Here is a 72,089-nt window from a genome sequence, read left to right as displayed (position 1 = left end):
CACGGCGAGTTGAGTTGATGCCAAAGAGCTCGATTTTGGTCTCATCTGACCACAACACTTTCACCCAGTTCTCCTCTGAATCATTCAGATGTTCATTGGCAAACTTCAGACGGCCCTGTATATGTGCTTTCTTGAGCAGGGGGACCTTGCGGGCGCTGCAGGATTTCAGTCCTTCACGGCGTAGTGTGTTACCAATTGTTTTCTTGGTGACTATGGTCCCAGCTGCCTTGAGATCATTGACAAGATCCTCTTGTGTAGTTCTGGGCTGATTCCTCACCGTTCTCATGATCATTGCAACTCCACGAGGTGAGATCTTGCATGGAGCCCCAGGCCGAGGGAGATTGACAGTTCTTTTGTGTTTCTTCCATTTGCGAATAATCGCACCAACTGTTGTCACCTTCTCACCAAGCTGCTTGGCGATGGTCTTGTAGCCCATTCCAGCCTTGTGTAGGTCTACAATCTTGTCCCTGACATCATTGGATAGCTCTTTGGTCTTGGCCATGGTGGAGAGTTTGGAATCTGATTGATTGATTGCTTCTGTGGACAGGTGTCTTTTAAACAGGTAACAAACTGAGATTAGGAGCACTCCCTTTAAGAGTGTGCTCCTAATCTCAGCTTGTTACTTGTATAAAAGACACCTGGGAGCCAGAAATCTTTCTGATTGAGAGGGGGTCAAATACTTATTTCCCTCATTAAAATGCAAATTAATTTATAACATTTTTGACATGCGTTTTTTCTGGATTTTTTTGTTGTTATTCTGTCTCTCACTGTTCAAATAAACCTACCATTAAAATTATAGACTGATCATTTCTTTGTCAGTGGGCAAATGTACAAAATCAGCAGGGGATCAAATACTTTTTTCCCTCACTGTATATGCAAGAACTGTGTGGCTTCCTGCTCTTCCTTCTCTGAAAGCTGAATTGTACTTTGCTTGCATGGCTGGTCTTTGCCACCAGACTTTCATTTCACTCAAAAGTATGAGGCAATAAGAGGGAGGCAGAAGTCAAGAGGTGACAAGTCCACTGCAGAGCCCAGAGAGTCATTTTGGATCGAGTGGCACTCAGCACCTCAAGACAGTCCTCAGGTTAAAGACAAAATAAGAAAAAATATGAAAAAATCATTAGCTCCAGTCTGAGTTGTCATTTCCACAAAAAAACGGTGGAGACTTGCTCCTAGCGGTCATCTCAGTGGAGGGCAAAGCAGGCTCAGTCCCACTGAGGGTAAACTAATTGTCCCTGGAGCTCCCTCCAACCATCATAGAGAAAAATGAAATCCAGAGGCTGTCCAGTCCACCAGCGATTTACACACTTGGGCCATTGATTTGATCCTTTAATAATAATTGGAATTTGTGAAGCACAGCAGGAAAGGCCAGACGGGAGAAACAAAAAGATCAAAACAAACCTGAAGCTCTGTGGTTTAGAAGCCATAAGTGGACCCAAACAAACCGCCCTCCATCACTACAAACAGAAAGAGTGGTTGGCCACAATCTGGCCGCTTTTTGTGCTCAGCAGGCCATCAGAATGGAGGCTGCCTCGACAGGTTTATTAATGTAGCCTGTCATCTGTGCATGACTGAAATACAACATTTGCACAGTGTTGCAGAAAATAAGTGGGCTCTCAAACATTTGTTGCACTCTTTCCAGGCTGCGGGAAGATGTTTTAGGGTAGGGGTGCTGAATGTTTTTGTCACTAGATTCGCTGGTCTGCTGAGCCACCGGTCTGAGTGCACCACCTCGGCAACACCGGAATGGAAACCCAACGCACCCTAATCACCTCCAGCGCACCTGCACCTCATCACATTTACATTTACATTTACGTCATTTAGCAGACACTCTTATCCAGAGCGACTTACAAATTGGTGCATTCACCTTATAGCCAGTGGGATAACCACTTTACAATGTTTTTTTTTTTTTTTTTTTTGGGGGGGTGGGGTAAGGGGTGGGGTAAGGGGGGGTAGAAGGATTACTTTATCCTATCCCAGGTATTCCTTAAAGAGGTGGGGACTGTTCAGGGTTGTGTTGTGTGTGATTGTTAGTGTCATGTCGTGTACTCGCTCATTGTTGTTCTCTTGCTCAGTGTTAAGTAAACCTTTACAGTTGAAGTCGGAAGTTTACATACATTTAGGTTGGAGTCATTAAAACTCATTTTTCAACCACTCCACAAATTTCTTATTAACAAACTATAGTTTTGGCAAGTCGGTTAGGACATCTACTTTGTGCATGACACAAGTCATTTTTCCAACAATTGTTTACAGACAGATTATTTCACTTATAACTCACTGTATCTGAATTCCAGTGGGTCAGAAGTTTACATACACTAAGTTGATGGTGCCTTTAAACAGCTTGGAAAATTCCAGAAAATGATGCCATGGCTTTAGAAGCTTCTGATAGGCTAATTGACATCATTTGAGTCAATTGGAGGTGTACCTGTGGATGTATTTCAAGGCCTACCTTCAAACGTAGTGCCTCTTTGCTTGACATCATGGGAAAATCAAAAGAAATCAGCCAAGACCAATTTCCAAATGCCTGAAAGTACCACGTTCATCTGTACAAACAATAGTACGCAAGTATAAACACTATGGGACCACGCTGCCGTCATACCGCTCAGGAAGGAGACACGTTCTGTCTCCTAGAGATTAATGTACTTTGGTGCGAAATGTGCAAATAAATCCCAGAACAACAGCAAAGGACCTTGTGAAGATGCTGGAGGAAACAGGTACAAAAGTAACTATATCCACAGTAAAACGAGTCCTATGTCGACATAACCTGAAAGGCCGCTCAGCAAGGAAGAAGCCACTGCTCCAAAAACGCCATAAAAAAGCCAGACTACGGTTTGCAACTGCACATGGGCACAAAGATCGTACTTTTCTGAGAAATGTCCTCTGGTCTGATGAAACAAAAATAGAACTATTTGGCCATAATGACCATTGTTATGTTTGGAGGAAAAAGGGGGTCTTGCAAGCCGAATAACACCATCCCAACCATGAAGCACAGGGGTGGCAGCATCATGGTGTGGGGGTGCTTTGCTGCATGAGGGACTGGGGCACTTCACAAAATAGATGATATCATGAGGAAGGAAAATTATGTGGATATATTGAACTGAAAAAGCGTGTGCAAGCAAGGAGGCCTACAAACCTGACTCAGTTACACCAGCTCTGTCAGGAGGAATGGGCCAAAATTCACCCAACTTATTGTGGGAAGCTTGTGGAAGGCTACCCGGCACGTTTGACCCAAGTTAAACAATTTAAAGACAATGCTACCAAGTACTAATTGAGTGTATGTAAACTTCTGACCCACTGCGAATGTGATGAAATAAATAAAAGCTGAAATAAATCATTCTCTCTGCTATTATTCTGACATTTCACATTCTTAAAATAAAGTGGTGATCCTAACTGGCCTAAGACAGGGAATTTGTACTAGGATTAAATGTCAGGAATTGTGAAAAACTGAGTTTAAATGTATTTGGCTAAGGTGTATGTAAACATCCGACTTCAACTGTACATTGTTCCTGCGTCTGCGTCCTACCTCTTTGTATCCTCAGTACTCGTCACAGAATCACACACCTCATGAAGATGGATGCAGCAGGTAATCCTCCTGGAGTTTCCCAGCGCCTCGACCAGCACCAGCAGCAGATTTCCATGCAGGACATGCTCCAAACACTGCATAAACTGACCATCGCTCCGGTTCCACCTCAGGGACCGGCGAGTGCACCTAGTCCACCTCCTCCTGTGCTATCACCAACGTCTGAGGGACCCCTCGTCCTGCCGGAGCGCTATGACGGGAAAACGACTAAATGTAGAGGCTTCCTGCTACAAGTTTCACTGTATCTGGCGCGTCAGCATGGGGCATCCCCATCGGACCAAGCCAGGATAGTGCTGGTGATTTCGCTACTGAAGGGAAAGGCGCTGGATTGGGCCACGGCAGTCTGGCAACGAGGTGAGGCCGCGGCGCTTCCCTACTCCACCTTCCTCGATTGGTTCAGGGCGGTGTTTGATCATCCCACAGAGGGAAGGGACGGGGTTGAGCGTCTCCTCCGGCTACACCAGGGAGAGGAGGCTGCGTTCGAGTACGCCCTGAGCTTTTGCACGGTGGCGGTGTCTTCTGGCTGGAATGAGCGTGCTCTGCGCACAGCCTTCAGGAGAGGCTTACGGGAGGACATTACGATGGAACTCGCATGTCGGAACGACAAGATGGACCTTGATACCCTCATCGCCACATCCATTCGTCTCGACGACATGTTGAGAGACCGACGGCATTCCCAACACCACCCGGAGCCTCGACGCTCACCCCATCTTTTTTTTTTTTTTTGTCATTTAGCAGACGCTCTTATCCAGAGCGACTTACAGTTAGTGAGTGCATACATTATTTTTATTTTCTCATACTGGACCCCCGTGGGAATCGAACCCACAACCCTGGTGTTGCAAACGCCATGCTCTACCAACTGAGCTACATCCCTGAGCTATGGAAGCCACCCTGCCTCAGAGTCCTCACCCATGGAGGTGGGCAGCACCCCCTACCACGGACCACAGATCTCCTGGCGTTCCCTATCTAGGCAGTATGACCCCCGTCACCGCTCCGTGAGTGTTCCGTCATCACCTGTCACCAAATCATTGTTTTTAGTTCCCCTAACGGTGAATGGTTCTTCCTTCTCTTCGCTTTCCACGGCAATGATAGATTCCGGATCAGCGGGGAACCTTATCGATAGGGAGCTGGTCTCTGAATGGAGGTTGCCCACCGTGCCACTGTCTTCTCCGTTAAACATTACCTCGCTGGACAATAAACCACTCGGATCAGGCACCATTACGCACGTCACTCTCCCCATCACCATCACCATTCCCACACTACCGGAGCAACACGAGGAGCTGTCCTTCCACATCGTCACATCACCCCTTCACCGGATCGTGTTGGGATTGCCCTGGCTCAGACTACACAACCTCACCATCAATTAGATCACCAAGAGGATCACAGCCTGGTCTCCCTCATGCTGGAGGACTTGCCTGCCGGTGGTTTGTTGTTCCACGTCAGTGGATAGTCCGGAGTCGGCCCTCCAGCCCAACATTCCACGTGAGTACGCAGATCTCTCCAATGTCTTCTCTGCCTCCAAGGCTAAGTGTCTCCCTCCTCACAGGCCCCGGGACTGCGCCATTGACCTGCTGGAGGGACAACACCCCCTGAAGAGTCGCATTTACTCCCTTTCCATAGCGGAGACTGAGGCCCTGGAGAAGTATGTGGCGGAGACCCTGAAACAGGGGTTCATCAGACACTCTACCTCTCCTGCCTCCACCAGCTTCTTCTTCGTGGTCAAAAAAGACGGTGGACTGAGGCTGTGCATTGACTACTTGGGGCTGAACGCAGTCACCACCAAGTACCGGTACCCCCTCCCTCTGGTTCCGTCGGCCATTGAGCAGCTGCGAGGGGCCCGGTACTTACCAAGTTGGACCTGAGGAGTGCCTACAACCTGTTCCGAATCCGGGAAGGAGACAAGTGGAAGACGGCATTCAGCACTACCTCAGGCCACTATGAATACTGCGTCATGCCCTGCGACCTTGCCAACGCACCTGTGTTCCAGTCCTTCGTCAATGACGGACATGCTGAGTAGACAGGTGGTGGTGTACATCGACGATATCCTGATCTACTCGGCTACGTTCGAGGAGCACATCAGGGACGTCCGAGCGGTCCTACTCCGCCTCCGGGAACACAACCTGTTGGTGATGGGGGAGAAATGCGAATTCCACCAACAGGCCATCTCCTTCCTGGGATACAGGATCAGTCCTCAGGGGGTGTTCATGGAAAGAGCAAAGATGGACGCCGTCAGGTCATGGCCAGTCCCCACCACCATCAAGGGCCTACAGAGCTTCCTGGGCTTCGCACATGTCTACCGGCGATTCATCAGGTCCTTCAGCTCCATAGCCACCCCGATCACCTCTCTCCTTAAGGGTGACCTCAGAAGCTGGCCTGGAACCCTGAGGCTGACGCTGCCTTCAAGAGGCTGAAGGAGAGGTTCACCACAGCTTCCCACCTAAAACACCCAGATACATCTCGTCGTTTCATCCTGGAGATCGACGCATCTGAGGAGGGCATGGGTGGGGTCCTCTCCCAGCGGCAAGGTAAGACAGAGAAAATGTATCCCTGTGCCTTTTTCTCTAAAAAGCTTACCCCCGCAGAGAGGAACTATGGAGTTGGAGACAGGGAGCTGTTGGCAGTGGTCCTCTCTCTGGAGGAATGCAGTCCATCCATTCCGGATTCTCACTGACCACCGGAATTTGGAGCACATACGAGCAGCGAAACGGATGAACTCTCGTCAAGCCAGGTGGGCCCAATTTCTTCCTCGCTTTCAGTTTATTCTGTCCTACCGCCCAGGATCCCAGAATGTGAAGGCCGACGCACTTAACAGGATGCACCATACTGGAGAAAGGAAGGATCTGGGGGGCCCTATCCTGCCTCCGTCTCTCATCGTGGCACCTGTTGTTTGGGATGTGGACGAAGACATCCGCCTGGCGGCTCAGGAGGACCCAGCGCTTGCCAACGCCCCTCCGGGGCGTGTGTATGTACCCAACAGGGTCCGTGACTGCCTGCTGATCTGGGCGCACACCACCCTTACGGCAGGGCAATCCGGTATTCTCTCTCACAGAAATACTGGTGGCCCACCTTGACTACTGATGTCTCCCGCTATATCAACTCCTGTTCCGTATGTGCCCATACGAAGACCCCTCGGAACGCCCCGGCAGGCAAACTAGTTGCTCTCCCAGTGCCTCAGCGACCTTGGTCACACCTGTCCATAGACTTTGTCACCGACCTCCCACGTTCTGACGGCTTCAGCTCAGTCCTTGTGGCCGTAGATCGGTTCTCCAAATCATGCCGTTTTTTGCCATTAACTGATCTTCCTTCTGCACTCCAGGTCGCTGAGGTATAATGGACCGTGGCCCCCAATTCACCTCCTGAGTGTGGAAGGCTTTCCTGGAGAAGATCGGGGCCAAGATCTGGGTATAGGCCTCAGTCGAATGGGCAGGTGGAGCGCATGAACCAGGAGCTGGGGAGGTCTCTTTGTTGCCACTGTCAGGACCAGCAGGGTGAGTGGGAAAGGTTTCTTCCCTGGGCAGAATATGCCCAGAACTCCCTTGTTCACTCCTCCATGGGGCTCACTCCCTTCCAGTGCGTCCTGAGGTACCAGCCGGCCCTGGCCCCTTGGACACCCAGCCAGACCGATGCGCCCGCTGTCGACGAGGTCTGGGACTCCGCCCATGTTCATCTCCAGAGGGTCATTCGTCGGCAGAAAGACCAAGCTGACCGCCACCGCAGTGAGGCCCCCGTATTCCAGCCTGGTGATCGTGTCTGGCTGTCCACAAAAAACCCTCCTCTCCGCCTGCCCTGCAAGAAACTGAGCCCCCGATTTGTGGGGCAGTTTAAGGTCCTCCGGCGGATAAATGAGGTATCGTACTGGCTGCTCCTTCCCCCTCACTACCATGTCTCACCCACTTTTCATGTGTCTCTCCTCAGGCCGGTGGTCCCCTGCCCCTGGACATTGACGGGAGTCCGGAGTATACGGTGAGGGACCTGCTGGACTCCAGGTTCTGTGGGGGACGGCTCCATTACCTGGTGGACTGGGAGGGGTATGGTCCTGAGGAGAGGAGCTGGTTTCCGGCTGGTGACGTTCTGGACCCCAACCTAATTCGGGACTTCCACCGTCGCCGCCCTGACCGGCCCGCTCCTCGTCCTCAGGGTCGTCCTCCCGAACGGGGACGTTCTGCGGCGGGAGCCGTGCGTCTGGGGGTGGGGTACTGTCACGTCTCCTCCCGTTGCTCTGATTCGCCGGTCTACTGAGCCACCGGTCTGAGCGCACCACCTCGGCAACACCGGAATGGAAACCCAACGCACCCTAATCACCTCCAGTGCACCTGCACCTCATCACCACCCCTATATAGCCCTGGACTGTTCAGTGTTGTGTTGTGTGTGATTGTTAGTGTCATGTTGTGTACTCTCTCTTTGTTGTTCTCTTGCTCAGTGTTAAGTAAACTTTTACATTGTTGATTGTCTGCGTCCTACCTCTTCGTATCCTCAGTACTCGTCACACTTCCCAAGGCTATGACTTTTTCTAAATAGACAAAATGCCATAAACTAGTGTTTAAATACAGGTAAATGGCAGTAATCCTCTAGATATAAAATGCTCTCTCACTTGAAAGCTATCAATTCGGTGAAAGGGTTAACTTGTTTTCTAACCCTGCTGTGAGCACTTATGTGTATGCTCAATATTCTCTGCTTGTTATTGGCCTTAGCTGAGGCTTCTGGGAAAGGGGCATTTAAAGTGCTTCGTTTTCATTCCTGTTATCAGGGAGGCAATGGGAGATGATATATCACAGGCACTTACCCAGTGTATCTGACAAATGAAATGGCATTGGGCTGTGGACAATGGCTTCTTAATGGAGCTGGCCTTCCTCTAACACCAAGTCCAGGCAGACACTATGCCACAAGACTAAATCTTTAGCGACCCTTTCATGCACACGCTGGCGTCCTTGATAACTCAGCAACTCTTTAGAGAGAAGGGAGGCCGGGGGAGGTGGAGATGAAATTCAACTCAACCTTGTATTTAGAAGTCACCACCTGAGTCAATGAAGTGGGATTATATGGCCTGGTGTCACATCCTTCCCTTTAGATTCACTCACCGGTAGTAAAGTATATCACTTCTCTGCCTGAGTGTGAGTGCTCTGGTGCCAGGCAGGTTCACCAGACTGACAGTCACTGAGACAGCAGCCATTTCAATTGGGGCAGATTGATTGGCCTAGCTAGATTGCGCTGTGATGGTGGTTTGTGGGAAGGAGGGGGCGGGGGGCTTTAAGGGGGGTGGCTTTCGTTCATCATTGACTGTGTGCCGAGCATATTGCTCTGATTGACTAGTTCAGCGTGATTGCAGGAGTGATTATTCCCACTGTGTCTTTCAAAAGATCCCAAGGCAGTTTTTTAAGAGGCTAAAGCAGAGCACTTAGCTGCCTTCCTGCCTGAGCAGTAGCCATTGATCTTAATGAGGGTTAATGGTTTAACTATGCTGGATGAGATGAAATGAGGGAGACTTTGACCTGTTATAGGGAACCCACATTTAAATACAATTAAGCCCTGTGTTCCTGCAAATGAGCCCTCAACTTGCTGTGGCATGATGCATTTAGAGACGGGGAACAAGCCTTGGAAAACAACAGCCACACTTTGTTCTTGGATGCCCCTGCATTTATTCAAGTGGTGCTGTTCTGTACTTTTATTCTAATCTATCATTAAGAATGTTTCAGTCACCAAATAAAAAAAAAACATACAAAAACAATTAGTCTTGTTCTAGTCTTTATAGGAACAACATCTGCTGCTGTCAAGGCATCAGTGTAATGCGGTAGGACGAAGTCAGGCGCAGGACACAGAGCTAATCGAAAAAAACGTACTTTACTCGTAGGTAATAGAAAGAACATCCCTCCACGCAGGGAGGAACAAACCCGCACAACACATAGTGTGAGACAGAGGGTTAAATAGGGAAGACATAACTACATGATGGGAAACAGGTGTGACCAATAAAGACAAAACAAGTCGAACATAGAAACATGGATCGGTAGTAGCTAGTACTCCGGTGACGACGAACGCCGAAGCCTGCCCGAGCAAGGAGGAGGGGCAGCCTCGGCTGAATTCGTGACAGCTGCTTTTTAAATTACACTGGAGCTCCATTCCAAAGATGGTCACCAGTACCTTGGTGACAGTGACAGAGATTAAACTACTACTCTAATGAGTGGTGCAATACGAAGAGCAACAAACTCTTGATTTCTTCTTTCCCATCCAAAGCGTTTTTGATTCATGGAGGTAATTTGTTTTAATATGCCCAATCATCAATAATACATTGTGTACAATGCTCAAAAAGGGCTATGTGGTTTTTAATTGCTGCTTGCTTTCAGATTAATTTCAATTCAAAGTGGGAATAATTTTAATTACCTAGCAAACAGGAACAAATGTAAGCTACTATTAGATGATGCAAAGGGCTGAAATGCATTATTTTGTCTGTGTGCGAGAGATCAATGAGAAGATTTTTCAAATAATCTGCCATGGCTTGCTTTCAACTCTCCCTCATCAACTACAAGCATACTTAGGGATCATAAAGCCATTTTGATCTTGGTGATAATCAGACATGTTCTTTTTCCGAAGTGGATGTGAACACCTGACTCCTGTGCTAAGAGAGCCTGTTCTATGTCAGTAAATGTGTCATCTCTTTTTAATTACTTGAGTGTTTTTTGTTCCCTTTACAAACATTGCTTGTGATCTTCTTTCAAAGAGAAGGTCAGTCTTAAGCGCCAACACTTGAGCTGCCTGGCTGAGATCAAGTCGAGCACTCACCCCAAAGGTAGGCAACTACTGCACCTTCATTAGCACTCTGAGGTGTGATGTTGTACACCATGTTGCTATCCCTGATTGTGAGTTCTATAATCTGACATGTAGTCTCTGTGATGCAAGTAGGCCTTGCAGTATTACACTGGACTAGCATGTCCACTGAAGACAGGGCTGTTCATACAGACAGAGCAGAGGAACTAACAAGTATCCCCACCGGCCCTCTCAGTACAGAAACAGTGGGTGTGTTGACACCGGACCGTAAATGAGAGGCAGCAGCTCTCCTCTCGAGGGGGTTGGACGGAGCGGAGGGAAGAAGGGGATCCAGGAGATTTCTCAGTGGTGCTGCTCCTCGCTGGGGAACACCTAATCAACTGTCATCCAGTGGGGCCTGTTTAGAGAGCGCCCCCTGCCGGGCCTCAGTGGTAGCCACCACAGGGGTGTCCAAACTGTGCCCGGCAGGCCTACCCAGCAGGCCCCTCTTCACAGCCCCTCATCCACATGATGGCTCGACTTGTTTACCATGATGTTGACTGAAGTGGCCTCTCACTGTGATGTATACGCTGATCCACAGCATCGCCTGTCAGTGGCACAGAGGTAAAACAAACAACAACAACTTCTCTTGTTGCATCCCTGCCCCTCTACAAAATCTAAGGTATAAATGAAACAAGCATCAACAATGAGATAAATCAAATCAAATAAATTTTATTGGTCACATGCGCCGAATACAACAGGTGCAGACATTACAGTGAAATGCTTACTTACAGCCCTTAACCAACAGTGCATTTATTTTTAACAAAAAAAGTAAAAATAAAACAACAACAAAAAAAGTGTTGAGAAAAAAAAGAGCAGAAGTAAAATAAAGTGACAGTAGGGAGGCTATATATACAGGGGGGTACCGTTGCAGAGTCAATGTGCGGGGGCACCGGCTAGTTGAGGTAGTTGAGGTAATACGTACATGTGGGTAGAGTTAAAGTGACTATGCATAAATAATTAACAGAGTAGCAGCAGCGTAAAAAGGATGGGGTGGGGGGGCAGTGCAAATAGTCCGGGTAGCCATGATTAGCTGTTCAGGAGTCTTATGGCTGTTGAGAAGTCTTTTGGACCTAGACTTGGCACTCCGGTACCGCTTGCCGTGCGGTAGCAGAGAGAACAGTCTATGACTAGGGTGGCTGGAGTCTTTGACAATTTTGAGGGCCTTCCTCTGACACCGCCTGATACAGGTATAGGCGATGCTGGACAGTGAATAAATGAACAGACAGATAAATAATAATGACAGACGATTCGAACACGACCACTGCGGCTTCCTGCTCTGAATTCTCGTATCCGCCAACGCCTCACCAGCTCCTCAAGTGTAGAGAGAGGCAGACGAGGGCTGTCATTGGCTGCCCAGACACAAATTGGGAAGATGAAGCCTGTCATTGGTTGCTCAGACACAAATTGGGCAGATGAGGCCTGTCATTGGCTGGCTCAGACACAGATTATACTGACTCTGCGATTAAGGGCCTCCTCCCTTGGGGGCCTCCTCTCCATTCATCAACCATCCAGACAGCCAGCAGATCCTCATCACAACGCTCTGACTAACAACCAGCCTCGGCAGACATACACTGACTAATTTATAGAGCCATTGCCAAGCAACTTCTCTTTATTAATTTGAATATCTATTCAGGATCACTGTGGATGGATGGCCCCCTGATGCTGCTTCAGAAAGAGAAAGAAAGGAAAACTCTGCTCTGATGGAGACAGACTGAAGTCCAGAACCAGAGACAAGATTCAGAAAACTCTGTCAAAAGCCAGACGGGGATATCCTGATGTGCTCCTTTCAGACATTCTGTGAATGATGGTAACTTAAGAGAGGGTCATGACATTTCTCCCTTTGTCTGCTGGAAAGATTCACAATATTGATATGTCTCAATTCATTCTTCATGAGAAGTATAATAGAAAACACAATGCTTAGAGGCTCAGCAGTGCTTAAATAATGTACAGCCAGCTAATGGGGCACAGTGATTCAACATTTCCTGTGGCCTTTAGCAGGGACTAATGGAAATGTGAAAACGAACTAATCTGTGGGGCGTAAATCAGCAAAAAATATACAAGAGGTATAACAGAGAGGGTCTGACTGTGGTAGTAAATGGTTGGGGGGATAATAGAATGATATGGTGAAGGTGTTTCTTTCTCCTAGCCAATCAGGATTTCAATATAAACCCAGTGGGTGTGCCTTTAATGTTGCATGTGGCAACAAACGTGTTGCACAGAGGAGCAGTAATAAACTCAACTCCTCACACAGGAGGAAGTAGATATCCTCATAAGTGAATTCTAAGCGTGTTATCTGCAAATCTACGGTGAAGACACCAATCCCCTAGGGACGAACACTGTTAAACTGAGTTAGAAGGAGATGGAGTCTCATTTATTCATCAATGAATGAATCATTCCATGTATAACATGCATTAAAACCAACACATACAGCAGCTCTTACAGATGTGTTATCTGCTGGCAAGGCTATGGAATTGTGTTACTTTCCCCACTTAATCTCATACGCTTTTGTGTAAACTGAAATTTGGCTCCAAGGTTTCATTGGTTTAATGGATTAATAGAGTCAGGAGAAAGGAGTGTAGACGACCAATGACCAATGGCTTGCAATAACTAACATGATTGCCTTCCACAATAAAACAGTGGAGGGAACTCTATTATGACCCAACCATACTGAAATGGCCATAATAATAATGCCTCCGCAAATGTTTGAGAGAAACTATATGAATATAGCAACAGCCAGCCATTTTGTACTGGATGTAGCCTAGTTTTGAGATTGTGATTTTAGGGCTTTTAGTCATCGTCCCTGTTGCTTATTGTTCCTATTTTAGATCTGGTCGTCTCTGCCATCTTTATTGTGCCAATATATTAATGAAAATGAGTTATGGAGTGTTCATCACGGTGTTCATCACTCCCCAAAGACAACAACTCCACCAGGTATATTCCCTGTACACCACAATACTCTTTAGTCTTATCTGTGCAGTGCAGTTAATCAGCCCAGCAATACCAAAATAGTTTCTGCTCATGGGATAGGGCATTGCTAAGGCTGTTCTGTGGACAGAATATGGAGCCCCAAAAGGCAGCGAAATCTTAAATTGCAATGGTACCGCAAGCTTTGTTTTTTTACCACAAGGCAAGCGTTTGATTCGAGACTGTTTGAGATCGAAAAACAGACTCACTTCAGAAAGAAGTTTCATATTGGCGTTGCATTTCAAAATACATTTTACTCTTTGAAATAGTTCAGAGAACCCAACAGTGCAATCCTTCAGACAAACAACAAATATGTAAGCCTTTCCCTAGTACTTCAAAGCAAGTAGAGCAACTCAAATATTAGAGGTATTTTACAGATCCAAGTGAAACCACAGTGTATTGTGCTTCACCTTTTGAAACAAGAGAGTTTCAAAGTTCAGCCTTGATCCTGTTTCAACAATATGAAATGTGGCTCAGAATGATGATGTCATTGTGCCCTGAAAGCTGTCATCGTCTGTAAAACCTTTCCTATTAGCAAGCTCAGATCCATAGGTCTATCACCATGCCTATCTGACTACAATACATAGTCAGACTGTCTGTAACTCTCCTGTGAAACCCTTGACTCAATCAGAGTGAACTAAGGGGCCCAGATGAGGCAGAGATATGATGCCATTGTCTAGCCATGGCACATCCCCAACACTGTCTCTGTCGGCTGTGGGACTCCAAGAGCTGAATGAACCCAATCTACTCACACAGTTTCTCTCTTAGTGGCCAGACATACTGTCACACACTAGCCAGCCATGGCCTTTCCCTCTAACAGAGGTCAAATAGCCAGCCACCTTTGCTATGCTAATCCTAAGCAGGCCTTTTTTTGTGGTAAATACAAATCATAGTGGATCACATAGCCCGTGTGAAGTGTGACATTTAAGAGTGGGGAGAGTTGTCAGAGCCATTCCAGGAAGCCTGGCTGGGAGACAGCTGGAATCAACACCGGCATGCACAATTTAATAACATTCCGTTAGTAACATGTTAAATACTCTGTTCCTCATCGCTCCTCATGGGGGCAGCATATCTCCATAGTTTACTGTCACCTAACCCATTTCTAAATCCTTTTGTTTTTCCCACCCCTTTTTCTTTCATTTCACTCATTTCTATCTGTTTTTTGGAGATCTTTTTGGTGAGAAACAGTGAGACAGGTTCCAGTGATTTATCAATTCGATCGAAAAGCTATTTAACAATCTGAGGGCCAGAGCAGTGCAGAGCAATCCAGCCGCTCTCCCTCTCACCACACCCACCTACAGTGTTCAGCACCCAAACCAGGCTGTGCCGATGGTAATAGACCTTGAATTACAATTAATCCTGCCTCGCTCGATTTGCCAATAGTGATTCCAGCACAGAGTAGGGAACTGAGAGTGAGCTGGAGAAGTGAGCAGGGACTTCAGGGGGGTGTATTTCAGTATGTTAGAGAGAGGGTGCATCTGAATTATTTAAGGCCACACTACCTGACATTCATGCAAAAATATACAGCCCCTTTATGCCTTGGTACAAGACCAGGCTGTTAGACTTGACATACTTATTTCACCTTTTTCTCCATTAGTTACAAAGCAAGCTCTTGCAGCTCGCCATAAAATTGTTTTATCGCTACAGTGTTCCATATAGCGTTATGGGAGACTTCCTTAATCTATTGATGGTACTTGGTCAGCCTTGGTTTGGTGGCTAGGGGTAGAGGCTGAGATGACTGTGTTGTTGTGTTAGCTCTTGCACATGCCTATCCTCTGTGTGAAGTGTTGTGCTGTGCTGTGCTTAGCAGAGCCGTGCTGAGCGAGATAATAGCAGGGCTCCTAGCAGCAGGCTGGGCTCCTGCCAGGAGTCTGCTCCGGAGCCCAAGGTGCACACTGGTATTTAGATTAAGAGGCAAAGAGGGATTTAATTAGTTGTTTATCTGAGGGCTATGAAAGTGTTGGCCTGCTTATTAAAAACACACACAAGCCTGTGGGGTAGACTGGTGGGGGTTGAGAGATCACAGGGTGTGGAAACACAGCTGGGGAACAGTCTCTCTCCCCGCCACCTCCCTTCTCTCCCCTCCTCACCCCTCCTCACCCCCTAGACCCCCTCCACCCAACCCCTTCCCCATCAGCACTCTGTCAGTAGTGACAGCCAGTGGCAGCCAGCAGGCAGATGTCATCTAGCCCAAGGACAAAACGAGCAGGGGATCTCTCAGAGGCACCGCCACCCTGGCTGGCTGTGGAAACTGCCTGCCTCCGTCATTCCAGCTCCATCTGAGTCCCTGTTGTCCTTGTCCATGTCCCTGTTGGCCTCTTGGATAAGAGGTAAACTGAATAGAGCCACCTAACGTTAGATGTTTTACAATACGTGATGCCAAAATAATAAAGCCAGTGTCATCAGGAATGCTCCTATCTGGCTGTCTGGTGGAACTCATTGTGATGATGTGTGCTGGTTTGAAGAGCAAAAAGGCACAGGCCTGAACCAAACTTAAAATCCGATTGATTCTTTCTTCGTATGCTTCTTCCGTAGCCTTTATTGAGAGAGAGAGAGAAGTAAGAATGACAGAGTTTAGGCAGGTGAATAGCACCAGAGAGGGCTTTAATTGCTCCTTTTCATACTGTGGAGAGAGTGTAGAGTTTTTCATTTTGCTCAGTCTTTATACGGACGAACAAGGAAAAGAAAAGAAAATGGAGACTTATAATCACCCAGTATGACTCATTGCCCCTTGGTGGTTCACATGCTGTGTTGGTACGAGGTTGATGGCACAGGTCAGACAGTCAAACCTACTAGTGAAACATGTACTGAGCCCCAGAGCAAAGCTTTGCTACCACTGGAGGAGAGCTGTGTCTCCCACACAGACTAATGTGTGTCACATCTGTGCTAGATGGACCTCCCACCTCTGGAATGGAGGCGGGGGAGGATCCGATGCCCCATATTTAAACTATTCCATCCTCCTTATTTGGCTGCAAGTCTAAATATTTTGATGTGGTGGAAATGGAGATGTGGAGTGGGGACAATATGGCTGTCAGCTAAATTTACTACCCAGACATGAGAATTGTCCCATCCCCCCACCCAGCCGCCTTGCCCTGTGCAGAGTCAGAAACACCACTGTGATAGGGCTGTTTTGGCAACAACATAACACAATGCTGTTCAGTAGACCCCATGTCTATAATGGTTCAACATATAGTATATGATGTGAACTGCCAGTCAGCCTAATGTCTGTGGCTAGGGAAGAAGGGGGTCCACAGTACTGCTGCCGTGGAAACAGAGTTTATGATAATGGCTGTCATACCCTGGAGATGGGCTGAGACAATGTGACAAGAGTCGGTTCTGGTATGGTGCTTTATCGATTGTTCCCCAACCTGGGCTCTGTTTAATGGCAGTCATGTACAGCCTGTAAAGTCCATGTATATGCAGCAGTCTGGTGTCCTGGTTCTCCCTCCCCTGTCTCAGGTGTGTGTTATTTATGAGGCCCGCTCTGCTGTGAATCTCCCTCCTTCTGGTACTCTCCAATTTATAACAAGTTCTTTCATAACTCATCAAACTGTGAAGGACAATCTACCTGCTGAAAGAGAGCACATTCAACAATTTATTCTCGCTTTTCCCACTGCTTTTCTCCTATTTTGTTCATCACATGATAGGTGCTCCTTTGACCACATTTCAGATTATGTAGAGGCTCACATTTATCACTCACACTTGGTTACCGCCGAGCTAACATAAAAACGTTATTTACATATACTGTAGAAAGTGAATGATGCATTTCATAGACAACATCAGTGACAGATTGCATGTAATTTCATGTATACTGCATAGTTACATTTCAAGTGTACATATACACTTGAGCTAACATAAAAAACGGTATTTACATATATACTGTAGGTAGTGAATGAAGCATACCATAGACAACATCAAATCAAATCAAATCAAACTGTATTTGTCACATGCGCCGAATACAACAGGCAATGCAGTTTTAAGAAAAATAAGTGTTAAGTAAAAAATTAAATATAAAAAGAATGAAAGAGCAGCAGTAAAATAACAGTTGCGAGGCTATATACAGGGGGTACCGGTACAGAGTCAATGTGCGGGGGCACAGCTTAGTCGAGGTAATTGTACATGTAGGTAGAGTTAAAGTGACTATGCATAGATAATAAACAGAGAGTAGCAGCAGTGTAACAGGGGAGGGGGGGACAATGCAAATAGTCCGGGTAGCCATTTGATTAGCTGTTCAGGAGTCTTATGGCTTGGGGGTAGAAACTGTTAAGAAGTATTTTGGACCTAGACTTGGCGCTCCGGTACCGCTTGCCGTGCAGTAGCAGAGAGAACAGTCAATGACTAGGGTGACTGGAGTCTTTGACAATTTTTAGGGCCTTCCTCTGACACCGCCTGGTATAGAGGTCCTGGATGGCCGGAAGCTTAGCCCCAGTGATGTACTGGGCCATACGCACTACTCTCTGTAATGCCTTGCGGTCGGAGGCCGAGCAGTTGCCATACCAGGCAGTAATTCAACCAGTCAGGATGCTCTCGATGGTGCAGCTGTATACATTTTTGAGGATCTGAGAACCCATGCCAAATCTTTTCAGTCTCCTGAGGGGGAATAGGCTTTGTCGTGGCCTCTTCACGACTGTCTTGGTGTGTTTGGACCATGATAGTTTGTTGGTGTTGTGAAGCTCTCAACCTGCTCCACTACAGCCCTGTCGATGAGAATGGGGGCGTGCTCGGTCCTCTTCTTTTTCCGGTAGTCCACAATCATCTCCTTTGTCTTGATCACGTTGAGGGAGAGGTTGTTATCCTGGCACCACACGGCCAGGTCTCTTACCTCCTCCCTATAGACTGTCTCATCGTTGTCGGTGATCTGGCCTACCACTGTTGTGTCGTTGGCAAACTTAATGAGGGTGTTGGAGTCGTGCCTGGCCATGCAGTCATGGTTGAACAGGGAGTACAGGAGGGGACTGGGCACGCACCCCTGAGGGGCCCCCGTGTTGAGGATCAGCGTGGCAGCTGTGTTGTTACCTACCCTTACCACCTGGGGGCGGCCCGTCAGGAAGTCCAGGATCCAGTTGCAGAGGGAGGTGTTTAGTCCCAGGGTCCTTAGCTTAGTGATGAGCTTTGAGGGCACTATGGTGTTGAACGCTGAGCTGTAGTCAGTGAATAGCATTCTCACGTAGGTGTTCCTTTTGTCCAAGTGGGAAAGCGCAGTGTGGAGTGCAATAGAGATTGCATCATCTTTGGATCTGTTGGGGTGGTATGCAAATTGGTGTTGATGTGAGCAATGACCAGCCTTTCAAAGCACTTCATGGCTACAGACGTGAGTGCTACGGTCGGTAGTCATTTAGGCAGGTTACCTTAGTGTTCTTGGGCACAGGGACTATGGTGGTCTGCTTGAAACATGTTGGTATTACACACTCAGTCAGGGACAGGTTGAAAATGTCAGTGAAATGTCAGTGAAGACACTTGCCAGTTGGTCCTGGTAATCCTTCTGAATGTTGACCTGTTTAAAGGTCTTACTCACATCGGCTATGGAGAGCATGATCACACAGTCATCCGGAACAGCTGATGCTCTCATGCATGCTTCAGTGTTGCTTGCCTCGAAGCGAGCATAGAAGTAATTTAGCTCGTCTGGTAGGCTCGTGTCACTGGGCAGCTCATGGCTGTGCTTCCGTTTGTAGTCTGTAATAAAAGCCCTGCCGAGCATCGGAGCCGGTGTAGTACGATTCAATCTTAGTCCTGTATTGACGCTTTGCCTGTTTGATGGTTCGTCGGAGGGCATAGCGGGATTTCTTAAAAGAGTCCAGGTTAGAGTCCCGCTCTTTGAAAGCGGCAGCTCTACCCTTTAGCTCAGTGCGGATGTTGCCTGTAATCCATGGCTTCTGTTTGGGGTATGTCCGTACGGTCACTGTGGGGATGACGTCATGCACTTATTGATGAAGCCAGTAACTGATGTGGGGTACTCCTCAATGCCATCGGAAGAATCCCGGAACATATTCCAGTCTGTGCTAGCAAAACAGTCCACTAGCTTAGCATCTGTGTCATCTGACCACTTCTTTATTGACTGAGTCACTGGTGCTTCCTGCTTTAGTTTTTGCTTGTAAGCAGGAATCAGGATGATAGAGTTATGGTCAGATTTGCCAAATAGAGGGCGAGGGAGAGCTTTGTACGCGTCTCTGTGTGGAGTAAAGGTGGTCTAGAGTTTTTTCCCCTCTGGTTGCACATTTCACATGCTGGTAGAAATTAGGTAAATTACATTAAAGTTTCCCTGCATTAAAGTCCCCGGCCACTAGGAGCGCCGCATCTGGATGAGAGTTTTCCTGTTTGCTTATGGCCTTATACAGCACATTGAGTGCGGTCTTAGTGCCAGCATCGGTTTGTGGTGGTAAATAGACAGCTTCGAAAAATATAGATGAAAACTCTCTTGGTAAATAGTGTGGTCTACAGCTTATCATGAGATACTCTACCTCAGGCGAGCAAAACCTAGAGACTTCCTTAATATTAGATTTCGTGCACCAGCTGATGTTTACAAATATACACAGACCGCCACCGCTTGTCTTAACGGAGGCAGCTGTTCTATCTTGCCGATGCAGCGTATATCCCGCCAGCTGTATTTTATCCATGTTGTCGTTCAACCACGACTTGGTGAAACATAAGATATTACAGTTTTTAATGTCCCATTGGTAGGATATCCGTGATCTTAGTTAGTCTACTTTGTTATCCAATGATTGTACGTTGGCTAGTAGGACTGATGATAGAGGTAGATTACGCACTCGCCGTCTCGATCCTTACAAGCCACCCGACCTACGTCCCTGATATCTCTGTCTCTTTCTCATGCGAATGATGGGGATTTGGGCCTTGTCGGGTGTCTGAAGAAAATCCTTTGCGTCCGACTCGTTAAAGAAAATATCTTTGTCCAGTACGAGGTGAGTAATCGCTGTCCTGATATCCAGAAGCTCTTTTCGGTCATAAGAGACGGTGGCAGAAACATTATGTACAAAATAAGATACAAATAACGCAAAAAAACACACACAATAGGAGCCCGTAAAACGGCAGCCATCTCCTCCAGAGATTTCATGTATACTGCATAGTTAGATGTCAAGTGTACATATACTTTATAACAAACAAGTATTTCAAAGTCATATTTAGAGCTGAAGGAATTATGATGCGCAGGTGTGTGCCAATGACTGAGGTCGGTCATTTGATAGTGCCCTCCCTCCTGAATGTGTATGGGCAGAGTTTCTGTACACCTGCACCCACAGCTGTGTGGAGCTCAAGGTTAGACATAATGCTTCCTGTGATCATCCACACAGAGACAGGATGTGAAAGTGAGATTGTAACTCAGGTGAACCTGGGATCTGGTTTCCTGTCTCTGTCTTTGGATTGTCCTCGTTGTCGGTTGCGACGCACCTGACTGACTGCCACCCGGAAGGTCGCATTGCTCTGGAGCATGCAGGGCAGCAGTCACCCCCCCTCCTCCCTCCCCTCCTCCCTCTCCTTCCCCCTCCCACAGAGCCACTGCGTCCCCTGAGTGACTTTTAGCCACGTCAAAGAGAGAGAGAGAGGGACAGAGAGCTCTGAGTCAAGTCTAGCAATTGAATGCTGCACATTTCACACCACACAGTACCTTTGAGCAGCTTGACAATAGCCCCAACATATTCAGCTTAATGGATGGAGCTACAAGAATGGATGAGAAAAATCCATGCTCAGCCTCCACAACCCCAATAACTAGTGGCAAAAGACGTCAAGGCACACCAGAAGAGAGCCGGACAAAAAAGAATTGTTCCGGCAGTAATTTGAGACTTCACAGATGTTCCATCGATCAGGAATATGCTTCCTCAGAACAACATTAGAATTGCTCTCTAACCACACGGTGGCTGAGTTTGCAAGAAAGGCATTTCACTGTACTTGTGCATGTGACATTAAAACTTGAAACTTGATTCAGTGTGGAAACGTCATGGCTTCTCTTTGAGTTCAATAAGAGCTAATTGCTGACTGGTGGCTGGTGGAGCTGCAGCCGCGGTAGCCTACATGTACAGATGATCTTACACTCAGCTCTGCGTCTCTCCGGCTGAGCAGAGCCAGCCTTTAGAGACACAGAGCTTCAGTGGTTTGGCCCATCACCCTGCTGTAAGCAGTGGGCCGAGACATCTGCTCTGACAGTGGGAGTCAGAGGGGAAAGGTCACACAGTCCCCGCCCTGCCGTCGACTGCACTGCCACCTGGGCTTCTAGGGCTGCTGGGTAATCCTTTGTGACACAGTCAGAACACAGGCCCGTGGGGGAGACAGACGTCAATGGCCTTCCTGCTCACCTTCCTCACAGTCCCAGATCTGGAGTTTGAGGCAGAGCGGATGAGACAGAACCAGACTGTGCACAAACATTGTGCTGTGTGGAAACAAAAGCAGAGGAATGATGAGGGGCGGCAGGGAAGAATGACTCAAGAGGAGTACAGGAAGGCTAAAGCAGGTATTGCTCAGACAGACAGGGGCTGGGAGGCTGAGTGAATGCTCTTTATAGAGGTGGAGAGCTGAGCTCCTCTCATCTCACAGTGAGAGAGAAGAGGCAGGCGGTGGTCGATTCTCTCCCACACTGCCTGTGAGAGATGGCCTATGGTAAACGTGTGGAAACAACCTGAGGTAGAGAAGAGTCCCCCTGGATCAGTGTGTGGACGGTATACGTGTATCTGTGTGTGTGAGAGAGTACTTACCCCTTTTGTACTATATAGGTGAGGTTCTTTATTTCTGTTCTGTGTGGACCAACCCTTTATACTGGTGTAAATAAAATATAATCAAATCAAATCAAATTGTATTGGTCACATACACATATCTAGCAGATGTTATTGCGGGTGTAGCGAAATGCTTGTGTTCCTAGCTCCAAAAGTGCAGTAGTACAATTCACAACAATACATAGAAATCTAAAAGTAAAAGAATGGAATTAAGCCATAGATGAGATTGTGGGTGTCTTCTTTGTTTGTGATGTGGCTTTTCTTGTCTGTGATTCAAATATTTGTCAACCTTCAATACCAGGTGTTGTTTCTATTCTGTACCTGTCATTTGTTCTTCTTGACTGCACATGCTCTTGGTAAATGATCCCCCCTCATTCCTCCTGCTGTGTGGGATGCCATTAGATGCGTACTGAGTGTTCTAACAGCACGTCTCTCCTTTGCACGTCACTCTATTTTTTCTTGTTCTGTCAGGTGGAAAAACAGCCATTTACATTGGCGCCAACACCAAATTCCATGTTCTGTAAATGCAGTGGTCACACACAATCTCACCTTATCATCCCTTCACCCATCTATCTATCCATCCGCTGTGAGTGGAAATGGATGGGAAAGACCACTCCGGTAGAGCAGTTATAGACTGGGATTGCATTTCAGATGAATTCATTTGACTGGCAGACACGGTTACCAAGGTGACTTCTGATGCCACCTTTGGTTACGGTGCTTCATGCTCGGTGCCTCATTTCACAAATGTATGTATGTTGGTGTTTTCTGATAACCAGGTAAAAGACAGGGAGTGTTTGAGCCAACCAACCCAACAATTTCCTGTGCTTTGCACCACTAAGTCAGTATAAGCCGAAATACACACTTCACTACTCTCCTTTGCAGTAGGAGTGTAGCTTGCACTTCCTCCATTATTACAGAAATCAGAATTTAGATTTCAAAGGGATGACAACTCTGTGATTTTCCTTTCACCGCTCTATTGTTTGTGAGAGCAGATGTCATGCGGGGACTGAGCAGTGACCAGAGAAGAATCACAGAGCTTAGTGTTTAAAATTCGAGGCGTTGTCACCATCTTGATTGCTATGCATAAGATCTGCCAGGATGCCACTAATGATGAGAGGAATCAGAGGACACAGTTTATATTAATGCCAACAGGCGTGATGTCTTTAACTTTTCACCCCCAGCACCTGACAGCCACCTTGAGAATGCCAACTGTTAGCTCTCACTGGACGGAAGTGAGGGTTTATGGATCTGGAATAATGAAGCAGTTTGATTTGATTTAAAAGTCTGACTGACTTATTTTGATATTACTGCATACATTGTGCATTTGAATTTGTAGGGATACTAGGGTGCAAATGAGACATTGTGAAGAATATGTTTGGCACCTTTTAATGAATTGATAGCACACTTTTAGTCCGAATTGTATCTCAATGTGATAAGAAAGATTTGCATACCAAAAAAATATGGTATGTTTTCATACCCTATTTTCTCTACTGTACCTCTTTCGAAATGTATTTATACATCATAGCTGGGGTCAATTCAAATTGAAGGCAGTCAATTCAGGAAGTAAACTGAAATTCCAATTAAGTAATTAAAAAAATTGCATACATTTTCAATGACTTCTCAATAAAAGCTATTTATTTCAAAAGTTATTCAATGTTGTTTATTTTAAATTTAAATCACTTCTTGAATTGACTGCCTTTAATTGGAATTGACCCCAGCCCTGTTATTCATACTAAATGTTTATTTATGGGCCTCCAGAGTGTCATTTCCATGGATCCAGAGGCGGAAGGTAGCTTAGTGGTTAAGAGCATTCTGCCAGTAACCGAAAGGTTGCTGGTTCTAATCCCTGAGCTGACTAGGTGAAAAAATCTGCCGATGTGCCCTTGAGCAAGGCACTTAACCCTAATTGCGCCTGTAAGCCGCTCTGGATAAGAGCATCTGCTAAATTACTCATAGTTAAGCCCATTTGTACAAAGCATGCTGCTCACTACAGAAAAATATTCATATTTTGTCATGAGAGAAATGACCGGCCGACAAAGACACTGCTGCTCTTTCAGAGGAGAGAGGAAGTGGGCTGTAAAACGTCTGGAAAAACCAACCTCAGAAATAAAAGGAGGGGAAGAAACGGAGTGGGGGGAAAAACAGTCAATTTCTCTGTGAAAACAGAGGATAATGGCTTGGTGGTCTTCATCTTACCACAGATTCCTGTTGGAAATAGAAACAGCTTTTTTCTCATTAGCTCAGGTGGCATTGCAGCAGTGATGACGAGTCACCTTTGTTTAAATCAATATGCGTGTGTGTGTATGTCGCACATGTGTGTGTGTGTGTGAGAGAGAGAGAGCGAGAGAGAGAGCGCGAGAGAGGGAGGTATGGCGGGTGGTTTCGTAAAGTAAGTGTTCAATAGGGACAGACCGCATAGACAGCACAGTCAGAGGACAGAGGATGGGAAAGGGGGGTGGTGGATGACATATACTGAGAACATTTTGAAACCATGTAGGATATTTATATCATTGCATCAATATTGGGTGAGAAAGGCTGAGTGCTGTCCCTGTGCTCAATGCACCCATCAATTACATCAGATCATTTCATTTCAGCTTTAATACAGCTAGGTACACCTATACATCCTTAGGTCAAACAACTTAGCCAACTGGAATTTTCCAGGACAATTCTCAAGCCTCGATATAAAGTAAATCATACCGAATCCCACAGGTTTCCATGGTAAGATACAGTAACTAGATATGTGGGATCCAGTTGTATATGATGTGTGTATGATTACTCTGTGCTACAATAAGCAGTGTCTGTCTTCCGTCTGTTAGCTCTGGGTGGGGTAACTATATGTTTTCATCCCTACCTCTTACTGTACCATCAAGGTAATTGGAAAAGCTTACTCTCTCCACACCATGACTCATAGAGGGCCAGTTTAGGAGGTCAGACTGAGTAAAGCCAGTGGGGATCAGGGCTGAGGCACTGTTCTCTACATGGTTGGCTCATGCCTCTGGAAACCTTATGTTCATAAACCTGATTATTTCACGTCTAACCAAGGCCTCCATGCTAATGCGCAGCCAACATAGAAATCATGTATAAAGAAAATGTTAACACTGCTTAATGTTAAATGAAACTCCGATAGCATTTTGCTTTGCCATATTGACCTTATCACATGTCACTGGTCTACCGCACTATAGCACCATTAACAAACAGGATGACACATGGCAACATCTTGCAATAAATATAGAAGAGAATACCTTATTTCTGCATTTGATACCAATTTGTTACCCAGGTAGTTACAGTACAGTACAACACATGTGCAGTCTATCTTCATAGATGTACAACTTTTTGTTAATTGGCTTTTATGTGCTGTGTAATATTCCTTAGACAAAATGCCTGGGTCATAGTGAAGAGTAGTGATCTAGTGTGGGGTAAAATGTAATACCCAGAACACAAGGCATGTACCAGGGATCTGTGGGCTTAACTCATTTCACACTATCAAACAGATATATTTTCTCTAGGAGAACTGTCAGACAGGACCCCAGAAGCATCAAGCTCAAGTGGTCATGGGCATCCTGCGCCTGTTTCGATGGTCTCTAATATATAGCCTTCACTTCTAGAAAAGCCTAATCTGTTAACATGATGACATCTAGGACCACTAGCATTGGCACAGAGCTGAATTGGGTGCCAGTGCCTGACAATGGAGCGAGAGGGTGAAAATTGAGCCCAAGCGTCAAGTCCACCCAGTCTTCAATAACCAACCCAATACATCAAACAATATTTCAGATGGAGCCTGTCAAAACCCAGCCTCTCCTGTAATTGACACGACAATAAGAGTAACATATTCAATTTCAGAGCACCAGTTTGAACTGGGTCTGCAGGCATAACACTGTTTCAATGGATGAGTCACTTAACAATGCTTAAAACATTGAATATTGCAAGTTTTTGTGAGTCTTGTGAGATGCTTTTTGTATTAACCCTTTACCCTCGTACCCATATACGGGTTGAAAATGGCAGATTTTGGCACTGATAAGCGCCTAAATTGGAATGCAATGGCTGTACAGTAACATGCTATAAATTACGTCAGAGCTCAGTCCTGCGCTTCACAGCGCTGTACGGGTTTTGACTGACAGGCGTTCTGAACTTGAGCACTGCATGCGACAAGAAGTTTCCCCCATCCCTCCCGCTAATTGGGACATTTATGCTAATGTTTTGTTATCTGAGTGAGGGAATTGCTGTAAATTAAAAGGACTCTATGTATTTTGAAAGATGATACGTTGGAGATTATAATAAATACCTTTACTTTGATGACATACAAGCAAGCCAAACACCCGTGAGTCCAAATGTGCACTTCACATTTCCATATCATAAAACCCATGTCATATACAGTGTCAATGTTTATAATCACTATGTTTGATGTCAAGTTACAAGATGACAGGGCGTCATACCCTGGGTTGTTCTGAACAGAATGAGCCTATGTTTGTTTATTGTAAAGAAAAATAGCAGCGGAACACATACATGAATGCAGTCCTTTCTATGTGCACCAAAATTACGTTATGTTTCTCTGAATTGCCTTGTAAAAGCCTAACCTTTCTGTAGAATTCATACAAGCATTTGACTGAATCCAGCTTTCAATATACACTCACTTTGGCTGACATCTGACGTATGACAGTTTTGTCTTCAAAGGACTGCAGAATATTTCTCGTAGACATTAACAATTCTGGTAAATAATGAGAGTGGGAAGGACATTTAGTTGCTGAATTTCAATTGCTTCTCTCTCTGGGGCTTCACAATTACATGTTGCAGCTTGGTAACCTTTTGGGGGTCTCTTATAATGCAACAGAAAGAGTGAGGAAAAAGTTAACATTTAAGGACAATTTGAATGAAACTCTGTTGAGCAAAGTTCATTATATCTAATTCATTAGCGTGCAAATTAACCCTGGCTAAGCTCAAAATGGAGCGGAGCAGTGGACAGGGGTGTTAAGTATGCGATCTAATTTTGTCAGCCAAAGGTTATGGATGAATAATTCATGCAGTACTTTATTTCCGGTTGTCAGTCATCCGTCCCCTGTATGGCACGGGTCACATGGTCATAATGAGATAGCGGGGTGAGGAGTGGGTTAATTTGGGGTTTAGGAGACACATCTGTACGGGTATACTGGTTCCTTCCCCTCCTCTCTCTCTGCTGCAGCATCAAGAGCAGATGGGACTCATTTAATTGAATAATTTATTAACCAAATCTCTGAGCATATGCTGGACATCGAGCATTCTGTCTCTGCAGCCAAACAGTAGTCACATTAGAATATCCGGCTGAATCTATTGTTTAGCCCATCCATCCTCTAGTGGGAGAAGGAGGGACAGGAGGGGAGGAGGGAGGGAGAGGAGGGACAGGAGGGGAGGAGGGAGGGAGAGGAGGGACAGGAGGGGAGGAGGGAGGGAGAGGAGGGACAGGAGGGGAGGAGGGGAGGAGGGAGGGAGAGGAGGGACAGGAGGGGAGGAGGGAGGGAGAGGAGGGACAGGAGGGGAGGAGGGAGGGAGAGGAGGGACAGGAGGGGAGGAGGGAGGGAGAGGAGGGACAGGAGGGGAGGGTGGCACCCCTGAGGGCAAGGTCACATTCCACATTCACCTGCCTGCCTCTGGCAACATTGCCATTCTCTGGCAACGTTCCTCTTCTCTTTCTTTGCTCTCAGCAGCCCTGTAGATTTGCTGCCTATCAGCACTTCCGGGAGAAAGTGGAGAAGATTAAACATGTTTTGTGGCCTTCCAGAGACTGAGGAGAGACACAGATACAAAAAAGAGCAGATGAATATAAGTCCTTTACATGACCATCATGACAAATGGCTCAGTAAAGACCTGAGATTAACTTGAAGAAAGGTCAGAATACACGAAGTGGGAGCACTGAGCACTGAGCAGCCGACTGCTGCAGTCTAGTAATGTGAAAATAAAAAAGGTTAGAGAAAATACCTGTAGCCTACAGAACAGATGGATGTAGTGTAAATCGTGTTCTAAAGGTTTTCTATTCACATTTGTTCTCATAATCCACCAGGGGATTAAGTTCTATATTTTCTACATGAGAAAGGATAAACACAAACTAATTTTTTTCTCGAATGACTGAATGTAAATTCCACCGGCATCCATTGATTTGAGTTTTAATGGTAAATATCCCTACTGAATGTCAAGCTATGGAATGTGCAGTTTGGTAAGAACCACTTCCTGAAATCCTCTCTCTCATCTCAACTCAAATAAAGACGAGATGCCTTTGATCTCTGCAAATCAAAGAGCCCTGTATAATTTCATTGGCTGCTGAGGAACCCACTCTTACCTGAGTGTGTTTGTTAGCGCCAATAATTTGCATTTGGAAGGGATTGCGCGGGGTGATTGCTTTATAGAGTCACGGCTAGAGCTCACAGCTCTGCCTGTGAACAAAACATCCCTCGCTGAACTTCACAGCAGGGAAAGACGGAAGGAAGGAAGGAGAAAGATAGATAGCGTAAGGAGTCAGTCAGAGATAGGAAAAACGTATGACGCCATTCACAGTTCTCCTCTCTAAGGACCCTTTCTTGATGCATCAGAAGACAGATCAATAAACGAGAAGATAAATAACGACAAAATAACATCTTGGCTGTGTACAGACAATGATAGCCCAGGCTGTGATGTCACAAGACACCGAGCGTGGATGTAAAACCCAAAAAAGATCAAATAGATGGAAATAGATGCGCGACCAAAGATATCTGAGAACGTTTCATCACTTTTTTGGGGGAGGAGGGAGAGACCGTGTAGCTGTAGCAAGTGCTGCAGATGTTTGTGTGAGCCTTAGCAGCAGTCAGAGTGCTAGCAGTGAGCAGCATACAAGTAGCTGTGTGAGTGGCTTGCTGTACTACCTGCATTCCAGCACTTAATTGCTTCGTGCCTTCATCTCCGCAGTGAGCAGAGAAGACCCAATTAAAAATCAACTATGGCCTGGGAGGTGTCTGACTATATTTAGACTCTGCTGTGTGTAGGAACACAAGAAAACATGGAAGGAAGTATGGAAAAATGTCCTACAGTAATAAACAAGTGATGTCATGCTGCTCTCAAGGTAGGGGATGAAATGTGGGGAGCAGTGATTACAAGAAACACACGCGTACTGTATGCTAGGCCATCGCCTCAAAGGGGACGTCATCTGCACGTACATCTTGGTCTGCTGGCATCTGCTTGAATGCGCAGTCTCTTGCTGATGATGCGTCACATGGGTTGTGAGGAAAGAAACATTTGGCACAACTAAAGACACTTTTACCCTTTCCTTTAAAATCAATTAACAATTAACTTGAAAACAGCTGCTGATTTATTTTCCCGGTGCCATGTTCTGCATCAAACATCATTTAAATGTAACATAAGGAAACACCAGTACTGAATTTCACTGACTCAAAATCACTGAATAATTCTCTAAGTACAACTTGATAGATCAATTCATAATTGTTAAATTCTCATGCCATGCCTCTCTTCTCCCTCCCTCCTCCCTCTCTTTCCTCCCTGTCCTCCCTCTCCTTCCTCCCTCTCCCTCCTCTCTTCTCCTTCCTCCCTCTCCTTCCTCTCTTCTCCCTCCCTCCTCCCTCTCCCTCCTCCCTCTCCTTCCTCCCTCTCTTTCCTCCCTCTCCCTCCTCTCTTCTCCCTCCTCCCTTCTCCTTCCTCTCTTCTCATTCCTCCCTCTACCTCCTCCCTTCTCCCTCCTCCCTACTCCTTCCTCTCTTCTCCTTCCTCTCTTCTCCTTCCTCTCTTCTCCTCCCTTCTCCCTCTCTCTGCTCCTTCCTCTAATGAGGGTGCAATCAGAAGACAGACTAGAACAGAATGTGCTTTGTTTAGGTCAGAGTGTATTTCACTCTGCGTTAGAAGAGGTCAAACACACCCCAAAGCCTATTTCAACAGGTCAAAAGTCAAATTGGAATCTGATTCCAAAACTTGAGGGGGTTAGGATATTTGTTTATCTAGTCATCCTTGTGGCTGGCGGCTCATACTTATTCCACTAGGAGTGGGGCAATGGAAAGAAAACAACCTTAATCTCACTTCAATTTGAAACCAGAGCTAGCATATTAGCCACAACAGTAACAACGCCAGACTAGCACTTACCATAACAGGCTAGGAATAAACTCCTTCTGGGCTAAGAAGTTGTTGTCAATATCAAGCTCTTTAAGAAGGCTAAATTAGTGAATACCTCATTACTTCCATCTGTCTACTACTCTCCTGACACCCAGGCAGACCAGCAGCCTCTTGTTAAAAAAAACAACTGTTACAATGTTATGCTTATGCAACATGCTGGCACAATGGATAAGGCTATATTCTTTCGAAATATATGTATTTGTATTTGTGTACTGGTATTTGAAAGAGCGACTGAACGCACCGATTCCGCATGTGTTTCTCTGTTGCTCATTAAGAAAAACGAGATTTCAGTCTTAGGGGTGTGGTTCAATGTGGGAGTTACTGATGTTTGTCCCCTATGAGACAGCATAGGAACAAAGCCAGTATCATGTCCTTAAAATAGTTGTTATTCTATTTTATTTAACCGTTATTTTGACAGGGAGTCAGTGCTGAGACCAAGGTCTCTGTTCCATATGAGCCCTGTTTAGCACAACAATACACATCAAAATACAATATACCCATTAAAATACACGTTATTATACACAACAATATATGAAAAGCAAAACACACTCATAAAAAAACGGACACATTCTTCAGTAAAAAGGTTCCCTAACAGCCATCTGAAATGCCATAGAGGCACCAATTCCTCCAATTTTAAAGTGCATTGGAGGTCATTCCACCCGTAACGTACAAAGAAACTAAACGCAGATCTACCCAACACAGTGGAAATCGAAGAGACCTCCAGAGTTAGCAATCTCTGAGACCGGGTCTGGTATCTCGTACGTCTATAAGTTAACAATGAAGTAAGGTACGGAGGAAGTGTATGCAGGATGGCTTTATAAACAAAAAGAGCGCAATGCATCGATCTACAAGATTTAATAGAGTGCCAGCCTACTTTCTGATACAGAATGCAGTGATGTGTACTGAACCTATCGCCCGTAATAATGTGTAGTGTGCTATGATTAACTGCGTCCAATGGCTTTAATACAGTGGATGCTGCATTCACATATTATTGATGGTTAAAATAAATACTTTGGCAACACAATGTTGTTTTTACTCTATAAAATACAAATCATACCCAGAGTATACAAGTTTTTATATTTCATCTATGGCCACCAACCAGGCAAATATTATTTTTAAATCAATTCAACAACCAGAGTCTGTTTAAGCAGAAAATAATTGAGCGAAATTTTTTTTTTTTGTGAATGTGAATGAACATAATGAAGATTTAGTAATTCTGACAATTCTGTCAGTGGGAGTCAAAGCTGTGTTCTCCAGATTCCACCACTGCAGCGGAGCCTGCCCACAGTATTTGGCTGCAGTCCACACAGATTAAGCCTTTTACGGTTCCTTTATGTTTTCATTTGTCATTTCTAGTGGCAACTCAAAAGATAGCGTCCTTGCACCCATAGTTGAGTCTGAAAGTTTAGAGACAGATTATGAATCATTTTCACAGGGCCTACTTCCCCAATATGCAACTCAAAGCCCATCTAAATGTATCATCCCTTTCATTGGATATGGAAACAACGTTGCATCCTGTCTCAGTCCTGGCATTATTGTATAATAACATAGAGGAAGACAGTGTTAGTGGGCATACTGTACCAGAGCATATCTACCGGTATTCTAAATCTTCAGAGTAGATTGTTTTTTCGGGATGGCAGTCACAACCTTTTTTTTTTAGGTCTTCATATAACTATCCTGGAGGGTTGACATGACACAAATATTGTGCAGGAACTTTGACAGACCTCTCAAAGGAGTTGCTCTGCTCTGAAAGTGTAAGGACATGAAATGAGTGCTACAATGAGTACTACAGTCTTCTCAACAGGACCAATCTTTCAAGAGCTAAGGTACTTTCACTTTATATCGTCGTACTTCAAACACCCTCAAGGTTGTGTTTAGTAAAGCAGGTGCGCTGTAGAGCTGGGATGGGACTAACAAGTACCCTATGTGCTGACAAATAAAACGAAGCCAGTTCAGAAGGGAACCTCGACTGTTGGCATCAGCTGATCGCATCAGCTGTTATTGCACCAATTGGATTCACACTCTTTACTTTACATTGTGGTCTATTTAAGTTGACCAGTTCTGTAAACGCTCCTCGATGTCACAAGCGCGCATGTGCAGGTGTCTCTTGCTGACATGGCCACCACTGCTGTAACTATCGGTTATTCGCTATGCTTGCTGTTTTCTGGGTTCTGGGTTTCTTCCTGCAGGGGGTTGGTATAACATACCGCTCACTTAGCTCTGCATAAGATCTTTATATGACACTTCACTCTGTCGGTGAGCTACCCTGAAGGAGCAGAGCCTAACACAAAAAGACTTCACATTCATCTCTTCTAATAAATGGTTAAACGTACACGTGGTGTTTCCTTCCTGAATTGATGTTATGCATTGTTCACAATGTGTTCGTTTAAGCTTTGTCGTCGTTACAGTACACCGTCTCACTAAATCTAGAGATTGTCATGGTATTCCCAAAGAGTGAAAGAGGAGGGGGAAACACAATCAGAATTCAATTCTGCCAACATTAATCCATGTACAATGAGGCAATTTTAATGCACATGTTTACACGGCCTTAGGAGTTTGTTGGTGGTAAACAGAAGCCAGTTCCTCCTGTAGACGTCCACACACCCGCTGTCATCCAGCAGGAACTATTTGATTACCAGCAGAGGAAGCAGTCCTCTGCCATTCCTGCACGACAAAGAGGACACGCAGGCCTTTTGTTAATACTAAGCCCTCATCCTGATGCACAGAGGAACACACACTATAAAACCATCACGTCTTCTTGATTTATGGAACTGCATCGGCACAGAGTTGTTATAACCTGTGGCGGGCTCAGGGAATACAAATCCAGTGATATAAAATCAGTCAACAAAGTACTTTAATTTTAATTGGATATTGAATATTCATTCAGTATTTATTTAGAAGAAAATGTATTGTAGCCTAATGTACATGTTGCCATACACACAGAAGACCAATTAAGATATGTGCGTGTTGACTTTTTAATCATTCTCTTTTTCACCTTTTGTCTAAGATGAACATCTGCTCCACTAATCTGATCCCTAGAATGTGTCTGTGCCGAAGCATCCAGTGATCTTTAGGAAACCATTATCACCTGAACACTAGTATCGGGGGAGATCAGTCCAGGCATAATATGATTAAGGGTCAACTGCAATTACAAGAAACTAACACCCATGCTAAGATCTCATCAGCATCTGGAGTTTGCACAGACAGGCGGTGGGCCTCTTTATTTCCTGCTGTATCACTGCTCTGTTCTCCCCTCCAGTGCTACCTGAATATCTCCCTGAACTATTAACAACATGCATGGTGTTCTGAGTGTGTGAGAGGCTGCTTTGTTTGGGATGTTGTTTTGTCTCTGTGCTGGTGACCCCCACTGTGACACTGAGCTGAGTATCTCTGTCCTCCCCCTCCCTTGGTCTGCAGCCCAGCCTTCCACCCAGCTGCTTTATTTTTAGCCAGGGATGTGAGGGGTCAAAGAGGGTCTGTGAGGGGTCAGAAAGGGTCTGTGAGGGGGCAGAGATACTCAGGGGCTCCAGTGGAGGGGTGTTGATTTGAGGTGTGTCCCCATGTGTTTGGTGGCTAATGAGGGAGAGAGAGAGGGGAATGTGGGGCTGGAGCACACAGCCCCATCAATGCTGGGTCCCTGCCGCCCTCTTTCATCAGTACTAACCAGTAACCAGCAGTAGCACAGTGACACAAACATCCCACAATGTACATTCCACAGGATATACCAGCACATTAGAATACATCAGTATGTTTAAAGCTACCTTGACCATACTGCATAATATCTGATATAACACTAAATTCAAATGAGGATAGCTGAAAATAAAAACAAACAAAACAAACAGAAAAGCAAAACAGTTGGTTGAGCTTTGAAAGAGGGAATAGGGCTTGAGAGAGAGAGACAGAGACGAGATTTCAGGTCGTGCCACTGCACTTACCATTATGTTTCCATATTTCACTTGTTCATGTTTGGGGAAGTAACAGCTTCTACACAATGCAGTATTGTGGCTAAAATGACCCCACACATCTAGCACTGACATACATAACCATCACAATCCAGACCCAGGCGAGGTCATTAAGCTACTCTGGCTAGCATAGTCCTATATTTCACTGTGTGGGGAGTTATACCTGGAGGCTACTTCTCTATGATCAAACTCCTGCCCTTTTCAATGTGGTTTAGAGATTTCATCAGCTCACACCACAGTACATCATTGGCACTGGGTTCATTGTCTGTGTAATAAAAGTTACAGTGATGATGATTGAATTATGACTTGTAGCATGAGTCATTACGTCCCATACAACATGCTTTGTTCTTAATGTGGGAGTATAGCCCCCTTCATGAATCACCCTGTAGACTGAGGAAGAGGAATGATTCTGGAGACTGATACAGATAACTGTGTAATGCAATAGGAGTTTACCATCATAAGAGATCAGTGGGAATGATGTTGATTTGCCGAGGGGTCAGGGTTCAACCCGGCTGAGGGGGAAAAAAGCAAACGTCCACACTTAATGAAGCCTTTCCTGTAATTTCTTTGGCACTATTTTTGGGGTATTTGGCACTGACTTCGCTAGAGATGATTGAATTTGTTAGCTGAGGGGAAATACGGAATGATTTCCCCTCCCTAAAAATGTCTGGGAGTGGTATAGCCAAGATCAAGAAAACCCACAACCTCATTTCAACATATTACCTCAATGTTGAGTTTTGGTGGGAAAAAACAATGTTGTCCTTTGCCTTCCAAATATATATTTCCCAGGACTATGAATCAGTGGAAGGTCACTCTCCAATCAAGATTCCCACAGCATCCCCTTCGCTGGAAAATTGAGAAATCTCTCAGGCTGTGCGAATAGGAGAGTCATTGATATAGATGAGCTACCATTAGGATCAGGGATGGATGGGATTTCACATTGAAATACTCACACAGTATCCTCCCCCCTGTGCCTCTGGCTGGGTCACTCAATAGATTGGAAACTCACATTTTGATAAAAAGGCACTGCCCTTGTCCTCTGTGGCTTTCATGTAAAATAAGTGGCAGATGCTGAGACATTTATTTCTTGCTATAAAATGAAATATTGCTATACTGAGAAATATGATGCTCTCTTATTTTGAACAGAATTTCCATTCAGTTCATCGTCTATAAATATTCAGCATTACAGATATGCTTGGCGAAATGTGGTCAATGGTGACATGTGCTCCTAGGAACATTCCTAATGAGAGACAACCCCTGCCAAGTTGTGAGGGGATTTTTCTAGTGACAGTCTTATCCATGTCCATATATAGCAGTGTGTGATTGCAGGGAGGAATCCTGGAATGTGAGGGTTACTAGCTTTAGAGGTTATGGGGAGGACTGCTCTACTCCAAGGGGAGAAGGGGGAGAATGGGAGGAGGAGAAGGGAGGAGGAGGGGTGGGACACATCTGCTTCCACTGCTTGGGCAGTAAGTCTGGGGCCTCTCCTTGGACTAAGCCCCACTTCCCGTGGGGGCCACAGTGCTGATCAGACAGTGGAGGAGTCACCAGGTTACAGGTGGAGTGTGCAATTACATCCCCTGATTATTTAGTTCAGAGGCACTGATAAGGCCCCTGTAGGCTTGCCAGAAACACTGTGCCTCTTGTCTGCTTTTTTAAATTCAGAGATGTGGTCTTTGGTTTCTGCACAGCAGAGGACTGTGCGTGCCTGGACTAAATTCCTGTGCGTCCTCTATTCGTTTATGTGCGTGTGTTTTTTAAGATTCAAATGAAACTTGCCCTTGTTTTTCTTTGGCTGTGTTCATATGGACTTTCGTCAGTAGACCTGTTTAAAAACATATACAAGCAGAAAAATGACTAATAGACATGTGTCCCCGAGTGGCGCAGTGGTCTAAGGCACTGCATCGCAGTGCTAGCTGTTAGAGAGCTGCTAGCTGCCACTAGAGATCCTGGTTCGAATCCAGGCTCTGTCGTAGCCGGCCGCGACCGGGAGACCCATGGGGCGGCGCACAATTGGCCCAGGGTAGGGGAGGTAATGGCCGGCAGGGATGTAGATCAGTTGGCATGGCGTTTGCAACGCCAGGGTTGTGGGTTTGATTCCCACGGGGGGGGGGGCAGTATGAAAAAATATATATATAATGTATGCACTCACTAACTGTAAGTCGCTCTGGATAAGAGCGTCTGCTAAATGACTAAAATGTAATTTACATCATTTAGCAGATGCTCTTATCCAGAGCGACTTACAAATTGGTGCATTCAACTTAATTCATGTCATCGATTCCCTTTTTAGAAGTTGCAGCACCCCACAGAGACAGAGAGAGCGAGAGTGAGAGTGACAGAGAGAGAGATAGAGAGAGAGAGAGAGAGCGAGAGAGAGAGAGAGAGAGAGGGAGAGAGGGAGAGTGAGAGAGAGAGGGAGAGAACCACAGTCAGTCTGCATGTGGCATGTCCATTTGACTCCTAGAGCTCATCTTTCACCCACGGAGTCTTTAGAGAAAGATCATGTCCGGAGTCACTTTGTCACTGATCCGATGAGACCTGTCTGGCAGAGGGAGGCAGGGGAGAAAAAGCAGGTAATGCAGTATTGAGCAGCACCTGTGTTCAGCCTCCAATCTATCTTAGAAACACTAACTGAAGGAGGGGCCCTCTGTCTTTATCTTCAAGGGGAAGGCGGGAAATATGTTACGACCTCGAAGCAGAAAGGAACTGAAATGTTAGATTACATAGTAGAGGGTCTTATCTGTTTATCTGAGAATCAAGTGGGCTGTATCTGCAGCGGTGACTCACATTTAGTATTGAGTCTGTTACACATCTTTCAAAACATCACAATTTAAAAGAGTGTCTGACCCTTTTGTGACACAGGAGAAAAAAATTGAAAGGTGATGGGGGATTGTAGGTAATTACGTATGGCGGGATCATAGTATTCATTTTCGTCGACTGGGAGCAATAGCACAACATGGCAATCTGCTGTAGGTGTTCAGTGACAAATTCCAGTTGTCTCAGATTTTATATTGCAGCCATGTGGCATATCGCATTAGATCCGACATACTTTATTGTGGTCTGGAAGTGAAGCACAGAGAACCTGCTGTGTTGTTAGGGAGCATGTTACAGAGAAGAGGTGGGGGAGATGGAGCAGCGACGCCTGTCAGTTTGTGTTCAGATGAAGACTCTAAATGTTAGCGCGCTCCCCCTGACACATTTATAAAACAACCATCTCTATTACCCACAAGCCAGCTGGGCTATCACTCCGTGCTTCCAACTGCAGCATCAAAGGCAGAGTACTGGGAACAGCACAGTGTGAAAGCTGGGGATTAGATGATTTTAAGTTACTGTGTTGCTTTATGTCTCGATATATCACGTCAGTCATGTTGTATTGTCAGTAGATGAGGCAAGACACATTGATGATAGTCGTGTATTCTCTGATAAAGATTGCCTCAGTAGAAATAAAGTTACTTCACATCGAGACAATGAAGAGTTAACTGTTCCACACAGACCAAATCTCCCAATGTCGCTTTATGAAATTCTAACTACCAGGCACAAAATGTAGAAGCTGGACGAGTCACAAAGGGTGTGGTCAGAAGCAAGATTAAAAAGCAGCCTTTTTCCTGGAAGAGTACAGTGCCCGCAAGCCACAATGCAGACTAATATGAACCAAACACATTGGGGCCCGTCCTGCCAAATCTTCAGAGCCGAGCAGTCCCTTGCCTGCCCAGTGTAAGGTTCCTGGCTTATTTGTTATTTTTGGAAACAGCCCTGGGTGGAAAATTGTGGTTTCTTTATTTTTGTTGTAGCAGCTGAGCAATTCAAGCAGGCTTGGGAGACATAATTTTGCCCTGGAGTCCCCCCCCCCCCCCCCCCCCCCCCACCACCACCAAAAAAAGAAAGCCTGGCTGCAGATGTACAGTGTTAGCACACATACGTGGAACCTACGTGGGGTTTTCTGCTCTCCTATTCAACCTCTTTCACAGTTATTCTCTGTTTGAAAAAACGACTGTTTGAAAATCAAATCCTCTGTGTGAAATTCTAATCCTCATAGCATTTTTGTGGACACTGAATAATTATAATCAGAGCCAAGTTTTATGATGTGGTAGGCTACCAGTAAACAAAAAAGGACAGCGTTGGAACTAGAGACTGCTACTCATCAATAACACCTCCATGAGCTACTAGAATCCCACACACTACAGAGGTAGTTTTATTTGTTTATTTAAGATTTTAAGTAGTGGGAATTAAATGTGAGTAAATGCTAGAAAGAGTTCCATTAGTGAGATGATGATGGCAATGGAGCCACATGTACTGTTCTATTGTTTAGTACCTACAGGAACACTGAATTGAGACACTTTTCTGATGCATTTATAATGCATCTATTCTGAAGACAAAGATTATAAAGATGATAATTTAGTGGTAGGGAAATCCCATTGTAAAATGCCAGTGGAGACATGCATAATTTAAACCATTATGGAACTGGGAACACATCTCCACACAGTTGAGTTAAAATTATACTGAACAAAAATATAAACGCAACATACAACAATTTTAAATATTTTACTGAGTTACAGTTCATATAAGGAAATCAGTCAATTGAAATAAATTCATTAGGCCCTAATCTATGGATTTCAGGGCAGGGGTGCAGCCATGAGTGGGCCTGGGAGGGCATCGGCCCACCCACTTGGGAGCCAGGCCCACCCACTGGGGAGCCAGGCCCAGCCAATCAGAATGAATTTTCCCCCACAAAAAGGCTTTATTACAGACAGAAATACTCCTCAACAGGTGAAGAAGCCGGATGTGGAGGTCCTGGGCTGCCGTGGTTACACGTGGTCTGCGGTTGTGAGGCCGGAACTGCCAAATTCTCTAAAATGACGTTGGAGGCAGTTTATGGTAGAAAAATTAACATTCAATTCTCTGGCAACAGCTCTGGTGGACATTCCTGCAGTCAGCATGCCAATCTGTGGCATTGTTTCGTGTGACAAAACTGCACATTTTAAAGTGGCCTTTTATTGTCCCCCGCACATGGTGCACCTATGTAATGATCATGCTGTTTAATCTGCTTCTTGATATGCCACACCTGTTAGGTGGATGGATTATCTTGGCAAAGGAGACATGCTCACTAACAGGGATGTAAAAAAATTGTGCACAAACCTTGAGAGAAATATGCTTTTTGTGCGTATGAAAGATTTCAGGGATTTGTTTTTTCGGCTCATGAAACATGGGACCAACATTTTACATGTTGCGTTTATATTTTTGTTCAGTGTGTATATTGTATGGTAACAATAATCTTTACTGTTTTCAGAATCTTTCCAAAACCGATTAAGAATCAGTGTTGTTCGTATATTGTTTATCTTCAGTTCAATTCTTATAGTATGGCAATAATGGTTAGGCTCCATCCTAGTGGATTACTTGATTTTACCATTCTGATGACCGCCAGTTACAAGGCATTCGATCCCTGATGGCTTTTCCCACATTTTGACACATTGAAGAAGTGTAAAGAGCAAACTTCTGACCCCTACATACACTGTTGGTTTATGCATGTTTATTGTTTTCTTGTAGGTCAACTGATGCAGTAGAGTTGTTTGTTGTGTATGTTAGCCCCAAGAGCCATGTAGAGCTGTAGAGATGTCCACACTCTGACTCTGGCCCTTGCCTTGGGGTTCTGAACTCTCCTGTCCTCCATCATGTCTTGTCTCTGCTCTGGTCCATGTAGGTCAAACAAACGCCTGATATAATCCTGATGGAATAGGCAGAACATGATGGGTTTCACTGTTGAAGGTGACTCAGTGCAAGGACTGTGTATTGTAACTTGAGACAGAATGTCTTGATGTGTGTCTGTCTGAGATTATTTATATCCGTAACAGATTCATGGAGAGATTGTGTCCCAGTTTATAACACGATTCTGAGCTCATTACAGGCAGTGAACATATCAACAAACAAAAAGGAAGGATATTATATGACACATCACGGTGCTCTCTTTGGTTGACAGGCAAACACTGCAGTTATCTTTTTAACCTTTTTTCCATTTGTCTCGCTTTTCTTAATGGTTCATATCTTGTAGATGTGAATGTCTTTGTAGTAGTCTATTGTACTACAGTATACTGCATGTTAACAATCACAATGCTGTAAGCCTCGGGGCAGAATCTCTATAATAAAGCATTACAATGAATGACTACTGCTCATACTGTTGAAATATTGATGTAGTTATACTGGAGTGATATATAAAACAAATAACAATAATTTAGGTTAGAAGACAATTATGGGTCGTCATCTTCTTAAAACGTTCCTGTGATGAAAACCTACATTATACTCAAGTTCATATGTTTTTCTCCTGTCTGCCATTTTAAAAGAACACATCTGCTTAGCTTAAAGGGTAATTTTCTCTCTATCTATAATCAGGTTTATTCCCTAAGCACCCATCGGTTTATAATTAGATGCACAACAATAATCTGCTTAGTTGATTAAACAGTATCTAGTCTCCGCCTTATATGATAATTTAATCTGTGTTATCTTGAAATGTGGTAAAATGCTGTCCCTTTCTGGTTGCCCCGTAACAGACTCCAGTGGAGGGAACTCACATGGAGACACTGATGGCTTTTCCAGACATTCTGCAATGGGGCCAGGGATAGGGAAAGCCTTGTCTGTCTTTCCTGCATTCTGTCGTCGTAGGCCTCTCAGTAACTGTATTCGTGAGCTCCAGTGATCAGACCCAGGAGTCTAGGGGTTTAATAGGAGAACAAGCTATACTCTCACAGCCTGCCCAGCTCAGGCAAACAAAGGTGATTTTCCCTCACCACTTCCAAGCTCTGCACACCCAGTGTCTACAATCATCTTTGACACTCCCAACCTGTTTAAACTCAAGATGATTAAACCACATATTTAAGTTTATTCTCCGAAAGGGCATGGATAGCAAATGGATTCCAAAAAGGAAAAGTACATTTATCATGAGTAATGTGTTTTAAAATTATGTGGATGGGTTACTTTGTCAGAAAGTATTCTATGATAGAATAGCATGGCGAGGCAGTCTAGTCATTAACAATCATCTGCAGAGAACACCATGGGTCTAGCAAATATACACTTTGCACTGATATACATGTACAGAATATATTCTAATGATTAATATTTGTCTTCAGTAATTTACATGAAATCCATTACATTAATTAGATTATTATGCAAATTAAGGCAAAGTGATTTTGTTCAACAAAATGCTCAGTAGTATTGTTTTCCCTTTCGATGAGCTTGAGCTCTCCGTTCACATTTTCCCGGCTAACTCATCCTGACAGACAGAGCAGGGAGCAACACAAAAACTGCACTAATGTCACTTTGTGCTGGGAAAATAATGTTTTATTGCAAATCATGTTAGGAAGGAAACACAACCCCAGAAATGCAGTTCCTAAAGGGCAGATGCAGGGGCTTTGTTGCATCCACTGGAGTCCGTGGAGAATACCCACTGGGCACATACGTCAGTTCAACGTCTAGTTTTGATTTACATTTGGGTGAGTTGCCAACTAACGTGGATTTATCATGAAATCAACCAAAAATGTCACCCTGTCATTGGATTTAGGTTATAGTTGGGTGAAAAAAATATGAAATTCCCTTACGTTGATGACTTTTTGCAAATCCAATCAGTTTCCCACGTTTTTGGTTGAAGTCATGTGGAAACAACGTTGATTCAGCCAGTTGTCAGACAATCACATCCACTTGGGAAACAAATGATGGTATTTTGGAATTTTAAATTAAGGTTAAATAAGATGATTGGTGCGATATGCATTCTGATGAGAGCTCCCATGGTGCACGCTGGCATGACCTTAGTCTCCAAAGGACCGGCGCCACATCAGCATTCTAATTGGATGCTGGATGACGTCCAGGTGTTTTTCATAAAGTGGATGTGACCTACAGTATATATCATGCTTAACTGGACAGAAAGCTGTGTGATCAATGATGGGAAAAATGAGTGTGGAACGGGTGGTGCTGTAACAAGTGACAATTAGTCAATCTAATATTAGACATAAAAAATATACACAAAAAATGGGAACTGTCAAAGGTCATGAGAATGGAGAGAGATTAAACTGAATAGACAAACTAGAGTAGCTATAGCTAAATACAGTAGCTCATATTTAAATGCATTCTGATGGAGGTTTCTTCCCAGTCAGTCTGGTCTGAGCTCATTGTAAGGGTTGGGATGGAAAGTAGGCCAATGGGCCACGGTGTGGAAGGTAAACACATTGAGTCAGAGCCACATGGGGATGGACACGGCACACTCAAGGGGCTATATAGGTTTAGCCTGTGCACTTTTAGCCTTTTCCGTGAACGCTCTCCCTCACCCAAACCTCCCTCACCCCTCCCACATAGGAGTGGTCGCTCTGGTCACCCTCCAATCAGGAAGTGGATGATGTATGACTGGGAATTCCTGTGGTATAAGTTCCACACATGAATAATAACAGTCCAAACACTTGGCCCAGAAAAAGTGAACGGAAAAAATCTAACCAAAGCCACATATAAAACAGTTTCTTTCCCTTTGAAATGATACCTCTTAGGCAGAGTGCAAATTACATCATGACATTCTGACCTTAAACCCCATGCACTGAAGGGCTTGTGCTCGCTCCAAGACTGGGAATCAACAGTGATAACTTAAGAATTACTTGGAAATACAACATACTTTCCCTGACTTAAGAACACATTCCTTGAATCCAATGTAATGTCTTAGCAACACTGTGCTTGTAAAAAGTACATACAATTCAAGGCACTACTTTGACTACTTAAACACTTAAATTATAACTTATGAAGTTGTTATTATATTATAAATAAATACCAACTCTCATTGATCACCTACCAGTGAGCAAACTATAAACCCAGTGGTTTTCTGGCAATTCCCACAATGTTTTGACTTCTACAAAATGCAGACAACAATGGAGGTAGTAACCTAATGTTAACTGAGTCATGAGACTCAGATAAGGAAATAAATGTATTGGGAAGAAAGTTCCCCCCAAAATGTATGGGCCTAGTAATAAAGACGTCATTTAAAGTGGAACTGACAGCGTTTTAACTACTTTGCAGATATGAAACAAACAGACAATCATAATATCAGTAAAAAATATCAAATTCCCAGTTTATGCTACAAAAACAATTTTATAAGAGGCTTAAAAAATATATATATAGCTTCTATTTGACTCAAAATTCCATGACGTACAGTAAGGCATTGTTGGCAGAATAAATGGATGCAGTTCAATGCATTAATATAATTCACCAATACATTTATTGGTAGTCCCAAAAAATTGCTTCAGGTTGTAAATCACAGCTGGCCTGGTACATTGTTTGCTGCCTCCACCCATTCGGGATGCACTGTTTCAGTTTCAATGACTCAATATTTTGAACAAAAACTGACGAATGTAGCTAAGGCTGGGAATGTCAATACAATCAAACTAGCAAGGGCAATGATCACAAGTCAGTCATAACATGGCTAATAGGCTAGCGTATCTATTCTATTCATGTAGCTATTTATTTAGCAAGGTAAAAAGAAATACGGAGCATAACGTTAGCTAGCTGCTGGGAGGATGTCATATCCTTGGAGGATTGGGTGAGTGACCGACTTTTCCCCCTCATCGTTTTTCTGTGACTACAGCTAGAGATGCAGGTGTCATTTGGTTAGCTAGCAAGAAATATGAATCACTTTTCTAGCTAGCTAGCTATGCTGAACTTGAATGACTGTTATCCAGTTAGCATATCTCTTGCGTTCGTAAATTCACTCTGGCTATCTACTCCGATTTCAGAGCACTCGTCTGAGTGTGCCAGAGTGCAGAATAACTGATGAATTTACGAACGCGTAACACCCGCTGCATATGACCAGTGTCATGAAAAGGTCAGGATTTTAAAAAATATATAATGTTGCCAGCAGCACAGTTAGTCAGTAACGCTCTAGATAACATGTAAACAGCCTAACCAGCTCTGCTAGGGCGATTAAAATGGTCAGAGGGAGGTGATCTCTCGTTTGTGTCTGGAAGTAGCTAGCAAGTTAGCCAACTTTAGCCAGTTAGCTTCGGTGCTTGACTGCCATTGTGAGGAACGCTCGGATCAACCCTACTCCTCGGCCAGAGCATCCAGTGTCAATAGTGCGGTGTGCGCTCTAAACGCTAGGAGAGCGAAACACTCTGAATTTACGAACGCAGAGCGCACTCTAACACACAAATGTATTTGGCATCGATCAAATGGGTGGGCAGGCAGGCAAGTTCCCATTCAGTTGTCAAAACATGGGTTGGGACAAGCATGCATTGGCAGGCATGCTGCAGAAGGACGAGCAGGCTACTATTCCCCATCGTTTATAAGTGAAACCTTCGACGACCAACTAGCTGAAAAAGTTTGAGAAGGTTTATCTAATATTCCCTCGTTAGATTTTAGCTCATATAGCATTAGTTGTTGATCTTGTTTTTATGTGCATAACTGAGGGAGAGAGAGCCTAACTTTTAATGGTTGTTTGATCAATAGGACTCCCGTGGCATTTACATATTTGCAGAAATCCATTCGGGTGTATTTTGTGGCTTTTGGCGAATGCGTTCTAATGATCTAAAGTCATGCTGTTGTTACAGACTGTAAACAAACACACAGTCCAGTTCAAAGGGAATGATGGCATGATTACTGTAGCTCTGATTGGCTATGGCGCACCGGTCTACGTAGACTCTGGTCCTGGACGAGACAGGTTTTATTTACTGCAGTGTCTATTAATTGTCCATAAGCACGGCCACTTTCCCACTCTATATTGCTATAGAACTTTCACAAATGCGTTGCTCTACATAATTCGCAAACATTCTATGAATTCATGAAAACGTGAAAATTACCATATCTAAGTGCTCGCTTGTCCGAAAATGTCCTGGGGGTGTATATGAACAAATTTGAATAAGACTTCAGGAACCCTATACCAAAGTAGGAAATTGTATTTTCTCATGGCCAATGGTTTTGTTCCAATTCTCTTTTTCTGTGGTTTCAGCTTCATGGCCTTTCACTGCATTGATGAATCAACTGAAAGTCACTATTTAAAGATAAAATGCAACCTTTACATTGATAAACCCATCAGAGACACAGGCCATTTTATGGCTAATTTTGTCTTGCTGTAAATAAGACTTAAACTGTTAATCCTCCCTGCCCTTTTCCTGTTTTAGTCATCATGGTTTTCCCAGAGAATGGGATACAATTCAATGATGTCAGTCTCTAATATTTAATTTCATGCTCCAAGACATCCCAATGTCTCTCCAACTGGATAGGGAAAAGGGACAGAGAATGGAACTATCAGCCTTGCCTTGTTTAACCCAATCCATTTGAATTAATTTGGAACTTTCTTCCCAATACGTTTATTTCCTTATCTGAGTCTCATGACTTTGCTCAGTTAACATTAGTTTACTACCTCCATTGTTGTCTGCATTTTGTAAAAGTCAAAACATTGTGGCAATTGCCAGAAAACCACTGGGTTTATAGTTTGCTTACTGGTAGCTGATCAATGAGAGTTAGTAATGAATTATAAATCATCAATAACAACTTCATAAGTTATCATTTAAATATTTAAGTAGTCAAAGTAGTGCCTTGAATTGTATGTACTTTTTACAAGCACAGTGTTGCTAAGGCATTACATTGGATTCAAGGAATGTATTCTTATATGTTGCATTTCTAAGTCATTTTTAAGTCATTACTGTTGATGCCCAGTCTTGGACAGAGCACAAGTCCTCCAGTGCATGGGTTTTTAGGTCATATTACATTTATTTTCCAGAACTCATTTAAGCAGATTTCAGCCTGGCTTGGACATGGCTTCAGCAGCCATCTGTCTCCTCGCTGTAGCCCTCAGGATGTCTCTCTCTATAATGACTCAGAGAGCTGTGCCACCTTCACTGCAGCGATCTGGCAGCCCAGACCCCTGTCCCTCTCCTTACTGAGGCCTAGATCAGCCTGTTAGGAACAATAGGCTCCAGGCTGACCGCTACGCACACATACACCACGAACAGCTTGCTCTCTCTCTCTCTCTCTCTCTCTGTTAGGCCTACTGCTGCTAGGTAGCTCTCTCTCTCTGCTCTTCCCCTCCCCTCTGTCTGTCCTTGATTGCAGGAGTGAAGTCTGGTGTGCGGGAGTCAGGGTTCCAGCTGCAGCTCATTCACCATAATCACCTCAGCCTTTAAGACCCGGTCAAACTTGCCACTCATCGTCAGATCATAGTCAAGACGACCATGTTAGTCTCGCTGCCGACTCAACCTGTTTGTTTTCGCTCTTTGTGTTTTTTGGCCTGTTCTATTTACTTTTCTCCTGTGCCACAGATTATTGGAACCTGACTCCTGCCTCCGCTTCACTCCTGCCACCACCATCCTGCTTTCCACTACCGGACCTCCCTTTTGGACTCACCACGGACACTAGGACATTACGGTACCACACCTGCTCTGACCTGGATCTGTTACCCTCCCTGTAACCTGGACTTGCTCTTCCCCTATTATTGGAAACCTGGACAAATTGAACATTGTAAATAAACCTGTTTAACCTTCTCTGGCTCGGTGTAGTTGTCTGCATTTGGGTTCAAATCCAGTTTAATCATGACAGTATGATCTGACCATGATGAACCCAGCAGACTGTAGCTCGGATACCAACCCAGAGTGCACTCAAATTCGGACTGCCATAGCCAATCAGGGCATTTTACTTGGCCAACATGATACTTTGTTTAAGACTATTTCTGAGAACAGTCAGATGCTGTTTAATCAGATTCAATTACTCACCCATCAAGTGTCTGTCCTTACTACCCAAATTAATAATGCACCCCTCGTTCATGGCATACAAACTGCTCCTCCAGCCCAGATCAGAGAGCCTTTTGTTCCTGCTCCAGAGCGCTATGACGGGAACATGGGAACCTGTGGTGATTTTTTGACTCAATGCTCGCTATTGTTTGAACAACAGCCCCTCACCTACGCCTCAGAGAGAGCCCGTATTGCCTACCTTATCAACTCTACTAGCGGTTCCGCTCGTTCCTGGGGATCCGCGGTCTGGGAGAGTCAGTCGGACATTTGCAACGCTTACGTTGCCTTCACCACTGAGATGAGGAAGGTTTTCGACCACCCCGTACGGGGCAAGGAGGCTGCTAAACGGTTGTTGTCTCTTCGGCAGGGGTCTCGCAGTGTGGCGGAGATGGCAGTGGAGTTTCGGACGTTAGCGGCAGTGAGTGGTTGGAATGACGAGGCATTACAAGGAGTGTTCATTAATGCTTTGTCTGAGACTTTGAAGGATGAATTGGTGTCATATGATGAATCGCCTATGCTGGATAACCTTCTTTCACTCACCATCCGGTTGGATAATCGGATTCGGGAGCGCCGCCGGGAGAGGAGTGTTAGTTCCAAGCAACCTGTCTGTCGTCAACCAACTCCTCCCCGCCTCTTCCCTACGGAGAGGGCCGAGTCTTCCCGAGTCGATACGAGGAGCACTGAACCCGAAGCCATGGAGGTGGGTCGTGCACGGTTGTCCTCAGAGGAGCGTGCACGTCGTATTCAGGTTCGGGCCTGCCTGTATTGTGGAGAAGCTGGTCATTTCGTTCCTTCCTGCCCAGTTCGTCCGGGAAAAGGGCCGGCTCATCATTAATGGGAGAAGTTTTGGTGAGCCGAACAGCGGATTCTTCCTCTTCTCCCCGCATTCTGCTCCAGGCATCCCTCCAGTGGCAGGTCCAGGATTTCCCTGTTAGTGCGCTGGTTGACTCTGGTGCCGATGAAAGCTTTTTGGATCGAGAGTTGGCTCAACAAATGGAGTTAGAGACTGTTCCTATGGACCGTCCGCTGCAGGCTAAGGGTCTAAATGGACAATTGTTGAACCGTATTACTCATCAGACTGTCCCTGTTTGTCTCAGAGTGTCGGGTAATCATCAGGAGAGCATTCAATTTCACATAATTGACTGCCCACAGACCCCCCTGGTCCTTGGTATCCCCTGGCTCATAAGACACAATCCACGCATTGATTGGGTGACAGGTAGAATTGTTTCATGGAGCACATTTTGTCATGTGAACTGTTTGTGTTCTGCTCAGACCCCAGCCAGCACTGTGCCTCAACCTCCACTGGAGTCCATGGATCTCTCTGCTGTTCCTGACGTGTATCATGACCTGGCATCCGTTTTCTGCAAACACAGAGCTACTTCTCTTCCACCTCACCGGCCATACGACTGCGCCATTGACCTCCAGCCAGGAGCCCCTCTCCCTAACAGTCGCCTGTACAATCTCTCCCGCCCGGAGACGGAGGCTATGGAGAACTACATGCGGGACTCCTTGGCGGCAGGTATTATTCGTCCTTCCTCGTCACCTGTAGGAGCAGGATTTGTTGGAAAGAAGGATAAGACCCTCAGACCCTGTATTGATTACCGTGGACTTAACAACATCACCATTAAGAACAAGTATTCTCTGCCTTTGATTAATTCTGCTTTTCCCCTCCTTCATGGTGCTACCATCTTTACGAAACTGGATCTACGTAATGCGTATCACCTGGTGCGCATTCGTAAAGGTGATGAATGGAAGACTGCCTTCAACACACCCTTGGGACATTTTGAGTATCTGGTCATGCCTTTTGGTTTGTCTAATGCCCCTGCTGTTTTTCAGGCACTCGTGAATGATGTCCTTCGGGACATGTTGAATCGTTTTGTTTTTGTCTATCTGGATGATATCCTGATTTTCTCAGAGTCCTCCCAGGAACATGAACTGCATGTGCGCCAGGTGTTGCAAAGGTTGTTGGAGAACAAACTATTTGTGAAGATGGAGAAATGTGAATTTCATGTGTCTGAGACCTCTTTTTTGGGTTACATAATAGCTCAGGGGGAGTTGCGGATGGACCCAGCTAAGATCTCTGCGGTCACGGACTGGCCAGCCCCCTCCACCCGCAAACAACTTCAACGATTCCTGGGGTTTGCGAACATCTACAGGAGGTTCATCAAGGACTACAGCCGCATTGCGGCACCACTCACCACTCTCACCTCCATCTCACTACCGTTCGCTTGGAATGAAGGGGCCGAATCAGCGTTCGAAGAACTGAAACATCGCTTCGCCTCGGCTCCCATTCTGATGCAGCCGGACCCAGACCGCCAGTTTGTCGTGGAGGTAGATGCATCCGACACTGGGGTAGGTGCGGTGTTGTCACAACGTTCTCCTGAAGATAACAAACTGCATCCCTGTGCTTTTCTTTCACGGAAGCTTTCTCAGGCAGAGAGGAATTATGATGTTGGCAATCGTGAACTGCTCGCCGTTAAGCTGGCTCTCGAGGAGTGGCGGCATTGGTTGGAGGGGGCGGAACAACCCTTCATCGTTTGGACGGATCACAAGAATCTGGCATACATCCAGTCAGCTAAGCAGCTCAATCCCCGTCAAGCCAGGTGGGCACTATTTTTTGGGAGATTCAATTTTTCTCTATCTTACCGTCCTGGGTCACGCAACGTCAAGCCTGACGCCCTGTCTCGTGTTCATTCTGCTGTTGATACTGGTAGTAACCCTGAACCCATCTTGCCTCCTACCGGCAGTATTGCGGCCATTACATGTGACATCGAAGGGATTGTTAGACAGGCTCAACATCATCAAGCTGACCCTGGGAGCGGTCCTCCTAACCGGTTGTTTGTCCCTGAGTCTGTTCGCTCCCAGGTACTTCAGTGGGCTCACTCGTCTCCCCTTACCTGTCACCCTGGAGTTACTCGGACCCTTGACTTTGTGCGACGGAAGTTCTCGTGGCCCAGGATGGAGGCGGACACTCGAGCCTTCATTGCTGCTTGTACGGTATGTGCACGAAGTAAGAACTCCACCCAGGCCAGCGCTGGTCATCTACGACCTCTGCCAATACCCAGCCGGCCCTGGTCCCACATTGCATTGGATTTTGTCACTGGACTTCCCCCCTCGTCTGGAAAGACTGTCATTCTTACTGTGATTGATCGTTTTTCTAAGTTTGCTAATTTTTTGGCCCTACCTAAACTGCCCACTGCCAGAGAGACGGCTGATATTTTGGTTGAACATGTGTTCCGCTCTCATGGTCTGCCCACTGATATTGTCTCTGACAGGGGTCCCCAGTTTGTCTCCCAGGTATGGAAAGCTTTCTGTAAAGCTTTGGGCATCACATCCAGCCTGTCCTCTGGATATCACCCCCAGACCAACGGGCAAGCCGAGAGAGCGAACCAGGAGATGGAGACCGCTCTCCGCTGTGTCACAGGGTCTAACCCTGGGTCTTGGAGCTCCATGCTCCCCTGGGTGGAATATGCTCATAACACCTTGACTAACGCTTCCTCTGGTTTGTCTCCATTTCTGTGTGCTCTGGGTTATCAACCTCCCCTGTTCCCTTCTCAAGAGAGGGAACTGGCGGTACCCTCGGTGCAGTCCCACATGCGCCGCTGCTTCAAGGTCTGGAGGAAGGCCAGGGTAGCTCTGTCCCGAGCTTCGTCGTACATGCAGAGGCAAGCCAACCGTCACCGGTCCCAGGCTCCCGGTTACTCTCCTGGTCAAGAGGTATGGCTTAAGTCACGTGATCTTCCATTGAAAGTAGAATCTAAGAAGATGGCGCCGCGTTTTATAGGACCGTTCAAGATACTGTACTGCGCGGTTAAACTACAGCTTCCTGCCTCCCTACGGGTTCATTCCACTTTTCATGTGTCCCAGATCAAGCCTGTGTCTGTCAGCCCTCTGTGCCCGCCCTCTCGTCCCCCTCCTCCGCCCAGGATCGTGGGTGGGGGTCCTGTCTACACTGTCCGGCGACTTCTGGATGTTCGCCGCCGGGGTCGTGGTTTCCAGTACCTGGTGGTTTGGGAGGGTTATGGTCCTGAGGAACGTTCCTGGGTGCCCAGGAGCTTCATTGTGGATCCTGCTCTGGTCCGTGAATTTCATCGGTTACATCCCGATAAACCCTGTCGGCCGCCAGGTGGCGTCCGTAGAGGGGGGGGTACTGTTAGGCCTACTGCTGCTAGGTAGCTCTCTCTCTCTGCTCTTCCCCTCCCCTCTGTCTGTCCTTGATTGCAGGAGTGAAGTCTGGTGTGCGGGAGTCAGGGTTCCAGCTGCAGCTCATTCACCATAATCACCTCAGCCTTTAAGACCCGGTCAAACTTGCCACTCATCGTCAGATCATAGTCAAGACAACCATGTTAGTCTCGCTGCCGACTCAACCTGTTTGTTTTCGCTCTTTGTGTTTTTTGGCCTGTTCTATTTACTTTTCTCCTGTGCCACAGATTATTGGAACCTGACTCCTGCCTCCGCTTCACTCCTGCCACCACCATCCTGCTTTCCACTACCGGACCTCCCTTTTGGACTCACTAGGACATTACGGTACCACATCTGCTCTGACCTGGATCTGTTACCCTCCCTGTAACCTGGACTTGCTCTTCCCCTATTATTGGAAACCTGGACAAATTGAACATTGTAAATAAACCTGTTAAACCTTCTCTGGCTCGGTGTAGTTGTCTGCATTTGGGTTCAAATCCAGTTTAATCATGACACTCTCTCTCTCTCTCTCTCTCTCTCTCTCTCTCTCTCTCTCTCTCTCTAGCACAACAAACACGCACACCCATTTCCAAGGCACGTTGGTTGGGATTGATGTGGGGAATGGAAATGACAAACAGCTCAATTGTGTTTCTGCTTTTTCCCAAGAGAGAGCGGCAAGGCTTGTTGTGACCATGTAACCAGGGAAATGTGCGAATCCTTGGATCCCTCCCCAGCCGGAGCTGTGTGAAAGGGCATATTTCAAGATTCAAGGCTCCACTGTCAACTTGTGTTGATGGAGGACGGGCTAAGGACATCAGAGCGATGGGCCCGTTAGTGCCTTTAAGAGGGCCACTGGACTGGCTCTGGAAATCACAATTTTTCACATTGTTATGGAATCTCAAACTACTCCTTCCTGGGGGGAGGATTCAACAGCCATGGGTGTCATGGCACATGAACTGGCAACGGAAATAATGGCTTTTTCAAAGTCACTCCTGTGCTGTACATGTCTGCCAGGTTACACCTGCCAGTAGCCGATGTTGACCAAGTCAAAACAATATAGAATCAGTTTGGGAACCAGTATGATTTAATTTTTTCAGGCTTTTGCTAATAGCTATTTATTGTTATTGTAGATATTGTGTAATGGCTTTCTCATTGAGTGGTATTCATTTTAATAATATATGATATTTAGCATGCACTTTTATCCAAAGCTACTTACAGTCATGCGTGCATACATTCTACATGCAGGTGGTCCCAGGAATCGATCCCACTATCCTGACTTTGCAAGAGCTATGCTCTACCAACTGAGCTACAGAGGATCAATCACAATTAAAGTCTGGTTTAAATTGAGAAAGCATGCACACAGCAGCAGAGTTGACTGTAAAAATATCACACAGGACTTTTTCACCTTTTATTGACGTAAATAAAAATAACCCTGTCTACGTTGCTGTTCTGTGTACAGGTGATATATTCACCCTGGAGAAAAACATTGCCTATAGCCTAGCCAATCTTTCTCCCACCTCACCTCTAGTCCAGTTTTAAAAGAACTCTCAGCATTCATATGTTTGACCTTGTCATGGCACGAGGGCCAGTCTCCTGTCAGCTGACCACACACCCTGCCTACATAACAACACAGAGACCATCACTGTTTGTCTTTTGCTCTGCTGGGTTCCCAATCAGACATCAGGTGCCGTTTCAAAAGTTTCCGCTCAACACAGACTGGTGGTTGCCAGTCTCTGAGCAGGACACTACCAGAACGCTGCCAAAACGCAAACACACACACACCCATACACACACACACACACACACCACATCACATCAGAGATGCTGCGCGCATAAAGTACCTCCGGCCAACAAGAAGCCAGAGATGAAAAAACAATAGCCGCTTTGAAATGTGAAATGAACATAATAAAAGCCCATAACAATGTGAATATAACACACTGTATTCAGCAGTACAGCATAGAAGAGCTAGAAGTCTCTGTCCTTGAGAAAATCTCCATATTCACTGCTGCTCTTGCCTACATAATTCCCTCCCCCAATCCACACTATCCCACACGTTCCTAAGACATCCTTCTCCTCCTCCTAACCACATCAGTGTGGGGAGAATTAACACAGTCTCTCTGGGGCTGTTGGCTTTTACAGTGATCCATGGGGCCGTGGGGGTCTCCGGCTCGATCTGACACACACTCACAGGACAGATGTTTCCTCAGAGGTCTGGTTGGTTTCACCACCTTCTGCCAATGAGCCTGGCCTGCTTCACTCCAAGGTTCTGCAGGGTGTGCAGCCCTCTCTCCTCTGTAGCTTGCTTAGTTGGTGTGAAGGTCCCACTCATACACAATAATAAGAACATAGAAAAGAAAGCATGCACACCCTCCAGCGACAGGTACTTATGGATGACCTTGTGCAAACACATCTAACTTTCACTTTTCTTGTGTGGGATTTTTAAAGGTGTTTGCCTATATTACACTTAAACAAAACATCCAGCATCAGTTATAAAAACAATCAGTACACATTGATCAAAGACATGTACTGTAGATATTTTGCATTTCAGTTTAAATTAAAACATTGTTCTTTAATTAGATTGTTGGATTTGAAATTGATTTAGGTTATTTTGAATATGTTGCTTCATTGCTCATTGCACTTTCCATGATATCCTTTGTATTGGCACAACATGAAACTGGGGGCAAAGCAATGACATGAATTGCTTTTTGTAAACAGAATAACTTTTCTGAAACCGAGAGGCGACATGCAGTGATTGAAAGGAATTTGTGTATATGTGTTTAGTGAGTTTAGTGGTTGGAGGCCAGACTAAGAGCCTTGTCATTTCCAGAGCCTGAACTAGTAGACAACAACACCCTTGAAGCCTGTTTGCCATTTATGTTGGTTTGTTGTTGTATATTGTTTTGTACGTTGGTGATATACCACAGCACTGCTAAATGTTACTCAATGTTTGAATCTAAAAGACAGCATCGACCGAGGTATTTTAATGACAAGCTCTGACCTCTTCAACAGTTCCCAGCAGAGGACTGGGATGACCTTGTTAACATTTCTGGAGTAATTAATTAATCCACACGAGTGCTGAATCTCTGCCGATTCCTGCCAGCACGCAGCCTATTGCCTCAAAGTGAGTGATATATAGAGTGTCTGAGTAAAGCGGACTGCTGTCAAACTCCTAGGTCACCAGCATGGGGCCAGTCTGACTCTGACAGCAGTTGGCTAAAGGCTTAATGAGGGACATTTTTCAATTCACGTTTCCATATGTTTCTCTAGAAGACCACCACTTTATCTTTGCTAAAAGCTGCAGGGAGAAGAAAGAGATTCAGAGCAAAGTTTGACACTTATTAGTCATTTAACAACGATCCCCATTATTATTCTACAAATAGAGTGTTTAGACTTTTACATGGCACTCAACTTTATGTTAAAATAAGCAAAGCAGACGAAGGGGAATAAAGGGAAAAAACTACAGATTTTGATTAATTGCCACCTTTTCTGCGGGCACAATGGTCAAGCTGTTCATTCAGAGCTTTTGCCTGTGGTGTTTTTGGCCTTGGATCCCCAGAACGTGAATAACAAGTACTGAAATGCTGCTGTAACACGTGAGAGACTAGCAAAGCTGCTTGTCATTCTGCTCCCCTCCTTCCTCTCCCTCACCGTCTCTCTCTCAGAACGCAACTTGAGTTGGGTGATCGTGAGATGTCTTGTGGGATTGTGCTTCTGATCTCCCTGGCGACAGCCTAGACCCGCAACCCTGATTGGGCCCAAATGGACTCTGGAACCTTCACTGTGGTTCACACTTCAAAAAGCCCCCGGTGCCCTCACAAGTCTCACCCCGACATCATAATTTCTGTCGGTGTCATTTCTCTCAGCCCATATGTGAATGTGTAATGTTTGTCTGTTGGACTGCTTGAATGTGTGTGTGTGTGTGTGTGTGAGTACAATGGTATAGTGTTATTTATTTATTTATCACTGTTGAAAGATGCTTTTTTGACACCTTTGAGAAAAATTTTGAAAGCAGAACATCTAAAGCTTGCATTGCACATTTTGGCAACACATGCTAGAGACTCTTTAAAAATGTGTTTTAAAGAATACCAATGAAAATCCCTCTCTCATATGGTAATATTTGCTTTTTTATAGGAAAACCACATGGCTTGATTGCTTTTCATTGTATGTTATTAAAGATGCATATGTCGTCAGAATAATTGCACAGCAAAGGGAACTCTAACGGTTGGATTCTGTAAAGTGTGGTATGAAAAACCAGACAGTTTTATTGCAGTAGCTGTAAGACACGGAGTAAACAACTTGTCTTTGGGTCCCTAGATGCCACTAGATTCCCAGGGAAACCAGTGTGTCAGAAATGTTTACAATGTGATGGTAAAGTGAACCACCCTGTCAGACATTTTTAATCTTCTACAAATGAGATGTCACGTACCTTTTCTCCAATTGGCTCACAGGAGAAAGGGAGATTGGAGATAGCCCTTGAACTGGAACCTCACTTCTCACCTCTGTCTTTCTGTGGTATTTTCAGTTTGCTACATTGCTCATGTATCTTCATTTGACTAAATGGGTGCAAATTGCATCTCCCAGCAAACAGCACTGATAAATTGACACTATTGTATAAACAGCTGCAGCCGTAATGTGAGTTGTTACACCGCACAGAGCCTCGTATAGTGATCGATTTAGACACAGACAATTTAATATACATCAAAACACTGAGTGAGGCGCTGTAATTTATGCTTATGACATTTTATGACAAGAAGTTTACTGATTACTGTCGGGTCTAGGAACACTTAAGTGTACAGGCAATCTGGAATGGAACAGAATAACACAACTAAATTGATATCTTAGATGTGATACATTATACTTAGGTATTTTCTCTGTACTTCTACTATTCTGATGGATCCTGGTTTGAATAGCCAGGCTTGAACAGAACATTTTATAAAATCATTTTTTGGATCGAGTCCTTTTCCTGTCGACCTAACTATTTTGTAACTAATCAACACCTGTAGAATAGGTTTGGATGTTTTCCTCCATTAATTTGAAATATTATACAAAATGATTCACACTGAAAACATGTCTGTTGTTGGTAGCAGGGAGTTGTCCTTTGAGCGATGCCCTCTGGTCTCCTAGTGGCTGACTGGCTGGGGTAGTGTATGTCAGCAGAACTGTGGGTGATTTGAGTGCAAAATGTGAAATGTCAGAGGGACAGGACAGGCTGCCTTTCATGAGCTCTGAGTGCCACTCCTATCCATCCTACTGGCCCTGCTGAACTTGCAAGAACTCCAGCTGCGGACCAATGCTTCGTCCCTGCCCAGCCTGCCCACAGAGAATGATAGAACTAAAATATCACAGATACACTACCACGGCTGTGTGTTAATAGGAGAACATGTGCAAAGGGACTGTAAAACACCTACCGTTATACAACAGAGAAAGTCTGCACAGGACATATGTATACAGCTATCGTATCCGTGTAGCCATTTTGTTAGCTATTTAGTTAGCTATTTAGCAGTCTTATGGCTTGGGGATAGAAGTGGTTCAGGAGCCTATTGGTGTCAGACTTGATGCACAGGTACCGCTTGCTGTGCGGAAGCTCTGGATAAGAGCGTCTGCTAAATGACTAAAATGTAAAATGTAATGGTTAACATGTTCACATGCAACATCGTGTGTAAGGGGCGCAGCCTTTAAAAAGACATGTTACTGTAAAATGACAGTATAGGTCAGTAGTGCTCAACATGGTGTGTGTACAGCCTCTTCATTAGCTGTGTTTAGTGCTGGATCCAATTGATTTTGTGCTTTTGTTGGTTGTAGCATGACAAATGGTACCTGTCCAGTCTAACATGGACCATGCCAATTTCACAGTTATTCTGCTTGTTAGACAGCACAAATTGCAAACAAAAGACAAATGGCAAACATTTAGTTCTAGAGGGCTCGTCGTTGCTGATCATGCACAAAGCTTTTGCTTCTCAACTGAGTAAAGCAAATCATTGATTTAGTCTGAAACTCTTCCCTAAAATCTGTAATGCAACTTCAGTGTTTATACTACCCACTTCTCAGTTATGGATGCTTACTGTATTGTAACACAAGAACAGCATTAGCCATGCAAGTTGCTGAGTACAATACAATAGACATGACTTTGTATACTTTTGAAAGCAAGTGTTTAGTGAAAGGGAAGAGGAAACAGTGAAAAGTTGTCTTACAAAAGAAGAAAGGAAAATATCCTACGATTAATGGGAGGCCTGTGGATAAAAGCTGCGGGAAAAAGGTTTTGATTGATTGGAATATAGTGGGAAAATGTCCATGATATTAATGGTCCCCCACTGGCATAAGAATCACAACCCCTCAAACCTACAATACTGTTAGCTCTCACCTTTCTATTGCATTGCCCCAGTATTGCATTTTAAGCCATCATTGCAATTAAATTCATACAATTTCATCTGGACACCTTCACAAACTAAAAAACACATAAAAGCAATTCCCAGTGCTTGAAGGAACCCCAGTATTGCATTTTAAGCCATCATTGCAGTGAACATTTGTACAATTCCATTTGGACCCACTTCACAAACGAACAAACACATAAAAGCAATGCCCAGTGTTTGAAGGAGACATTCAAATGCTTTCCACCTTCCCTCAGCCATATGTTGAGGAGGATGTCGAAAAATACTCCCTTGCTTTTCTGACAGAAGTAGAAAAACTCAATAGCACACATCGATCCTTCACTTCCCCTACTGCTTTTTCTCTTTGCACTTACAGGCAGTTTATGATAACCTTTTCCTTGTTACCTGCTGGGGGAACATATAGTTTTATCAAAACCCACAGTGCAAACTGAATAGGTGAGTGTATGCATTTAGCCTTTTCTTTCTGCAAGTTTACTAAAGAAGAGTTGACTAGCTCTACTTCTGAGTGTTCATCCTAGCTATGATACTGACTGGATACTGAAACCAGCAGATCGAAAAACAAAAGGATACGTTTCTGACCATATGCATGGATATTCATTATCATCCAATTATTATCACGTTATTAATATCAACTAGATTATGTGGAGTTGACATACTAAACTACTTACTCAATTGGGTGGGTGAATTAGATCATCTTTCATTATTGTTGTTATTTGCATGCAACATTTCCTACAGAGCTGTAACAACAAATTCAAAAGTTAACTTCTTTTCACTTTAACCTTGTGAGAACCTGAGTGGTGTGGGCGGATGCAGTTTTCTTCAGCCTGTGCCTGATTCTATTAACGTTCTGGCCTCAAACTGTGCTGCCCTCCTGTTTGGAGGCAGTGTTGAGAGGGAAGGTGTGGGGGAAAGGTCACATTGAGGTGCAGATAATGTCTCTCCACATGCAGGCCCAAAGTTTGCCTTTCAGACACAGAAACCATCACCCTGATTGGAGGGAAGCTGGCAAACCAGATGATAGGTTCAATAACCTGAGCATGTACAAGGCAATTATAACATGCATTCAAATAATATTTTATTTATATATACTTTTGCCCTCTGTCTGGCTCTTTTCCCATTCTGATAAATGCAACTGACAATAACACACATAAAGAACCGCTCCAAAATAAAACTAGAGGATTCAGTATGGGTAACACGTGTATTGTGAGTAATATGGCTTGTCATTTTCAGTGCAAAACACTGCTGCCTGATTTTAGAACATCAAACAACAGTGTACAGTCTACATTTGAATGAGAAAAAATGCCCTATCTTTGTGCCATGTGAGGTACCAAATACATGAGGACATTATCCTAAATGATTCCTCAATAATTATGTTCTCAAAAAGACATTGAGCTCTTGTTAATTGTATGAATTGGGCCACAACAGTCAGAGTATCTGCAACCCAGTTATCTAACATGTTTGATCGTAGACTCCGGCCTCTCTTTTAATTCTGAACTTTTTGCATGACAGTAAGGCAAGGTTTGGTGTAACTAACAGTATAATTAAATCTGTTGATCTCCCCAATATGCTGCTTTATTAGGGCTTGTGGCAACTAATTTCCATGAAGGATGTAAGTAATTACTTTGCAAATGCTTCATTCTGTCAAATGCTTTTTTTTGTCACACCTAGTGAACTGCATGGGCACGTCATTGATATTTTGTTCGACAGGCACAGTGCAGATACACTTAAGGCCACACTGGTGTACAGAATACGATCCACTGGACACCAGTTCAAATGCTAATCAACAGGTCAGTCTCTGGTTTGGAGAATTAAATGCATTTGATTCATTTTTGTCTTAGGGCTTTTCACAAAGCGACAGATTAGAGGCCGATCTGCCACTTGAAATCAGGCCAACTCATAATCGCTCTGATCTGTGACCCTGTGAGTCACCACAAGACAACAGCCAACCAGATTGCAGCATGACTCATATCTGACTAAAACAGGACACAAAGACCCAGGACCTCTGAACAGTGTTGGACTATATGATGAGAGATAATAAAGTGCCTTATTACCTTCCTGCAGGATTAAAGATGACTGATGAGATTATGAACAGGTTCATTATGAGAGTATAAAGTAGAAGTGTGGTTAGGAGCCAAAGTGTCTTGATTTTCTTTCCAAGCAGGGCCAATGTTATCAACTCTGAAGAAAAATGTAAAGAAAACAATACAGACTTTCAGAATGTTTCGTTTCAGGGTTGGGGTAATGCATTTTCACCGTGAATTAATGTATTGGACATTGAATTCATGAATTACAAAAAATCAACATGGAAAGTAATGGGCATTGGGCACTGATAGATGGTGATAAAATTCTACGCCAGAGTTGTAATGGAATTGTCTCCGAAATTATGTAGTTTATAACATTTAATGATTATTGAATTGGCACTAAAGGGATTTTGATTTCTGTGGTACAGAGTAGGAAAAGCAAACCCAGGTGACATAGCTCCACCCCTCTTATCCCCGGTGCGATCGAATCAGTAGGACTTTCAAGGATGTCAGCTGAGGCTTCTGACCTGCCCATTGTGAGCATTCTCCACCATGTGGACTTGTAGGCATGGAGAAACACTCAAAATGCATTAAGCCACCCAGTTCACAAGAGGGCAGCTGGGATTTGGCTTTTACAGCTTCAGTGGAGAGCCCCCTCCTCCTCCTCTCACTCCGTCTCTGTGTCCTCAACGCTAGGCAAGGTTACAGTGGCATTGAAGCACTGCTTCAGTACACTGGTGCATGAAGGCTGGGTGCTGTTTGAGGAATATAAATAATGCAGAATGGATAATGTATGAAAAGATAAACAGCCACACAGTGGGGCAGAAGTGGGGTTGGGGGAGGTGATGTCATTACAAGTGACCTTAGTCATACATATGCCTGTCTGTAGAGAATAACACACAAACAATAAGAAAGCGCCGCTCGTTTCATACAAGTCTCTTTCATTACGTTCATTCAGGATGTTTATGTTGTGTAATGGGGATTGTCAATGCCGTTTGTACCAAAGCATGTGGAGAAATACGCTGAGGGACAGGTAGATTATGAAAATTCAAGATGTAAACCATTGATGGTTGATTATTTTGTTCCCCAGCCTATGGCATATACTGTATTTGTGGGTAGTAAATGTTATGTTTAGGTTTTCCATATATCACAAACTGTCACAAATGTTTTTATTTATTTATTGATCTTATCTTTAGCTCTGCATTGTTGGAAATGGAACCGTAAATAAGCACTTTACTATTAGTCTACACCTGTTGTCTACAAAGCATGTGACAAATCAAATTTGATTTGATTACATTTTCTGCATATTGATTATTGATTTGGACACTTTAAAACAGTGTTTTGTCATTGAGCTATTTATCAAAAGTCCTTGTCAACAGGAAGCGGCGACAACATCATTTTAAACATGTGTTTTAGGAATAAAAATGGAACTTTCAACATTAATTTCCAATAGTATTCTAATTATTCAGGTAAAGAAAACATATTTATTTTGATGATATATCAGAAATCGTGAAAACGGGTTTGTTCTATCTAATCAAAGGATCATTAATTTGGAGTTCAACACCTGAGGAAGTGGAAACTGAAAACACATTAACTAGATGGCTAACTCTAAATATAATATCCACTGCTGGTAGCCATGTATTCATCCAACAGTAAATGTAATGTCCTAACAAAAACTGCAGTTGTACTACCAATGAGACCCATAGGCCTATGCCCTCAAAATGGCCGGTGCGGATTTTGCGCACTGCGCCGCTCCATATCTCAAAGCCATATCAAATATCTTGGTTGTAAAATAGGTGCTATTGAGCTGAATATTGAGAGTTGAGAATAAAAAAAGTATACCTACAGAAAGCTGAAACCATCCTCTCTTTGACAGGGATAAGTGAATGAAGCAACCAAAGCTGTGTTTTTCCCACAATTGTATTTTGAAATGTTATACAATCAGAACGCATTTTTCTCTCAAGTGCATGGTGGAGAGTGGCTCCCTCATCACAGCAGCAGGCCCCAGCAAAACAGGCACAGGGGCAGGGCAGACACTTTCATTACAGGAATCATGAGAATAATGCAATTTACTGTTTGACCAAATCATGGTTTTAGCCGCCCCAAAAATAGGACGTTTTGAGTGAGGTGACAATGTAGAATATGCTATTTCTACGTTTATAGGCACCCTTTCTGTTTTTACGATCCATGATCTTGGCTGTCTGATAGAGTCAGAGCAGATCTCTTTGCTGATGCCGCGTTTTACTTTGAATGTGAGTTTGCGTGACCTCAGCTCAGGCTATCAGAAAACCTGGCCGGCCCATCTTGTTAGGGGGGGCCAAAAGCTCAATACAGATTAGTGTAACAGAGAAATTGCATAAAAATCTTTCAAAAATAAAATCTTAACAGGCCTTTTAAATAAAAAACTATTATTTTTGTGTGTGTCAATTTCGACCAGCCCACCCAACAAAAAAATAGTCCAGCCATCTGGCATCTGCCAGAATTGCCAGATGGCCAATACATCCCGGAAGCCAAGTACATGCTGATTTGTTGATAGATTGACTTGTTCTGAATGTATGTTATTTGTGTGGAGAAAGGAGCAAATTGTTTGCTGTCAGTGTAGAGAGGCCATCCCTGGTCAACAGGCCTTACTGTGAATGACTCTCCTTCTGATGAGACTGCTGCAGGAGATGTTTTGTTACTATTGCGAGCAGCTCCTCCCTTTCCCTGTCACTACCAGCAATCAGCGTGACATGTTATCACTTGGAACACAGAGTTTCTCATTTGAACAGAGCAGCAAGGAGCTCCTCACCCTGTTGCCTGTTTCCTTGGTGCTATGCCACTAACACAATCTGACACAGGGAATCTAATTGCTGCCTCCCTCCAGCTGTGAGTGGAGAATACCTTTAAAACTTTCCTCTCCTCTTCCACCGGCATACAGGTTCATTAAAACAGATGATCTCCCTTACATTAAACCCAACTAGTAGAACATTTGAGTTAGGCCAGATAATGAGATAGGTGCCAAAGATCTAATGATTGATGGGGACTGTGTAAAGGTACACATTTTGATTAAGTCATATTAATTGAATGAAAAAGCTGTCAATAATGTAAATCTGATCACCGTTTACTAATCCCAAAAGCTCATCTTGAATTAACCTTTTAATGATACACAACATTGACCGACATGGTCTTTATAAGATTTGTATGTCCCTGTCTTTTTCAAATATGTCGGTATATTATTTATCACACAGTAACAATCTGTTTTAGTGGTCTGTGTTTAAGTGCACTTAAATCTGTCAAATCGGCAGATACAGTGGGGAAAAAAAGTATTTAGTCAGCCACCAATTGTGCAAGTTCTCCCACTTAAAAAGATGAGAGAGGCCTGTAATTTTCATCATAGGTACACGTCAACTATGACAGACAAATTGAGAAAAAAAAATCCAGAAAACACCATTGTAGGATTTTTTATGAATTTATTTGCAAATTATGGTGGAAAATAAGTATTTGGTCACCTACAAACAAGCAAGATTTCTGGCTCTCACAGACCTGTAACTTCTTCTTTAAGAGGCTCCTCTGTCCTCCACTCGTTACCTGTATTAATGGCACCTGTTTGAACTTGTTATCAGTATAAAAGACACCTGTCCACAACCTCAGACAGTCACACTCCAAACTCCACTATGGCCAAGACCAAAGAGCTGTCAAAGGACACCAGAAACAAAATTGTAGACCTGCACCAGGCTGGGAAGACTGAATCTGCAATAGGTAAGCAGCTTGGTTTGAAGAAATCAATTGTGGGAGCAATTATTAGGAAATGGAAGACATACAAGACCACTGATAATCTCCCTCGATCTGGGGCTCCACGCAAGATCTCACCCCGTGGGGTCAAAATGATCACAAGAACGGTGAGCAAAAATCCCAGAACCACACGGGGGGACCTAGTGAATGACCTGCAGAGAGCTGGGACCAAAGTAACAAAGCCTACCATCAGTAACACACTACGCCGCCAGGGACTCAAATCCTGCAGTGCCAGACGTGTCCCCCTGCTTAAGCCAGTACATTTCCAGGCCCGTCTGAAGTTTGCTAGAGTGCATTTGGATGATCCAGAAGAGGATTGGGAGAATGTCATATGGTCAGATGAAACCAAAATAGAACTTTTTGGTAAAAACTCAACTCGTCGTGTTTGGAGGACAAAGAATGCTGAGTTGCATCCAAAGAACACCATACCTACTGTGAAGCATGGGGGTGGAAACATCATGCTTTGGGGCTGTTTTTCTGCAAAGGGACCAGGACGACTGATCCGTGTAAAGGAAAGAATGAATGGGGCCATGTATCGTGAGATTTTGAGTGAAAACCTCCTTCCATCAGCAAGGGCATTGAAGATGAAACGTGGCTGGGTCTTTCAGCATGACAATGATCCCAAACACACCGCCCGGGCAACGAAGGAGTGGCTTCGTAAGAAGCATTTCAAGGTCCTGGAGTGGCCTAGCCAGTCTCCAGATCTCAACCCCATAGAACATCTTTGGAGGGAGTTGAAAGTCTGTGTTGCCCAGCGACAGCCCCAAAACATCACTGCTCTAGAGGAGATCTGCATGTAGGAATGGGCCAAAATACCAGCAACAGTGTGTGAAAACCTTGTGAAGACTTACAGAAAACGTTTGACCTGTGTCATTGCCAACAAAGGGTATATAACAAAGTATTGAGAAACTTTTGTTATTGACCAAATACTTATTTTCCACCATAATTTGCAAATAAATTCATTCAAAATCCTACAATGTGATTTTCTGGATTTTTTTTTCTCATTTTGTCTGTCATAGTTGACGTGTACCTATGATGAATATTACAGGCCTCTCTCATCTTTTTAAGTGGGAGAACTTGCACAATTGGTGGCTGACTAAATACTTTTTTTCCCCACTGTATGTGTAAAAAGAAAGACACCTAGAGAGGAGAGATCACAAATAAAGCCACCCGGAGAGGAGCAAGGCCCTTGCCTCGTAGGCCGACCATCATTAAAGTGCACTTAAGTGTGACTGACAAAAGTGTGTTTCTCTTATTGGGCTGTGTATCTTTGTGTGGCAGGGGCATGGGAGGTGACCCAGATTCTATTGGGTTATTCAGACCCCAGTGAACCTATTCTCTTGCCATGGCCCCGCGGTAATGCAACATTTGCCTTTATTTTCCAATAGATAGAGGGAGAGGTAGACTACAGTACAGTGGGAGTAGGGAGACACTCCTGAGGGACCCATCCTTTGCCTGGCACCTCCTCCATACAATATATGTATGGTTGTTATTGCTATGCCATATCACCCCCTGGGAGCTGTAGATACTAAAGCCAGAGACCTGTCAGTCATCTTTCATGCTTAAACTATCTGAGAGAGATAGCATCCCCTGTCTGCTCAGCCCTTCACTGTCTGCTCAAAACCAGTTATTATTGACAGGTTTCTAGAGGTTTAAATGTGAAGGCAGAGACTACACTGTTTCCTGCAGTTTGATACTTAGAGCGGTTGAAACCCACAGCCAATTAGATGATTCACAACACAAGAGCATGCTTTTCCTTCACTTGCTCTTTTTTATACACCGACAAGGCCTTCAGTAAAATACCTATTGACGTTATGAGACAGGGCCCTTTCCTTAGAAAGTCCTAATAATTGTTGACACAGTTGGATGTGCTGGTGGAATGAGGCCCCGTGCAGTGCTCTCTCTCTCTCTACATAGCGGTGCTGTGATGTTTAATGGATAGTTGGTAAATGGAATTCCACATGGGGCAGGTGATGCAGAGTGGGAGGACGTCAGCGAGGGGATTGTGCCTGCATTGAAATAACAAACCCCAGGGCAGGCCTCTGAATTCACACACTTTCTTATTTCTTGTTCTGAGGGAAATTAATGAAAGAGCAAATTGATGTTGGACCTGGGTGGAGTAAGAGTGCAGTGGGAGTTCGATTCAAATGTAAACTAGCAAAGGTAAGCCTGCTAGATGCACAGGTGGAGACTTGGAGAACGCCCTATGTGGTCTATCCAAGGGTAAGATATTTGTTTATGTTAGGGACTCCTTCTTCTTTTTTTTGTGTCTTCATTTGCATTTTATAACATGAATGCCTGTGGCGTGTTCTCATGTTTGTTCCCTTATCTGTTTCTGTGTCTGTGTGTTTTGTGTGTGTGCATGTGTGTTTAATCCAAGCAGTGTGTGCTTTGGGTCTGACCTGAGTCACAGACAGCAGATGGATTTGTCTGAATTGCCACCTCATTTATTTGTGTAGGTAGCGAGAGGCGAGAGAAGCTGTAGGAACAAAGCAGCTCTCTTACGTTCTGATCTCATGACTCACAATCCCTCAGATGTAATGCAGAACAGTCCTTTAGCCCCCTACCTACCCATCTCCATGATTCATAAATCATGGGTCCTGTGTGGCTCAGTTGGTAGAGAAAGGCGCTTGCAATGCCAGGGTTGTGAGTTTGTTTCCCACAAGGGGCCAGTACGGGGAAAATAAGTTTGAAAATGTAAGCACTCACTACTGTAATTCACTCTGGATAAGAGCATTTGCTAAATGACTAAAATGTGATAAATGTCCCGTATGACTACAATCTCTAACAGTTGTATTTACATCTTGAGCTTGGAGGAGGATGCTATGAAGCGCAGCCGCAGATGGTTTGAAAACAGGATGCAGCCAGAATAGGCCCTGAAACAATTTTAATCCTGAAGCATGTGTTTGGTTAGGGCAATTTTTCTTCATTTTCCTCCTTAGGTGATGACATGTTGGCGAATGAAGCCAAGAGCTCAATGTGTCTGACCTATTTTTCCTACTCTCCTTTTTATGGCATTTCATCATGTGCCTGCGCAATCCGCAAAACTGAAATAGGACGACAGGCATTTTTCGGTATTTGGGTATCTTTCCCTCTCTCTCTCTCTCTCTCTCTCTCTCTGTGGTTGCATGTGCTACTTAAGTGATAATGCCCGAGAAGCCGGTGTTTGGAGGATATATTGGCACAGGTGTTGTTAGGCCCGAGATGAAATCATAGAACATGTGCTTTCTTGTCAGGACACTGTTGTTCAGAGGAGCTAGCCAACAACACAGCTAACACAATCACTTCAAACTGAAGCTGGAAAGACTGCAAACTAGCTGCACTTCGTTTAGTTTGACCTGTTTTCTATCGACAGTTCTTTGTATATATCCATAAAAATTATGCCAGCTGATTCATGATTTTGACTGGCTGAGAAAAGCTGCCTGCCTGTCTGTCTCATCCCGATTCCCGACACGTTCATTACTATGGAACAGCTGGAGATCGAATTTCAATATTGAAACAATGTTGCAAATGTCGGAGAGACAGACAGCAAGGTTTATATAAATCTCTGCTGTTGAAAACCAAATGCTAGTCTAAAAGAAATGGGAGATAATGTCTAGATGCTTTTTATAATGGAGATTAAGTTTATAAATTGCCTGGCTGGGCTGATGAGACAGTAGTTTGTGCAGTGAGATGGAACAGAGTAAATTGGCATTTCAACGTCATAGCTTTAGCCGGTGGTAACTTGTGGAATAGACACCGGCTGAAATGCGGTTTTAACCAATCAGCATCCAGGATTAAATCCACCCGTTGTATAATCATCAACACACCCCATCTCCTCTGGTTGTTATCATTTAAATGTGTTATTCCTTAAAACCTTAAATCCAGTGCCTTGGTTCTCCTGATGGCTATCGTGAGATGGCTTGGTGGACTTCATCACTGTCACCTGCTAGGAGAGATGATTGATCATGTGTTGAATACGTCTGTTGTAACTGTTTCAGTCACCTACAGTACGTAAACACACAGTTCTGTTAAGTTTATTCCAGTAGTATACAGTTGTATCTAAATATGACTACATACCTGTCATATTTCAAGGGAAGTAGTGTGTGTAAATGAGTGGGACACAATTACAGGAGGTAAATCTATAATTTCATCCATGTTTTCCTTTTCCTACTGAAAGTGAAAAGCTGAATTCAGTCGATTACGTAACTCCCATTGGTACATACTCAATAATATCACCTCCTTGGCTGAGAGCCTTTTGGATTACAATATGCACCTCACTATTGGCTCAGCATTATTTGATACTCTTGGGGAATACCTGTACTCATCAGTTCCTTGTGTATTCAAAAGCAATCACTATCTTATTGGATTACATGTAGCTCTGAATCCCCCTTCATAAGCATTTCATCTAGGCTTGGATTGGTCTGCTGAGGTCAGTGTAGTGTACCTGAAGGCCAGTAACCCTCATCTCCTTTATAGATGTGCTGTGAAATTGTGGTTCCACATAAAAGAGAAAAACAATTTCACTCTCCACAACGTGCAGAGGATCTTGCATGTTGCAAGTCCCCATCAGACAACTCAATTGCTTACTAATCATTCTCTCTAATAACCACCTGTCCCATAGGAAGACAATTTCATTTTTAATTTCACTCATTATGTTCCTCTCTCTTTTCAACACATAAAGTGTTTAAATAAAAACCTCTATTCCAAAAGATAATTATTTGTGGGTGGCATGAACCTGCAATGCCCAGTGGACATTGTAAGTAGATTTTCGGATGAGCTGTAAGTTAGAGCGAGCGAGACATGTGTCCAGACAAGAATGAATTAGCCAATTTTTTGAATACCAAATCAACATGTTGTAAGCTGTAATTGAGTCTTTCTCCCTGGCTGTTAACTTGAGTATACAACAGGACATTGGCTAAACAGGTTGGTTAATTGAAATGAAAACTTAAAAACATAAATCATTTTGGGCCGGGTGTAATTGAAAGGTAACTTAATTTTTTATTAAGCTAGCAGGCTAGGCTCCGTATCTGAATGTGTCAGAGTGATCTATAGCCTGCTAGTCACTCACCATAGTCCTATCCCCCCCGCCTTTCTGTCGCCTCTGAAAGGGTATTGAAACACAAACCTGCACCTGCTCTGAGCCTTTTCTTCATAATGGTTGGACAGCACACTTTAAGGACAAGGTTTTGTTGGGTAAAGGAATAGCACAATGAATAAAGATGTAACACATCTGTACAGTTTTGTGTACTAATGCAGTTGTAAAAATAACACTTCAGTATTACTGGAAATGTGAAGAATGTTCTATTTCTGAGAACTATAGGTTATATGGATCTCAGATAACCGTTCTGACAGTTTTCTTTTGAGCATCTATCTAATAAACACTGAGCCATAACTGTAGTGTTGAATAGAATCAGAGAACATACTGTATGAATCCTACAGACGGAGAACCATATGTGCGTTTAGAAAAATGTTTTATAGACTTCATGAATATTTATAAGAAAGTATAGAAAATAAGTATGAAATCAAAAACTAGCAAGTATAATTGTGAAGTGTGATGGCATGCTCTTAAAAAAATTACACTATTGATGTGGTATACACATTCCAAAAGTAAAATATATATATTTGACAATATCATTATTTTTCAAAACGCACACACGTATATGGTTTTTCGTTGCAAGGGTTCATATGTTGGCAGGTATTGCCTGGACTAAACTACTTCTCTTTCATTTATCAATAAGGAGGCAATTACCAAAACTTAACACACATTTGTTGTCCTGTCAGAGGGGGTATTTTCAATAGATTTCCTTCCGGGCACAGATCGCCTGAGTTACAAATCAACGTAATAAATGAAGGCAGTTAAGCTTGATCAATATCCCACTATACTGTTTACCAATTAGAATGTGACACAAAATGAAGTGTGCCTTTAGGTGGTTAAGCCACACATAGGTCTAACATCTAATACTACATTTCTCTTAAACCTCCACCAAGGCTAGGGGAGGTTAAGCAAAAATCAAAGGCCATTTGTGTTTTTCTTTCCTATTTATTTTTTGTCAGTATTCACTAAACAAGTCAGACAAGCTGTAACATCCAATTTGTGGTTTAATGGATACAACCAGTCCTGAAATTATGGATTCTTACAATTTCTCAGGGCTGTTTTGCCCTTCCCTCCTCTGAAAGCCCAAATCAGAGGTGTTGGCCTTCCCACCGAGCCTTCCATAGAGATGACCTGTCGACAGGCCCTGCATGTCGCCCTGCCTGATTGGAAGGCCGTCACACTCCAATAGCTCCCTTCTCCCTTCAACACATGGGCATACACACACACACACACACGCACACACAAACACAAACACAAACACACACACACACTTATCAATACTGAAAGACACAGATACACACACACAAAAAATGTCTCATGTTGTGCTTCTGTTGAATACACAGAGACGTGTGTGAACCGCTAAACATGCGCCACTATATACTCAAACTGTAGTCTACCTATATGTCACTCAAGTACAGTGGGGAAAAAAAGTATTTAGTCAGCCACCAATTGTGCAAGTTCTCCCACTTAAAAAGATGAGAGAGGCCTGTAATTTTCATCATAGGTACACGTCAACTATGACAGACAAATTGAAGGAAAAAAATCCAGAAAATCAGATTTTTTATGATTTCATTTTACAAATTATGGTGGAAAATAAGTATTTGGTCACCTACAAACAAGCAAGATTTCTGGCTCTCACAGACCTGTAACTTCTTCTTTAAGAGGCTCCTCTGTCCTCCACTCGTTACCTGTATTAATGGCACCTGTTTGAACTTGTTATCAGTATAAAAGACACCTGTCCACAACCTCAAACAGTCACACTCCAAACTCCACTATGGCCAAGACCAAAGAGCTGTCAAAGGACACCAGAAACAAAATTGTAGACCTGCACCAGGCTGGGAAGACTGAATCTGCAATAGGTAAGCAGCTTGGTTTGAAGAAATCAACTGTGGGAGCAATTATTAGGAAAATGAAGACATACAAGACCACTGATAATCTCCCTCAATCTGGGGCTCCACGCAAGATCTCACCCCGTGGGGTCAAAATGATCACAAGAACGGTGAGCAAAAATCCCAGTACCACACGGGGGGACCTAGTGAATGACCTGCAGAGAGCTGGGACCAAAGTAACAAAGCCTACCATCAGTAACACACTACGCCGCCAGGGACTCAAATCCTGCAGTGCCAGACGTGTACCCCTGCTTAAGCCAGTACATGTCCAGGCCCGTCTGAAGTTTGCTAGAGTGCATTTGGATGATCCAGAAGCGGATTGGGAGAATGTCATATGGTCAGATGAAACCAAAATATAACTTTTTGGTAAAAACTCAACTCGTCGTGTTTGGAGGACAAAGAATGCTGAGTTGCATCCAAATAACACCATACCTACTGTGAAGCATGGGGGTGGAAACATCATGCTTTGGGGCTGTTTTTCTGCAAAGGGACCAGGACGACTGATCCGTGTAAAGGAAAGAATGAATGGGGCCATGTATCGTGAGATTTTGAGTGAAAACCTCTGTCACGTTCGTTGACTGATGACTCGTGGAACCAAGGCGCAGCGTGATAAGCGTACATTTTATTTAGTACACAACACACGAACAAAACAACAAAACGAACGATACGTGAAGTCCTGAGGTTACAACAACACAAACCTTTACGGAACAAGATCCCACAAACTAACTGGTGCCAACAGGCTGCCTAAGTATGGTCCCCAATCAGAGACAACGAGCTACAGCTGCCTCTGATTGGGAACCACCCTGGCCAACATAGAACTAAACGATCTAGAACAAAAAACATAGAAAACTAAACATAGAAAATCCACACCCTGGCTCAACATTTAAGAGTCCCCAGAGCCAGGGTGTGACAGTACCCCCCCCCCCAAAGGCGCGGACTGCGACCGCGCCACACAAACACAAGAGGGTAGTGGCCGGGTGGGCATTCCGCCTCGGAGGCGGATCCGGCTCTGGGCGTGACCACCACCTTTTCTCCACCTCCCCGTTGCGCCCCTGGTCTGGTCCCGCTGACTGGAGCTGGACCCGATGACGGTGGACCAGACCTTACCGGCTCCGGACTGGAGCCGCTGGCTGGAGCTGGACTGGACACCAGTGGAGCGGATTGCTCTGACTCCGGAGTGGAGCAGCTGACCGGTGCCGGACCATGCACCGGTGGAACAGGCACGGGCCGTGCCGGTCTGGACACACGCACCACTGGCTTGGTGCGGGGAGCAGGAACGGGCCGGACCGGGCTGACGACGCACACCACTGGCTTGGTGCGGGGAGCAGGAACGGGCCGGACCGGGCTGACGACGCGCACCACTGGCTTGGTGCGGGGAGCAGGAACGGGCCGGACCGGGCTGACGACGCGCACCACTGGCTTGGTGCGAGGGACAGGAACAGGCCGGACCGGGCTGGCGACGCGCACCACTGGCTTGGTGCGAGGGATAGGAACAGGCCGGACCGGGCTGGCGACGTGCACCACTGGCTTGGTGCGAGGGACAGGAACAGGCCGGTCCGGGCTGGCGATGCGCACCACTGGCTTGGTGCGAGGGACAGGAACAGGCCGGACCGGGCTGGCGACGCGCACCACTGGCTTGGTGCGAGGGACAGGAACAGGCCGGGCTGGACTGGTGTCACGAACCGGCTCAAGTTCGTAACAAAAGGGAGACACGTGGAGACAAGGAATACCCAAAATATATATTTATTAGCTAAAGTAAACTAAATCAAATAACAATGGTGTGTGTAATCAGTAATCAGTAGTGTAAGTGAGTGTTTGCATGCATAAATGTAATAATGCAAGGTGTTGAAAGGTGCCAAAGCAAAC

Source organism: Coregonus lavaretus, assembly GCF_964263955.1.
Source record: "Coregonus lavaretus genome assembly, chromosome: 37".
Lineage (NCBI taxonomy): Eukaryota > Metazoa > Chordata > Actinopteri > Salmoniformes > Salmonidae > Coregonus > Coregonus lavaretus.
This window is presented reverse-complemented; position numbering follows the sequence as displayed.